The 69,092-nt window shown below is 41.1% G+C and overlaps 10 protein-coding genes across 10 annotated transcripts; 4 read left to right on the plus strand and 6 right to left on the minus strand.

Annotated features, from left to right (window-relative positions):
* Positions 1-221: 221 nt before the first annotated feature.
* LOC114435264 (histone H1-like) lies at positions 222-917 on the minus strand. Its single transcript, XM_028404890.1, has one exon. The coding sequence runs from the start codon at positions 893-895 to the stop codon at positions 275-277; it is 621 nt and encodes a 206-aa protein (XP_028260691.1). The 5' UTR covers positions 896-917; the 3' UTR covers positions 222-274.
* A 3,522-nt stretch (positions 918-4,439) lies between these two features.
* On the minus strand, positions 4,440-4,893 carry LOC114436048 (histone H2B 1/2). Its single transcript, XM_028406117.1, has one exon. The coding sequence runs from the start codon at positions 4,875-4,877 to the stop codon at positions 4,503-4,505; it is 375 nt and encodes a 124-aa protein (XP_028261918.1). The 5' UTR covers positions 4,878-4,893; the 3' UTR covers positions 4,440-4,502.
* Positions 4,894-7,275: 2,382 nt separating this feature from the next.
* On the minus strand, positions 7,276-7,590 carry LOC114440546 (histone H4). The gene has a single exon (XM_028413039.1). The coding sequence runs from the start codon at positions 7,585-7,587 to the stop codon at positions 7,276-7,278; it is 312 nt and encodes a 103-aa protein (XP_028268840.1). The 5' UTR covers positions 7,588-7,590.
* Positions 7,591-12,780: 5,190 nt separating this feature from the next.
* On the plus strand, positions 12,781-17,585 carry LOC114426075 (B-cell receptor CD22-like). The gene is made up of 10 exons (XM_028393265.1): positions 12,781-12,837; positions 14,110-14,466; positions 14,559-14,783; positions 15,021-15,281; positions 15,404-15,655; positions 15,742-16,005; positions 16,115-16,196; positions 16,283-16,343; positions 17,060-17,259; positions 17,462-17,585. The coding sequence occupies exons 1-10, from the start codon at positions 12,786-12,788 to the stop codon at positions 17,499-17,501; spliced, it is 1,794 nt and encodes a 597-aa protein (XP_028249066.1). The 5' UTR covers positions 12,781-12,785; the 3' UTR covers positions 17,502-17,585.
* Positions 17,586-17,717: 132 nt separating this feature from the next.
* Positions 17,718-32,368, minus strand: LOC114438564 (complement C3-like). Its single transcript, XM_028410021.1, has 44 exons — positions 32,227-32,368; positions 32,134-32,148; positions 32,019-32,054; positions 31,843-31,881; positions 31,517-31,706; positions 31,094-31,259; positions 30,809-30,879; positions 30,619-30,710; positions 30,158-30,240; positions 29,995-30,082; positions 29,695-29,797; positions 29,147-29,261; positions 28,947-29,062; positions 28,716-28,859; positions 28,395-28,610; positions 28,085-28,285; positions 27,835-27,987; positions 27,600-27,729; positions 27,178-27,246; positions 26,362-26,670; positions 25,998-26,232; positions 25,652-25,737; positions 25,236-25,375; positions 24,937-25,146; positions 24,447-24,507; positions 24,223-24,306; positions 23,944-24,147; positions 23,636-23,711; positions 23,337-23,493; positions 23,154-23,267; positions 22,891-23,047; positions 22,620-22,783; positions 22,337-22,492; positions 22,048-22,107; positions 21,861-21,951; positions 21,386-21,437; positions 21,202-21,289; positions 20,823-20,912; positions 20,636-20,741; positions 20,437-20,526; positions 20,281-20,364; positions 20,105-20,185; positions 18,438-18,585; positions 17,718-18,351 (listed from the first exon to the last, which is right to left on the minus strand). Exons 1-44 carry the CDS (start codon positions 32,304-32,306, stop codon positions 18,207-18,209), a joined length of 5,295 nt encoding a protein of 1,764 aa, XP_028265822.1. The 5' UTR covers positions 32,307-32,368; the 3' UTR covers positions 17,718-18,206.
* Positions 32,369-32,670: 302 nt separating this feature from the next.
* yju2b (YJU2 splicing factor homolog B) lies at positions 32,671-36,472 on the minus strand. The gene is made up of 10 exons (XM_028411458.1): positions 36,396-36,472; positions 35,916-35,965; positions 35,746-35,799; positions 35,566-35,648; positions 35,244-35,299; positions 35,092-35,152; positions 34,785-34,927; positions 34,452-34,624; positions 34,034-34,172; positions 32,671-33,308 (listed from the first exon to the last, which is right to left on the minus strand). The coding sequence occupies exons 2-10, from the start codon at positions 35,916-35,918 to the stop codon at positions 32,827-32,829; spliced, it is 1,194 nt and encodes a 397-aa protein (XP_028267259.1). The 5' UTR covers positions 35,919-35,965; positions 36,396-36,472; the 3' UTR covers positions 32,671-32,826.
* Positions 36,473-36,481: 9 nt separating this feature from the next.
* Positions 36,482-38,018, plus strand: LOC114439546 (transcription factor IIIA-like). Its single transcript, XM_028411571.1, has one exon. The coding sequence runs from the start codon at positions 36,570-36,572 to the stop codon at positions 37,650-37,652; it is 1,083 nt and encodes a 360-aa protein (XP_028267372.1). The 5' UTR covers positions 36,482-36,569; the 3' UTR covers positions 37,653-38,018.
* Positions 38,019-42,363: 4,345 nt separating this feature from the next.
* LOC114426151 (artemin) lies at positions 42,364-42,792 on the plus strand. Its single transcript, XM_028393392.1, has one exon. It carries the CDS (start codon positions 42,364-42,366, stop codon positions 42,790-42,792), a length of 429 nt encoding a protein of 142 aa, XP_028249193.1.
* Positions 42,793-43,505: 713 nt separating this feature from the next.
* On the minus strand, positions 43,506-47,051 carry wdr83 (WD repeat domain containing 83). Its single transcript, XM_028411794.1, has 10 exons — positions 46,962-47,051; positions 46,535-46,645; positions 46,195-46,315; positions 45,993-46,098; positions 45,848-45,896; positions 45,508-45,634; positions 45,254-45,321; positions 44,984-45,092; positions 44,505-44,619; positions 43,506-44,307 (listed from the first exon to the last, which is right to left on the minus strand). Exons 2-10 carry the CDS (start codon positions 46,635-46,637, stop codon positions 44,152-44,154), a joined length of 954 nt encoding a protein of 317 aa, XP_028267595.1. The 5' UTR covers positions 46,638-46,645; positions 46,962-47,051; the 3' UTR covers positions 43,506-44,151.
* Positions 47,052-47,148: 97 nt separating this feature from the next.
* wdr83os (WD repeat domain 83 opposite strand) lies at positions 47,149-50,224 on the plus strand. Its single transcript, XM_028412859.1, has 4 exons — positions 47,149-47,304; positions 47,871-47,976; positions 48,366-48,463; positions 49,852-50,224. The coding sequence occupies exons 1-4, from the start codon at positions 47,255-47,257 to the stop codon at positions 49,916-49,918; spliced, it is 321 nt and encodes a 106-aa protein (XP_028268660.1). The 5' UTR covers positions 47,149-47,254; the 3' UTR covers positions 49,919-50,224.
* The last annotated feature ends 18,868 nt before the right edge of the window (positions 50,225-69,092 follow it).

The following is a 69,092-nucleotide window of genomic DNA, read 5'->3' on the forward strand; positions in this document are numbered from 1 at the left end:
GTACCATCTATGCTGGTGTTTGTACATATTCCTTTTTTATCTTTTATTTGTACTGTACTATATATATTCTATTATTCTCGCTCTGACTGTCGGTGTTGCTGCTGGTACCTGATTTTCACTGAGGGACCTTCTCAAAGTGATTAACTAATTATCTATTCTATTAATATCACAGCCATGATTGACATTGAGACATTCAAAACCAGTAAGGATGAGCTCTTTGTGGATGTTGTGGTGGCTCTTAAAAGAGCCTTTGTGTGTTAGCAGTGATCTCAGCTCACTTCTTCTTGGGTGCTGCCTTCTTGGCTTTGGGCTTAGCTGCGGGCTTGGCTGCCTTCTTTGCGGGGGCCTTCTTCTTGGCAGCGGGGGCCTTTTTGGGAGCCACCTTCTTGGGGCTCTTTGCGGCCTTCTTGGGGCTCTTAGCCACTTTCTTGGCCGCTGCGGGCTTCTTGGCCTTCTTGGGGGACTTCTTAGCAGCTGCTGGTTTCTTGGCTGCCACCTTCTTGGGCTTCTTGGCCGCTGCGGGTTTCTTGGCGGCTGCGGGCTTCTTGGCTTTAGGAGCGGCTTTCTTTGCGGGCTTCTTGGCCTTGGGCTCAGCCTTCTTGTTCATCTTGAAGGAGCCGGAGGCCCCGGTCCCCTTGGTCTGGACCAGAGTCCCTTTAGCCACCAGGCTCTTGATGGCGATCTTGACGCGGGACTTGTTCTTCTCCACATCGTATCCTCCGGCAGCCAGAGCCTTCTTGAGGGCGGCTGCAGACACGCCGCTCCGCTCCTTGGAAGCGGCCACAGCTTTGACGATGAGCTCGCCGACGCTGGGGCCGGACTTCTTCGGCTTGGAGACCTTCTTCTTGGGAGCTTTGGCCGGAGCGGCGGCTGGAGCTGGAGCTACTTCTGCCATTTTCCGTGTTTGTAGTCGCAACGCAACGAGTCAGAAAACAGTAATGACACGGTCGGAGCAGGAGGCGGTACTTGAACACATCATGAGAACCGTGGAGACTCAATCCAAGCCTGCCTCCTCCGTGCAGGCTGAATGTTTCCACTTGTGTTTTCTGTGCGTGGATAAAAGAGTAAAACTGAGTGTGGGAGCAGCGCTGCAGGCTGACAGTGGAGGAGCTGATAGCGGACAGTGTCTCTTCATGTCCAGCTCATGTTCAGCTCTGATCATCGCTGCACTTTGTTGCTGGAGCCTCCAAAGCTCAGAGAGTCCGCGCGCTGCGCAGCGCCTTTTCCCTCTTCTTCCTCTCATAAATGATCTCAGATGAATCAGAACTCCATCAAAAGCTGTTTTCCAGCTGAAACACATGTTTCTTCAGAGACTCAGAGGAAAAACAGACATCTGCTGACCGTCACTGTGTCACAAAGTCACGTTGTTGTGGCTGCATCAAACACACTGATGATGGCTCTGATGAGGCTCCGTTAAACCCGACGCAGCACTGACACATGCGCTCAACAAAGTACAAGAAAATCGGGTGGTGAGGTCTTTAACATTATGACAGATGAAACAAAGGACAGTCAAAGAAGCAATTGCCTTTGCATTATTTAAAATATGTCCCTGAAGCAGAGTTCTTTATGTTTTTACATCTGGCTCATATGTGCACCCAAAATGTCTGTCTCTACACAGAGGAATGTATGACAGCACCAACATGTGTTCCAACATTTAAGTGACCCACGATAGATAGCACAAGAACGTCATGGTGACAAAACTGTTGTGGCCTGAGGGCTGGCTCAGATTGACCTTGAAAATAATTTAAAAAATGTTAATGCTTAAATATCGCTGCCATTTTTTTAGTGTGCCCCTTTGATCACTGGCCTCAAAATGGCCCTCCCAGTAAAAATCCACCACTGGTGAGAGCTGCTCAGCTTCTTCTGCTGATGACTCTAATACACTCAATCTATGCCTAGAAGTGGTTTACAGTTCACAGTTTACAGTTCATATAGATTAAAATATACAACCAACATCTGTAAACAATAACAAATCATATACAGAATGCAGCCACAGAACACTACCAGATGAGCTGAAGGAGTTCTACTCTCGCTTCGACACCTTCAACACCAAACGGCATAGAGGGATTCTACCAGCAGTGGCAGCACAGAGCTCTTCACTCACTGTGACTTCAACTGAGGTACGCAGGGCTCTGAAGAGGACAAACCCCAGAAAAGCAGCTGGCCCTGACAACATCCCTGGCCGTGCTTTGAGGGCCTGCTCTTCAGAGCTGGCTGAGGTTTTCACAGACATTTTTAATTTGTCCCTCTCTCAGTCATCTGTGCCCACATGCTTCAAGACCACCACCATAGTGCCCCTCCCCAAGAAAAACAAAACAACCCTCACTTCTATTGTAATGAAGTGTTTTGAGAGGATAGTCATGTCCCACATCGAAGACACCATCCCCCCCCCCCCCCAATAATCTCTCCTTAAACACTGAGAAGACTACTTCAAACTCCTCGGTACCCACATCAGTGAGGATCTCACCTGGGCTCACAACACACGGCAAATCATCAAGAAGGCTCAACAGTGACTGAAATTTGGATTACCCTCCAAACTCCTCAGCAATTTCTACAGATGCACAGTGGAGAGCATCCTGACAAACTCCATCACAGTCTGGTATGGGAACTGCACAGTTCATTAAAACGGCTCAGTTCATCTGTGGAGCAGCCTTCCCACCTCTACAGGACATCTACAATACCCGGGTCACAAAGAGGGCCCACAACATTATCAAAGACCGCACTCACCCACAGCACACACTGTTCACACTCCTGCCGTCAGGCAGACGCTACAGGAGCGTGAAAGCAAGGACAACAAGACTAAAAAACTGTTTCTATCCACAGGCCATCAGGCTGCTGAAAACTGACTGAACATTTATCTTGTAACACGTACAATCTGTTAACATATTTGCACATTCTAAATGTCCTACCGCTGACAATAATGGATAAACAATGCACCTTAAACACTGATAACACTTTACCCTCTGTACATAGAACTGCACATTTTGCTTATTTTATTTTTCTTATTGCTTATTCGTATCTTTATTTATTCGTATGCCTAAATTAAGTCTACTGTGTTTTTTATCTTAGTTTAGTTGTGTATAAAGTCATGTGAAGGGAACTCACAAAATAAGAGTTTCATTGCTCAGTGTAACTGTAAAGTGGTGTGCATTTGACAATAAATTTATTGAATCTTGAATGCAATGAAATGTGATATTTTAAAAACATATCACACCTAAACTGTGAATGTGAAAAGTCATTAGTGCCACCTTGTGGACAGTCACTTCACAGCAGTTACACAATCAATGTCTTGCTTGAATCAGTTATAATGTATAATGCAAAACACACTGAAAAAATAAATTATGATGGATTTTTATTTACTAGCAACAACAGAAAAAAAAACAAAGCCAATAAAAACTGCTGTTAAAACGCTATTGTGCAATTAAGGCTTTACCAATGCACCTAAAATCAATGTTCCCCTGTTTTTATTTTAGAATTACTCAATTATGCTTTTAATTGGCTATGCTACACGTTCTAATGTTTCACTGTTAAAATCAGGTTTGTTACTATTCATACATGAAATTATGACATGGAAATTGAATATAAACTGCAACACAAAAACGTTGTAGTGTACACAGTAGGGGTGGGCGAATCCATCTAAATATCGATAGTATCAATACTAAAGTTGGGATCAGTATTGAATCAATACTGGTGTGATGAGATCGATTTCTCTCCTGTACCTTCAGCACATTTGTATTTACTCACAGTTTGTGATAAGAAAGAAAAGAAACAAAGAAGAAACTGTTACTTGTGCTGTGTGCAGAATATGTCACTGTGGCAACACAAACATGGAGGAGGGAGATCCCCAAGCACAAACAAGACAGAGGTCAACTGGCAGAGACTTTTCTGCAAAAAAAAATAAATAACAAAAAAAACTTGTGAATATCCAGGTAGCTGATTTAAAGATGTAGACATTCAGATTGAGTGTTCTGCAGCATGAGACATGCAATTTCAGCAAAATGACTGAACTAATCATATATCATCAGTTGCAATAAATCTGGTTTCACTCAAATTCCAAAATATATCTATTGAATAACATAAATACATATTTGTATTTGAGTTAACTGTTGAAGGTTCTTTATTCTTCATATTTAGGCTACATGAAGATATGTTTTATAAAATTATCTTAACTATTTAATTTCACCAAAATGATTAACAACAGCCATGACTATCAAAAGGAGCATCACTAACATCTTTATAATTTTATAGTTCTGCAAATGTGATGCAGTCAAGTAGTCTATTATAGAATAATTGGACTCCACTCCCTTGGGATTATCTAATATTTTATAAAATCCATTTTATGTACTACTAGTGAATTAAAATTGAATAAGTTTATCTGTAGCTTTACATTAGCAACATCCTTTTAATCTAAGACAACAAAAAATGTCAGTTAGGACTCGCTCTTTGGAAGAAGTGGGTGGCTCTTAGAAGAGCCGTTGGGTTGTTGTTGAAGCAGCAGCTGTTTACTTGGAGCTGGTGTACTTGGTGACGGCCTTGGTGCCCTCAGACACGGCGTGCTTAGCCAGCTCACCGGGCAGCAGCAGCCTGACGGCGGTCTGGATCTCCCTGGAAGTGATGGTGGAGCGCTTGTTGTAGTGAGCCAGACGAGAGGCCTCGGAGGCGATGCGCTCAAAGATGTCGTTCACGAAGGAGTTCATGATGCTCATGGCCTTGGAGGAGATGCCGGTATCAGGGTGCACCTGCTTCAAGACTTTGTACACGTAGATGGCGTAGCTCTCCTTCCTGGTCTTTCTCTTCTTCTTGCCTCCTTTGCCGGCGGTCTTGGTCACGGCTTTCTTGGAGCCCTTCTTGGGCGCAGACTTGGCGGGTTCAGGCATGTTGACTCTTCGGTACTTCTCAGCAACGAATTGTTCTCATGGCTCACAGCGAGTCCTCTTATACAGGCTGCATGCAAACACCACTGTGCAGTTCCCTGGCTGTGATTGGCTGAGCTTCTCAGCAGAAAGGTTACCTCGGCATCGAAGCGGTTAAAATTATTGCGCGCACTGTCCATGGAAAGAAAAGGCAGCCCGCCTTTTCTTTCCATGGACAGTGTGTGCAACACTGTGTCATTGCTGCACTAGTTGTCATATCTTGCAGAATGTGCTGCGTTGTGTTTTCTATAAACATGCTATGCAAATACACGTAGAGAAGGTTGAAGCAAGGCGTCTGGACTTGTAGAGTTTTCTAGAAGACGTTTCGCTGCTCATCCGAGCAGCTTCATCAGTTCTAACTGTTTGGTGGGGAAACATGGTTTATATGTGGTTACAGACCTCAGTGGGTGGGTCTGGGTAAAACTTAAAAAACTTAAAAAAAACAATAGCACTAAATGTTTCCATACTTACCTGTGATGTTCTGGCTGACTGGGCCAGGTGTGTCTAACGACACACTACACCGTCTCTACACAGAGGAAAAAGTGTTCGTGTGCGCTGCAGGAAAACAAAAAGTCAAAGTGGCTGAAGTGACTCACTTGGTCCTCGGCAGCATCACATAATATTGATTGAACATTTAGTGGCATTAAGACTTCATGAAGCACTGAACCATTTTGAGACAGTTCCTTGAATGACACACTGCTTCAAAGCATTTCACAAAATCGGTAGAAGAGTGACATCTGCTGGCCGTGTCCAAACTGCTTTGAAGTGGCAGACTTGAAACCCTCAGGGATAGAATCACTGTCTCACGACACTTGTGTTTCGAGATCGAGAAAATGGGCTCGACCATAACATCACTAATACACCTTGTATGTTCACATGTCTGTTCCGCATGGTAATGCTGTGAGAAAATTGTATTGTGTATTTTTTTGTAATCGGTAACAGAATACGAGAAACTGTCTGTTATATATGTAGTGTCACATCACAGTGGGACAGACAAAACCGTGTTAGAATGCTTTATTCATCCAAATTTCACAGCAATGTACAGGCACTTAGGGGTGGGCGAATCGATCTAAATATCGATAGTATCGATACCAACGTTAGGATCAGTAAGTACTCGATACTAGCGTGCTGAGATCGATATTTCTGTGGAAGTTTCTCTTCTATACCTTCAGCAACTTTACTTGTATTTACTCGCGGTGCAAACAGCACTCCTCTCTCACTCTGCTCAGTGCGCAGGCACCCCCGCCCCTCCCCCTCATTCCCCACTCTGCCGGAGCAGACGGAGCTCCTGATTGGCTGTAAAGTACAGCTAGCATAATGGAGACAGCAGAGAGGAAGAGGAGCGCTGTTTGGAGTTATTTCACAGCGACAGACGAGAAGAAGAAACTGCTACTTGTGAGGTGTGCAGGAAAGCGACCTGCGACCTGTGGAAACACAACTCATTTACACTAACATAAAGCAGCAGAGCCCAAAGACCTCGAGCTGCAGAGTAAACAGTGCGGAGGAAGAGGCAGATCCCCAAACATGAACCAGAGACAGTGGTCACTGACAAAGGCTTTACTGCAAAACACTCCAGGTAGAATATCCAGGTAGATGATTGAGTAATCTGCAGCATGAATTAATGGTGTCTTTCTGAGTGCAGTAATAAGACATGCAATTTTAGCAGAATGACTGAACAGTCATCATATCACCAGCTGAAATAAATCTCGTTTTTCTCAAATTCCAAAATATATCTAATGATGCAATTATATAAGTTTATATAATGGTATGTATTTCAGTATGATTAATATAATTATGCTTTGGTGATAACTGTTGAAGGATCTTTATTCTTCATATTTAGGCTACATGCAGATAGGTGTTAAACTTTTATAAAAGTATCTTAGTCATGCTGTTTCACCTACATGATTCACAAAGAGCCATGGCTGTCACAAGGAGCATTGCTGACATGTGTGTGAAGTTAAAATTTCAAACTTATACAGTTCTGCACTTTTGTTTGCAGCTTGATTTACTTAACAAATGTTTCTTGTGTATTATTATTATTATGCTAATCACGATAATCTATTTAAAGGCAAAAAAATATTTATGATCATGAAATTTCAAAGTAAAGTATCGGTATTGGTATCGGCGATACTGGCCCTGTATTTACTTGGTATCGGATCGATACTGAAATCTTCAGTATCGCCCACCCCTACAGGTACTGACTGATCATATTAACTATATATCTCCAGGCAGGATCCGTTTATGTAGTATTCATGCTCTGAAATAAACCGGAGATCATTAATATATGAACTCAGCTCTTCATTGACAGAGTGTGTGGTCCTTAAAAGGACCTTTTGTTTTGTGTTGTTGGATCTGTCATAGTTTACCCGCCGAAGCCGTACAGAGTGCGTCCCTGCCTCTTCAGAGCATACACCACATCCATGGCGGTCACAGTCTTCCTCTTGGCGTGCTCGGTGTAGGTGACGGCGTCACGGATCACGTTCTCCAGGAAGACCTTCAGCACACCGCGGGTCTCCTCGTAGATCAGACCAGAGATACGCTTCACTCCACCACGGCGAGCCAGGCGGCGGATAGCGGGCTTGGTGATTCCCTGGATGTTATCACGGAGGACTTTACGGTGACGCTTGGCGCCTCCCTTACCGAGTCCTTTTCCTCCTTTGCCACGTCCACTCATGTTTGTTAGAGAAGTAGATACCTAATCAATATGCTGAGTCTAAGCGTCGCAGCTACTTATTTTTTGCCCGAGGACGTGCTAGAAGACAGGGGCGAGCGTAACTGTACTCTAAAGGGTTGACAAGCGCCATCATCTGGACAACAGCAGCACCTTATGAGTCCAGCCTGACGCAGCACAACACAATAACCACAGGCTGTAATGGCACAATACAAAAATAATCCAGGCATACATAACATAATCTGTTAAGAGATTTATCTAAAAATATAAGGAAAGGGTTAATGATATATTTAAAAAGCACGGGATTATTTAATCGTATTTATGGAAAGGATTCCCTCTGTCACTCCAGTCCGGTAGGTGGCGGTAAATGCATCTTAACTTGGATGCCAACCGCCAGCTAAATTGTTAAAAGAAGAAGGCACACATAACATCTAATCACCCAGGATTTGTTTAGAATGTACACCAATTTTATACTACACATGGTGATTGATGAACCGGAGGAAGTAGTCAAGTTCAAACCACCACAACAGTGTAATGGTGTCTGCTTATATTGCGTTTTCATGTAGATCTATCACTGTTTACCTCTGTTCAGCTGACTGTCACATATAAACAAAAAAAGGTTATGTTTGATTACAGGAAACTCACAGGGACCATGTTCGATCATCAAATGAGGATTTATTATTTTTTAATTTTTTTTTACTTATTTTATTTATTTATAACAGTAGTTTCTATGTTAATATGATCCACATGGGTTTGCCAATAACAGGACACATTCACCCTTCAAGATGAAAACTTTTTCTACCTCTTACATCTGATTTTATCAAGTAAAACCTAATGTAATGCCTCACATTAACTGCAGAACTTCAGAAAGGCATGGATCAATCTCACAGAGAGCACTGATCAGAGCTGAACTGGAGCGTGTTCCCTTCTTTCGCACCATGTCAATCACCACACGAGCTTTATCAGACCTGTCCCCTGATCCAGCTTTCTCCAGCTCATTGTCAGTTAACACCCTGCTTTCCAGCAGTTTGTCCAGCAGCTTGCGCAGAACAGGCTCAGACACTCTCTGCACAAACTCTGTACGAATGGACAGCAACTTGTCTGAAGCTGGGTCACTCACTGGACCTGGACCTGGAGGGTCTGCTTGATCAGGACCTGAAGGATAAACAACACTCAACTCAATGTCTTATACAAAGAATGCAGGTTTGTTACATGGTGACATCTTTTTACAGTGTTAACCAGAATTTCTCCCACAGGGCTCTGAAACCCAAAATCTGAAGCTGCAGAGTTTCAGCTGTGAGGTGATCAGTGAGGCAAAACACATCATTGTGTGATAAGATTTCATACATCTAAGCGTATTTGTTACCAATGGATCCTCATTCTGTGACTGACCTCCTAGTGTTTTCATTAATGCTTGTACTTTCTTCATCAGGTCATTCCTGCTGATCTTCTTTAAAACAATCGTGGTCACCTCCAAAGCCCCAGGCTCTTCATACTTCTGCACCATCAGATCCACTGTTTGGAGCCTCTCTGCCTTTGACAGTTGGTTCACTTGAATGGGTGATATGTCATTCCACTTTACTGCCTTCAGGTACCACTTAAAACTCTGAAATTGTTCTTCATCTAAATCACCCAGGATGTCGATGAGGTCCTCTGCCATCGCCTGAAAAAATCAGAATACACTGTAAGCCTGAAAAAAGGCGTGTCATAACAGCACTTCTTCAAATCTGTTCAGTTCAGATTCACTACAAGGTTCACAAATCTGTTTTCATATCTTTTGTAATTTTTTTTATAGATGATGATAATTATATAATTATCAGTTATTCAACTCCATCAGTCTTGTTGCACCGCCAGGTGTAGGTTTATGTCATTAAAGAAATGCATGACATTTTTGTACAATTTATGAATGTGTTAATTAAAATATGACTTGGACTACATGCACTGGTCTCTTATTTGCATAATATGGCAGCATTAAATATGATTAATATTAAAAATGAATATCTGAAACAACACAACTGCAGAGAAAAGTTAAAGCAGTCTAAACCGGTCTGGTAAAACACACCTTACAAAGAAACTATGTTCAGGTGTCATGTTACCAGTCTACACACCTACCTACCCCACACACACCCCACCCCCACCCGCTAGGGACGTGAAGAAACCTGTTTGTGTGAAGGAGCCTGCAGGGCCTGGAGGAGATGGGTTGTTTTTGCAGAGAGAGGGGGGGAGCAACAATTTAATGTCTTGGTGACTGGAGGCTAGAATTGCGTACGTGTCACCACTGCGTACGCTCTGACTGCACTGAGTTAAGGTGGCGCTCGCGCTGCTGGACCAACGCAATGACCGTCACTATGTTACTGTCATAGACAGTAACATATAGTCTATGACAGTAACATATAGTGCAGCGCGAGCGCCACCTTAACTCAGTGCAGTCAGAGCGTACGCAGTGGTGACACGTACGCAATTCTAGCCTCCAGCATGAGCTGTAAGTGCATGAGCCACCCAGATAAAATATGCATAGCCTATGCAAGTTTGCACGTTCAATCAAACAAAATAATCTGCAACATCTGTACAAATGTTTACAGATGTGAAATGTTTACACTTCTGTTAGAAATAACTAAGACAATCAGCTTAAAAAATGAAATATGACATAAAAGGCAGGTTTCCACTCACTCAGTGTGTCAGTGAAGTAGCTCCTTTGTGTTGTTGATGATCTGTGCTCACAAAAATAAAATGTTGGAACATGAGGGGGGTTTTATTACTGGCTCACAGCATGCAGCATGCAGTCTGACTGGTCTGACATTAGTTCCACGTAAAGTGAACATCCACCCACCTCCAGACTGCCTGTAGCAAATTCCTTGTTATCACATTTTGGAAGGCCTGAACATGCCCCAAACCTCAAATACCAAACTTTTGGTATGTGGAAGCTTGATCCTGCTTGTATGTCACCGGAGCTGTACAAAGTTGTGGCACTTTGTGTGTGACAGAGAGAGAGAGACAGAGAAGGGGTGTTAGCTGTTAGCTCGCTTGCGTACATGCTAACGGCTATGTTTACAGCAACAAGTCTGAAATATTTCCACAGAATAAAATAACCGAATGTTACTATGAATGTAATATTTAATCTACAATCATGTATTATATGACATAGTTAAAGTCTTATTCAGTGAATGTGCTTGAGAAACTGAAGAAGAAGGGCATCTTTCTCTGAGTAGCTGTTGAAATTTCCCGGGCATCGGTCAGTCACCAAACTTGGTATGCATATTGGTTTGGCCGAAAACCTACTGGCTACATTATGGTCATTCATGCATACTGTTGCTAACCTAATTCACTTGAAATGTGGTGTGTCTACTCTTGAGACAATACGGAGTACACATGTTTAAGATTCTGTATGAAAGTTTTACAGTATGTACAGTAGTAGGGGGCGTGGCTTCAAAATGTGACAATTCCACACAAACCAGGAAGTCGCTATGATGTCTGTTTTTACTGTCTGATCTGCCCTAAATTGCCTTCACAAAATGTTGTGTTATCATAGCTTTTTTGTTGAAGATTTCATATCTTCATACCAAATTGCACAATCCGATTCAGACTTATATTTATTACAAATTGCTCATTTTTGCTTCTGCACCTGTGTTTATATTTATCTTGCTGTAAATAATGTTTATACTGTTTAATTTTTACCGTTAGAGGTATATTGTTATTTTTTTTTTTTTGGTATGCTTGAGTGACTGTACTTGGCCGCTGCAACAGTGAAATTTCCAAGCTTGGGATGAATAAAGTATTTCTATTCTATTCTATTCTATTTTTCTATCTGCCCTCTCTGGCCTGTTTTGTGTTGGATAATTTGAATCAGGATACAAGTGTATCACCTCCAGATGCACAAAAACTCTCATGTAAACCTCCTGCCCTGTGAAATGCTCCTAATACAACACTGCAACTTGTTTGTTGAGTTACTCTCCTAATGCTTGGTGCGCATTAGGAGAGTAACTCACTAAAAGAGCTACACTATTGTTTGGCCACATCCAACTCCTATTAGTACTTTTGTAAAAACTTGTCTACACCTTATTTGCAGGCATAGACTCCATTTTGTGTGGACTGATAGTTGGTGTGGGTTGGCGTGTTTCTCTTGGACTGACTTTATTTAGTTATCAGTGGATCAGTGTATATATTATATAGGACTCTGATCATGCATCCAGTATACTGCAAGATTGAACACCAAGTCTCACCTCACCAGCTGTGCCACTACTGTTTTCTACAGTCAGATTCTGTGGTTGAAGCTATTTTATTTAAGCCAAATCCAGGTCCTTGCATTCATAAAGCACAGAAATACAGATTAAGTTCAGGATTTACTACCTAACTAGGCACCATGTTCTGCATCAACCGGAAACACCCTTATGACATTCATGATGTAACTGCATCAACTCAATTATATAAGGGAAAACAGTAATATTAGTGCTTGCTGGATTGTCCAGGTGGATGTAGACTCTGTTGAGCAGATATATCTGCTGGTGTCCTCCACTCCTAGGAGGGGCTAGTAGGCAAACTGGAGGGGATCCAGATGTGGCTGTACCATGGAGCTGTTCCAGGATGAGTCTTTCCAGGGTCTTCATTATGTGTGATGTCAGAGCCAAGGGTTTGGCTTGTAACCATGTCCTAATGCCACTTGCCTGGGGAGAAATTCAATGTAGCACCGCCACTGATAAGAAGTGAAACACAAACATGCAAGTCCACCACACGACTGACTGACTGACTGCTTCAGATCTTCGCAGCATTAGTAACAGTGTGACTCTAAATTGTCTCAGGATCCAACTCAAAGCAGCAAACTCCAGATTTTCTTGTTCTCATTTCACTCTCAGCTGCTTTCATTGTAGGTTGAAATCAGTGTTGCTGTACCTACATTAACAGAAATGTCTGCAAGGTGTCTTATCAATCAATACAATCATGTATGTTGATACATTTTTAATAATTTCAAGTTAATCACATTATAATAATTTAGGAAGTGTCATATTTTAAGACTATTGCAGATTTATACTAACTTTGATTTTATAACCAGATATTTCAAATGTATTTGCAGAATTTAGACTTATGACGCAAATGGAAATATATTCTTAACAGCCTGACATCCTTCTTTTAAGACAACTTCCTTTTACAGTGCAGATGAAAGTATCACTTTTACTCATTCTGCAGACATCCTCACATACACAAAGATGAGAGGAGCAGCAACCAGAGGATTTGTCATTCTTCTTCTCTCTGTGCCAGGTACTGTAGACTTTTTTAGACTAGACGTTTTTCTGCATAGTGTCTATCCATACAACTCTACATTCACTTCTGTGTTCTTTAAACTGGATATGTGTAAAAGCTTGTTTCTGAATTGTTTTGTGGAATTTTCATAGCCTACAGTGGGATTGTAGTTTTGGAAACATATGCACAAATACAGTCTGTCACTATTCTAACAAATTTTTTTATTGGACAGCTTGTCACAGAGGGAGCATGATACGTTTTCCCTCTATACTGTTATGGACATAAAGCACAATGTATATAAAAAAAATGACCAAATGAAGTAACACAATGACAAATGAGCTTACGACCGACTGACAAAATGTAGCAAGTCTTTCTGCACCTACAGTTGAAGGAACTGGTGACCAGCTTTATAAACTATAAATGTCTTGTCCTGTGGAGGGGAACTGTTTTACTTGTAAAGCATGTTTAATTTTATGAATTTGTGTGTTTTAAGATGAACTTCACCTAACCCCTTAATCTGTGTTAATGCCTAACCTTAAGCAGTAGTTTTTTTTTTTAATTATTCCTAACTAACAATTAAAATTGAGACTTAACAGCGAGTGCAAAAAAAACAACTCACAGTGTCAGAGGGACTCGAACCTTAAACCCCTGAGTGAAAGTCTGTTTGCATAAATGTAATCATGCATGTGTATCTGATGTATTTTTGATATCAAATGCAGCAGCATTTTTAAGAACAATTTTTTTTGCATCTTTCCTCACTTTAGGTAATTTCACAATATTTAAATATCAATGCTAATATTTGCAGAATGCTGAACAATAATGGCCCATATGTCAACTAACAGCCTTGTTTGTTTTTTGCCTCTGACCTGAAATGTATAAATCCACTATTTAGATGATGCTACTTTGTCTCCACACTTCACCAATGTAAATAAATACACATCAGCTGGTACAATGAGCAATGCTCCCTTGATCTCTCTGCTCCTTACACACTCAGGACTATGCCCTCCGGTGTTACAACCACCCAGAAAAATAACAATATCAGACATCTTTTGTAACTTCCAAACAACAAACCATGTCTGCTCCTCATTCCTTCAAATACTGCAGTAATATTGCAAAAAATAGACACATATTTTCCTTAGCTGACTTTATAACTACAATCTCCAGTTATTTATGAATAATTGGAAATAAGAGATTATATGTGGGTGTGGATTGTTGACACAAGACTTTCCATAGTTTTCAAAATTTGGACCTACAAGATATGTCTGTTTTCTGGTGTTCTCTGTGTTACAGTGGTACAGAGTAAGAACGGTTATGGAGTGACTTACACGTCTGCTGAGATCTGTGCTGTAAAAGGATCAACAGTGGAAATACACTGCACCTACACATATCCATATGAGAAGGATGGTCAGACCACTACAGTTCACCAAACACTGTGGTTTACTAAAACAATTCTTTATGGACCTGTGGATCTGAAAACAGACTCAGACTACGCAGGTCGTGTGTACAGTCGTTGTCATAAAAACAAATGCACTCTGACAATCACAGACCTGAGACAGAGCGACTCAGCTGAGTACAAGTTCAGGTTCATAACAAACCATCAAGGTGGGAAATATAGTGGTTCACCTGGAGTCACCTTGTCTGTCACAGGTAACATTTTCATTGCAAATGATTTCATCAAGTATTGTTTACATGTATGTATGAACGTTAACTACATTTTTGTTGTTGCTTCCTGTAATTAGATCTTCGGGTGCAGGTGATCAGACTCTCCCACTACACTGATTATACCTGGGCATGGCTAACATGTCAACGCAGCTGTCAGCCTGATCATGGTTCCTGTGTCTGGTTTAAGAATAGACAGGAGGTTGTGGGAAAAACATTTTGTACTCTTTCAGGCTATTTTACCTCTACAGACAGCTTTTCCTGTGCTGTAAGAGGATACGAGAGGTTCCCCTCTCCATCAGTGTGTGAGTTCACTCAGCATTCAGTCACCATCTTGCACTGCACTTCAATTATAATCTCTCTCCTTTAGTTTGTATTAACACCACTGCATTAGAAACTTGTGTGGGACAACATGTTACTACATCTGGACATCAAGCTCCACCAACCACCTTTGTTTATATAAACTTTTTCCATTTAAAATATGTTCCACTGTAAAAACTCACTCACAATAATCTGTTATTGAGTTCATGTTTTCTCCTCAGATCCTCCAAAGCTTCCCTCTGTGTCAGTGAGTCCCTCTGGTGACATAGTGGAGGGACAATCTGTAACTCTGACCTGTAGCAGTGATGCTAACCCACCAGCTAACTACATCTGGTACAAGGACAATGGTGGTGAAAATCTCAGTAAAGGTGCACAGTTCATCTTGAGATCCATCCAGTCCTCTGACTCTGGAAAGTATTTCTGTAACGCTGACAACAATCTGGGGACAAAGACATCTGAATACAAACACGTTGATGTGAAATGTGAGTAAAACATTTAATTAAATATACATATAATGTGTATAAAAACACACATTTCTCAATTCTGTGTCTTTAAACATCACAACTCCTAATGTCAAGTCATTATATTCAATGTTGACCGTCAGATCCTCCAAAGCTTCCTTCTGTGTCAGTAAGTCCCTCTGCTGTGGAGGGACATTCAGTGACTCTGACCTGTAGCAGTGATGCTAACCCAGCAGCTAACTACACCTGGTACAAGGAGGACCAAAGAGTGCCTCTAGGATCAACAGGCATTTATCACTTCACCTCAATCAGGTCTGAGGACAGAGGGATCTACTACTGCAAGTCTGAGAATAAACATGGACAGAAGTCATCGTTTCTATCTGTAGAGGTCCAGTGTAAGTGTATTTATCCTTTTTTTGCATAATACACTAGTCCTTCATTGATAATATGAATAAAAACATCTCTATATATTGTGTTTAAGATCCTCCAAAGCTTCCCTCTGTGTCAGTGAGTCCCTCTGTTGACACAGTGGAGGGACATTCACTGACTCTGACCTGTAGCAGTGATGCTAACCCAGCAGCTAACTACACCTGGTACAAGAAGGATGAAGCCGCACCAAAAGCATCAGGACAGAACTTCACCATCACTGAGACTAGAGCTGAACACAGTGGCAGTTATTACTGTGAAGCCCAGAACAGCAGAGGACGTCAGAGCTCCTCCTTACATCTGATCACTGTTGTGAGAGGTGTGTCTAATTTGATTTACATGTACACAAGTGAAGACAAATAATTTAGTTAATTCCTCTATGAGGTAAAAATGTGATGCATTTATTTATTTTTATCAATGTTTCCCAGAGACATGGAAACTAGTATACATTGGAACAGCTTCAGTCATTTTCCTGGTTGTCATACTGCTTCTTGTTTTCCTGCTGATAAGGTAAGTCTGTCTGTTCTACATTATACCTAAACATCCATTGTGTCAGCTGTCAGTTGGGGAACTAAATAATGATTTCTCCCAACCAGAAACAAGAGGCCTTCAAAGGCATCACCTGAGTCTGGAGAAAACCCAGAGAACAGACAACAGGTGACAGACAACATAATGTAAAATCTGAGCAAACTGAAAATCTAAAGACAGAGAACCAGTCCTGCTCTACTGCCTTGTCTGACCTTTTCACTCTCATTTTGAGACGTTTGTTTTCCTACTTGCTGTTTTTTGTTCTGTTTTCTGTTTACTTTCATTTTCTAAAAATGCTAATAATCTACACCTTCTCTAAATATAATCAACAAAGAAACAGAACTGTGTCCTTTGGTTATGAGGTACATGGACTTTAATGCACTATGAGAGAAAAGCAGAATGACCTGTTGAACAGCTGAACTCAAATTAATACAGTGTTCAAACCTGGAAAAGCACTTTTCTCTCCTACACTTGGTAATCTGCTAAAATCTTGCTCATGTGATTCATCATAGAAACAGATAAACATCCTTTTCGGTTACCATCCTCTGGAGCCTGCAAAGTGTTGCGTCAGTAGCATGCACAGCAATATCTAAGAAAATGTGGATTTCCATAGCTATCCTTGGATTTGGATTTCGGTGCAGCACCAGGAGAAAATATGTGAAAAAATATACTACAACCGGTAATACTGGCAATTACTGAAACTGAGTCTGGTGCAGGAGCAGATTTAGTATAGTTTGGTTTGGGCCTAAGCTGGATAGCTGCCATTTTCAAATCATCAGCCAATGTTACTAATGTAAAATGTCCAGGAGTTCCTCTTTCTTCAAAGATAATGTTTGTCTTTCCAGCATCTACCCCATGACTTAGAGGAGCAGGAAGACCTTCAATATGCCAGCGTCCACTTCTTGAAGAACCAGAAAGATCCCATCTACTCCAGCATCAGAGCGGGCGGACCCCACAGATACCGGGAGGAAGAGGAGGAGGAGGAGGATGTGGTTGTACAGCAGAACACAGTGGTCAAATTCAAGAGTGCCAGCTCTGCACCAAGGTAAACAGATGTTCATTTAATATATATATATATATATATATATATATATATATATATATATATATATATATATATATATATATATATATATATATATATATATATATGCATTTACTTTATATTTTGTATGACTGCATCTCAATAAATTTTTTCTTTATTTATTGTGTGTTGTTTATTGTTTGTTTGTCTCCCTCCCTCTCAGAACTAGAAGAGAGGAAACAGAGGACCCAACAGCACTGTAAAGTACAGTCAACAGGAGGATACTCTGATTTTCTACTGATTTTAAATTCAGCTTTTTAAAATCTCAGCAGCAGCAGTGATGCCATCAATCAGATGAAACTTTTATTTGTAACTAATATATACTCAAATGTGCTAAGCTCTATGCTTTCAAATACATATGTTTTATATTATGACTGCTGTTTTCCTTTCTTTCATAAAGTCTATCTGTAGCCCAAAAATTTACAGTGGCCCTGATAGGTCCATTTTAATCTTTTAATTAAATTAATGATTTAATTGAATTGATTGATTAAAGATCATTTGCAGACCCATTTTCACCTTTCAAAACCTACCTCAATTTACTACCTTGTCATTTTGTATTTGCTTTTCACAGGCAGGGGTAAACTGCTAAAAAATGGAATCTCCTGGCATTTACATTGAATGCATTATAATGAACAAAATGTGTTTTATTTAGTATTCTGATGTTAGACAGTTTACATCATGGTAAACTGTTGAGCTTTGAATTATTGGCTGTTCTGCACTACACATGACATACTGCCAATGTGAGGACTGTTTTTAATACACTGCTGTTTTCAGTTCTTCCTCCTTATTAATTCTTATAAAATCCTCACAGTGGGAAAAAAGGGAAATCTAAATATAGTCCGTATTGCACAGATGGAGTGCAACAGAACAGAACAGGAACATAATGTGTGCTTGCAGCTCATGGGCTTCTACAGCCTGCAGCCATTGACAGACAGTTCAAGCGCGGTGTCCTTCAGGGTCCTGCATTTATCTTGCAGGTTGTGATTGCTGGAGCACTCTGTAGGTGAAGGCCAGCGCTCCACCCAGGTGTTCTTCCCAAGCATGTAGATGAATCTGACACACAGCAAGGAAAGACAGAAGATTGATTTTCTTGTCTACATGAATCCTCAGTTCTATCGAAACAAGCAAGTTCTCTTTACTTGTTAGTGTTACTGTCAGTGGTCCAGAGGTCCTCTCTGGGGCCAATGATGAGGTACTGTGAGCCCTGCTTCAAGTTAAGTCCATCTCTGCAGCCTCCATGAGACATGAACAGTCTCTTCTGACCCACTCCAACTCCAGCCTCCAAACCTGCACATAAATAACAATAATAATTACGGTAATTGCAGATTCTTTTTCCCCACATATCCATGATAAATGGAAACATTTGAATTTGGGTCAAGCTCATTCGATTTTGTGTTTACATGCACAGTAATAACTATTTTCTCAATATCACACACATTGGACCCTGGAAAGACTTTAACACTTCTGGATCCCCTCCAGTTCACCTATTAACCCTTCTAGGAGTGGAGGACACCAGTATCTATCTGCTCAACAGAGTCTACACCCACCTAAAAAAGCTGGAAAGCAGTGTAAAAAAAATGTTTTTTGATATTTCAAGTGCGTTTGACGCCATCAGGCCGGCTCTGTTGGCTGAGAAGCTGACAGTGATGCAATTTGATGCCCCCTGGTTTCCTGGATGCTATCTGACAGACTGCAGACCACAGTATGTATGCCTACAATGCTGTATGTCAGACAGACTGATCAGCAACACTGAAACCAGTTACCAATCTGGGTCTGAGAGGCAGACGCGCCTCCACCTTTAGGACTAGACTTAAAACCTTTCTGTTTAGTAAAGCATATAGTTAGCCTCAAACATAGTGTGTAGGGCTGGTAGGTATAGTTACAGGCACTTGTCGACATGGCCTCAGCCTCAGGCATAACAGGCATCATAGGGCCGATAAAATCCTAACTTTTAGCACAGCTATGCTGCTGTAGGCTGTCGGGGGGCACAAACATGATCCACTGAGCAGTTTCCCTCAAATCCCCCTCTCACCCTCTGACCTCGCCTATTCGCCTATTCTCATTAGTCTGGTTCATACTAGTGATTCATGTCATAAACTGTGTTTGCTGTCTTCCTCGTAGTTTTGTGCCTCTCTCTCTCTCCAGGTCTCTCTGCCTCCAGACCTCCATGCTGCAGACCTGCAGTCTGGTCCCTGATCATTCCAATGCTTACTGCTTATGCCAGTCTCTGTTGTTCATCATTGTTTTAATTATAAATTACTATTATTATTTATTAACTGACAATACATATCCACTATAATATAATCACAACTGTTTCATCTTGCTCGATAACATCAACAACCTGTCATTTGTTTGTTCTCTGTAATGTTTGACGTTTGCTGCATGTTTGTCTCTCTCTCTCCTTCATCCTCTCTGTCCTGTCTACCTGTTCTTTCTCCTCCTCCACCCAGTCAACTGTCAGCAGGAAGGTTCTCCCTTATGAGTCGGGTCCTGCTCAAGGTTTCTTCCTGTTAAAAGAGAGTTTTTCCTGTTGCTCCTAAGGGGGTTCAGGCTCTGGGTCTTTGTAAAGTGCTATGAGACAAATCTGATTGTAAATGCGCTAAATATTGTCTTTAGCCCAGAATATATAGTGAATAAACTCATTAGTCTGAGTATAAGTAAACTTCTGTCAGGTTATAAGTACAACACCTGCAAAACTGCCACAAAAACTAAAACTCAGAACATATTAGAACATATTACAAGGTACAATTTGATCCCTGTAGTGTTTCCCTGTGGATCAGCACAACCTGGCAAAAGGTATACTCACCCAGTTTGATAATTTCTGTAATCTCCATCTCATATTTGTCATAGTAAGTCTGGCTGACACTCAGCACCTTCACCTGAAAAACTGAAAAACACGGACAAGCACAAGCATTACAAGTGCAATCCATTGTATGATTGACTAACAACTGATACTGCAGATTCTTTTTGAATGTGTAATACCGTGGTGTAAACTCGTGCAGGCAAATACTTCTCTTTCTTTGTTGAGATAATTTTCATTATCGGTTTTGGAGATACAGCAGTCACCTGGAGAATGAGAGCGCAAATGTAAATATAGTGAAAATAACAGATACACATCGCTGCTGCTGCAGGCTTTACCCTGCGTGCAGCGGCAGACCTCGTCCCTGCAGATCTGAGTGAGCTCCTCCAGGTCTTCTTTGGGAGAGTAAGCACGACTGCAGCGGTGGTCTGTGACAAACAGAAAGTTAGAAAAAAGATAACACACTCATATCTGCACCTGCAGAGTCCGTGGATTCATGTTTCTGTCCTGTGTGGCAGCCATGTTGTGTTTTCCTACCAGGATTGTAGTACTCATAGACAGTAACAGAGGACGGTTGGAGGATGCCGACTTTGAAGCTCTGCTGCAGCCTGAAGATCAGGATCTCTGGCTCTCTGTGAGAAACCTAAAAAGATGATTTAGTGTAACAAGGTGCAATATAAAACCTCCAATCCAATAATCCAGACTGTGGGAGCAGTGTTGTCACCTTTGACAGGTGGAGGAGGAGAGAGCCTCTGTCACTCAGGTTATCCATGATCTGGTAGTTACTGATGTAACGATCCACTGAGTTGGACAGCTGGACACACACATAAACAGAATTGGTTAGCATCTATTAGTAGGTCATTATAACAATGGAGTAACCTACTATAATTTTAGTGCTGAATTGTAGAAAAAAACATTTTCTGGGCTCTATTGTTTAGTCTAAATGAATAATAAAAACACTGAACAAAAATGTCTATTGACAACAACAAAATGTTGATGCTACCACACTGGGGAGTTCTCTGCAGACAGTCCATTTGATAATAATGTTTACAGGAAGGAAATAAAAAATATATAATTTTTTTTATGTAGTGAAAAAAAATGACCATCTCCAGGTCTGAGTTTTCTGGAGTGAAGCCAGTGGGCAGAGTCATATCAAGAGCCACCATTCGGACATCTTTCGGTCCCAAGGCCCTGTGTACAAGAACAAGATAGTACTGACTTCAATTACTCACTATATGTGGCTAAAGCCTAAACACACCGTTATGACAATACATAACAACAACCAACCTGACTGTGATGGTGATCTGGTAGGATTTTTCCACATCTGCTGGAGGCTTTTCTGGCGTAAGAAAGAAACAAACAGAATTTAAATAACAGTGGGTTGGAAACTTATCTAGCTGACTTCAGAGTGAGTCATCGTTATGCTAAGGACACTATTTAATAATTTGTGTAATGACAGCAACCATGTTTTTTTTTGTTATTGGTGCACTGTTATGTATGTGTTCATATACAGGTTTACTAATATTCACCTGTGCAGTATTGTATTTTGTATTGTGGTGGTTTTTATTTGTGGTGATGCTTTAAAGAGGCAAAGATATTTATGATATGAATAAATTATTATTATTGTGTTGTGCTATATTATATTCATATCATGGCATGTGTTCTATGTTCATACAAATGAAAATCTGATCAGTTGAAAGTTATGCTGTCATATAATCCCATTCACAGACCAATAACAGGAGAGACATATTTTTTTTGTCACCTCTGGATTCTTCAATAGTGACATTTAGGTCAAAGTTCTCACAGGACTTCTTATCATCCGCATCATGCATCTGGTTGTAGTAGGTCACAACCTTGGGTAAAGGTTTGAGTAACAGAGAAGGAGTAGTAGTAAGTAGTTACATAAATAAAAAAACATTTATGAAGAAAATCTTGCTGCATTTCTGTACCTCCAGTATTCCTTGTCCATTTCCTTTTGCCACCACATCCAAACCAAGATTAGCAGGCAACTGCAGAACAAAAGCAGCAGAGGAGGAGGGAAAAAATGCATGTAGTCTCAATATGAATCATTTGCAGCCAAATGTACCGCATGTGCCTCCAAGTCATTTAAAACTGCTTTAAATCTTAGAGACTGCAAAAGACTCCAAGCAGAAGAAGCACCAACTTTTCCTAAAAATACTTTAAACCCCAAACTGTGCTGTAATTCTTTAATCTGACTGGATTAACATTCTTTCTCACCCTTGATGAGCGAGCAGCGTATGCTGTGGAGGGGTTAAAATGGTAGCGGACATCTTTGCGTCCCGGCAACTTGACATCCACATCCAGACTGAGGTCAGGAGGAGGAGGTTTGTTGGCTAGATACTCTGACAGGGCCTGGAGAACCACCATGGTGGACTGGGGAGGGGGGAGACAGTAAAAGGGGCAGGCTGCAGTGTGTCACATGAGTTGATAATTACCACCAATGTTTTTATCTCTTTTTTGAGTATAATATATATATATAAATAAAATATGATAGTGGTACCTGAGTGGAGCCAAAGCCTCCTCCTCTTCTCCGCTGGCTGCTCAGCCATTTGAAAGGTGCTGCAGCCTCTTCCATGCGTCCTAACTTGGTCAGAGCCAGCAGGGCGTAACCAGTGGCCTCAAGTGTGAACATGGCATTTTGTGTGTCGGGCCAGTAGCTGCCGTCTGGAGGAGAGAGGACAATGCATTATACGGTAACATCTGCTCTAAGGGTGCCACACATATGAAAATATCAGAGCATTAGCCTTAGTGCGCGAATAAAGCAGGGATACCTGAAGCTGCAGCACCGAGTAAAGATTGTGTTGTGTTAAACTGTGGAGGTGTGTCCACCAGAGCCAGTGCGTATGAGGCGATGGCCACCGTGTATGGTCTCCTACCGGGGCTCTGCAGAGCTTTGTTCAGGTACTCTTTGGTCCTATGAATTGCTGACTACAGCAACATGTAGAGCAGGCGTTACTAATATGTCATCAACCACAGGCATGTAATAAAGCATTACAGATAAAAGACAGCTTCGAAAACACTGTGTGTAAATTACCTCTGTGTCCACACCTGGACTACTGCAATTGATCCCCGTCTGCTTGGCCTCTGCGAGTGCTATGAGGACGAAGGCCGTCAGTGTTATCTGTGGGTCATCACCACGGAGACCACCCTGGAGACACAGACATTATTTTTGTAACACTGTACAGTAACATGAGGTGTGTGTGTGTGTGTGTCTCACAGTCAGTGCTGTGCTGTAGACTGGGTTGTCTTCCACAAACCGTCCATTCTGTTGTTTGTTCTTCACCAGGTAGAGCAGAGGGTCACACACTTGCTGCTTACTGACACCAATGAGTGAGTAAGCCATGGAAAACACTTTCACCACGAATGCTGTGATCCTGACAGTGGATTAGACTCAGATTAGACTACATTCTGGCACTCCTTTATTAAAGTCTGGTTTGTGGTGTGACACATGCAGTGCCACAATTTGAAATGAAACACATGATTATAATATATAATAATGTAAGGTTTAGACAGTACCATGTACTTGCTCCTTCACCCCTGTAGGGTGGATAAGAGCCATCAGGCTTCCTGTATGCCAGCTGGTGCTCATAGCCTAAAAACATGTTACAATAATTTCACCCATCATCAACTAACCAGCATCTAGACTTCATTTAATCCACCAACCATCCACAAAATCATCCACACACCCATTTATTCATGCGTCCAACATCCTTTACCATCTGTTTTTTCATAGTCCATCATCACCCATCCTTCCATACATCCATAAATCCAAACAGATATTTAGCCATCTACTCATCCAACTACATTCTTTCTTTTTGCCTCACCTCTCTTGATGAATCTGATAGCATCAGCCTTGCGCTGCACCCCCACACTCTCCCAGCCTTCATTGCGCTCCAGGTAGAGGGTGGCAATGAGCGGCATCGTAATGGAAGCCAAGTTCTGCTCCACCCCACCATGGGGCATCCGGATCAGAGACGCCAGAGAGTCCTCACTGATGGAGTTGTCAATGCTGTCTGCCATTGCACTGCCTGGAGAGGCAAGAGAAAGAATCAGCACTCAGCCTGTTTTCTAATGATTGTTGTTAATCTTTATCAGTGACTAACCTCTGACATTGATGAACGTCTCAGGTACAGAGTTTGGGACGACTGACTCCAGTTCAACCTTGTCAAGATGAACTGTCTGTGTTCCTGTAGTGCATGGAAAAAAATCTTTTATAGTTTGCATTCTATAACTTTACCACACACCTTTGATGTTAGAGTAAGAAATCTAATAAGCAGCACTGATCTTTTAATAGTTAGTATAATTGATAACAAGCTTCACAATTTACCTCCCTCAGCAGATGGGTTTAACACAACACTCCAAACTTTAGTCTTCGGTACCCCATCCATCTGTTTGTGTCATGAAAAACGTTGATTAAATACATGCTAAACAAGAATTCTGACAAATTAACTCATGAAATTTTGCTTTTAAATGAAAAATGACCTGAGAATCTTGATTGACATCTCAGGCACTTTAATCTCTAAATTATAGGTTTAATCTCAGATTCTGAGTTTAATGTTAAAGGGTTAACCTTAACTTTTGACTTTCAAAGTTCTGAGTTTAATCTCACACCAACTGTGTCTATTTTATCTGACCAAAGTCAGCATTTTCATTTCAAAGTCAGGTTTCTGAAATACATTTTTTACAGCGGTCGAATCCTCACACACTTTTTTGATTTTAGAGAACACTCACTTAGCTATTTTTACCATGTTCTGCAAAGACAAACTAATAGAATAATGAAGGTGATTTCATTTAAAAAAAGCGTAACCACAACTTACCACCACACGCAGAAATTTCTGCACGCGGTCTCCTCCCATCATGTCTCTGGCAGCCACCATTACCTCCAGAGGTAGTTTCCCCACCACCAATGGTACAATGGTGTAAGGCACCACTATGGAGGAGCTGTTTGGCAGCCTCACTTCCTGTGTGTGTCTGTCCTTAAAAGCGATGCTGCACATGCCATCTGTTTTCAGAAGTGTCACTCTTACCTGAGAAGAAACCAGCCATACAATGACAATATAGAAAAATATCAAAGGAACACAACATTGGCGGGAAAAAAAACAGAAGATGCTCTTACATGCAGGTCCTCATCGCCATAGTTGTAGACCACGGCTTTAATCTGGACCCGTTCATGCCTCGCTACTGAATGTGGCAGCTTCAGGTCCACAAAGAAATCCTTCCGTGCTTTGACATTATAAGGCTCAGCAACACAGAAACCTGCACATGACATTCAGAGATTTTCTTTACGTTCAGGAATGTCTGTATATCTTATAAATGAAATATGAGTGAAATTCACCTTTTCTTTAGTGTAATATAACAAAGGACATCCCCCTCACCCCTTTTCATTTCCAAAATAAAAGGTGGCCACTAAGCTTTGCAACCCCTCATGATGTCATGATTTTACTCTACACACTTTACGTGTTCAACACGTTTCTGCAACATTTCCCTGTTGTCTTTGGACCAGTGTGATCACTGCCACCTTCCTCCTCTTACCTGTATGTGGTGATGCACTGACGGCCATAAATCCCCACTCAGTGACGACATCAGGTAATACATCATCCACTCTCTTAGTTGCCAGCCTGATGACCAAATTAATCAGCAGTAATAACAGCGGCAAAGTCCAAATCTTAAAAAGTGCATTTAGACAATCTAAAGGAAGGCATAGCTGTCTAACTTTGGGTTAATTATTATTGTCACAACTGCAATGTTTCCAACATGTACTGAGTTTATTTGAACAACTTATTATTGTATCTGTTTTATTTGTTATCTCAATACTAATATTTCACATGTTGTGTATTCTGGCCACATGCGAGGAAATGTCTTATTTTTTCTCACTCACCCGTCTCTTTCTGCCTGAGTGGGAAGGGTAACATCCCTCCACAGCCAAGACTCATAGAACTTGGAACGTAGATACACATCTGACTCATCCATGTACTCCCAATCTTCATCTTCTTCTACTTCTGCCACTCTCCTCCCTTGTGGTATCGCTTTTGCTACTTCCTCCATTAGGGTGATTCTTGTATGGGATAGCTGCAGGTCAGGTGAACCAGCTGACCCACGTAGTCTTCCCCAGTCTATTTAAATACATTTATGTATGATGAGCATGGTGTTGATATGTACACTCACACTTTGAAAAAAAGTGACCAAAACTTGAAATAATGAATAATGATATAGATCTGATAAAGATGAGGTACAAAAATTACCAAAGTTATTGCTGGAGAGTGGTATTTTCTCTCGTGTATGCACTGAGTCAGAATGAACTGGAGAGCTGGGCCTGGATTGAGAAGTGGGGGTGGTGGTGGGGGGAGCTGTTGTCATGGATGGCAGAATGGTGGGAATCTCGGTGTTAAACACTTGGTCCCTTAAAGTGGCGCAGCAGAAGCGAAAAGCCTTAATGCACTCCCAGCCTTCAGCGATATAAAGCGAGCGGCGAGTGCAGGAGTATGGCATCGGGATCTCCCTCAGACCGTCTTTACAGCAACGACGCAGCAACTTCTCCTTGTAGTGACTCTCTGGAGGTAGCGGGGTGGAAGAGAAGACAATATTGTATATAAAAACTGCTTTCACGTCAGGTCTCCATTTGGTAGTTGTGTTCACCCACACACCCACAGATGGGACAGGGTTGGTCTCAGGTGTCTAACTGTTTGCTTATGGTGGTATGGATGGGGACAGCCGCCACCTCTCACACTGCTTATCAGACACTCTGTGGGTTCTTAGCACCAAGAGCCAGATCAACTAGTGTCTTGCTAGTGTAACATAAGGGTTGATAAATTTATACCATTCCTACATTCAGGTGTGACTAGAAAAATAATACGTATCGCTGAATACATAGTACACACAATGCAGTGCCAAACGTACCAGAACACATCAAATGGCAAATCAGTTAAGACAACATTACAAAGTAACAACAATGCAGAGAAAGAACTGTAGCTCAAACTGTTTTGTCACCTATATTAAAAGACCATTATTGCTACCATGCAGTTTATACCAGCTGTGTACATAATTAATGAGTTTCTTACCCAGTAGTGCTCTGCGCTCCAACAGTTCAGCCGAGCGCCTTCTTCTGGCACTGCCTGGACACTGCAGGGCTGAGAGGAGAGGAGAGGAGAGGAGAGGAGAGGAGAGGAGAGGAGAGGAGAGGAGAGGAGAGGAGAAGTAAAATTAAGACATAATGTTTTTATTCTGTGGGTCTGTATCATGTACAATCCTTATTCTGAATGTGCAATCTTTTATGTGGATCCATTTGAAAGGCTGAGTATCAGAACCTTTAGCAATGCCTACAACATGCTTAACAGGCAACACCACAAGACAGGCACCCAGCGCAGCTCCAGGATTGCCTCACTTCAGCAAACACACAATACAAACATGGACTTCAGTTGCTGCAAGAGAGCTAAAACACTCCTAACAAGGGAGCAGGTAACAGCTCCCTGCTCATACGTACCATGTCTGGGTAGTGTTCTGTGCCCAGCACTGGAGGCGTAAAGCAGTCCTGCATCTGTAAACACTGCTGAGGCATCTTGGCCTCCCCCTCGAGTGCAGCCAATGTCTCCCTGCTCCACCACATCCCAAATCTGAGAAAAAAAGGATCCATTGAAAACAGAATTAATATAGCACTTATTCTCTAATTTGTCTTCCTGTGATAGATATCTTGCACCCAAATACATGCACATACACACCTTATTCTGTGTGAGTCTGTCCTTGTTGAGAAGATACACAGCATTGTCCACAGCCACCAGGGTGACCTTTGCACCTGGGTCACCTCTGACCTGAAAACTGAAGCTCTTTCCTGGTCTGTAGTATCCGGGAGTGCCTAATGGTTCAGCTGAAAGCTACCAGATAGAATGAAAAGAAATGAATTCACATAGCTGACAACTAAAACCTGAAGAAACACTCTGCTGTTCAGCTGTGGCTGAGCTGAGCACTCACCCTTCCCACACAAGAATGCGCCGCATGCACCCAGATAGAGTCTGACACCACCTCCTCACGACCTGCCCAGGGAATACTGTAGAATGCCACAACGCGAAACGATGGCATCATTGCTGGCGTTACCAACACTCCAGTGCTGGTGATGAGCTGATCACTTACACCCACACGCTCAGCACTTATGATTTTACCTTTATTGAGCACCTGAGTTTTAGAACGAGAAGAATTGATAGATACATAATGTTATAGGTGTATTTTGGTTTAGGATTCCCCTTTTTTTGCATTTACACTTGAAAAGTTGTCCTTGTCTCACCAGGTAGGTGATGTGCTTGATGAAATCTCTGTGCGTTGTATCTGCAGTTTGTATCATGAGCTCCATTCGCAGCATTTGCCCTACAGAGACTTTGTTGGTTGCAGTGGAGATGTAAAGGTAGTTTCGATGCTGCTGGTGAAAGGTGTTGTAGGGAAGGACAGTGACCTGTTGTTTGGCCTGTTGCTCTGGACTCAGGCCATCCAGTGCAGTCTCAAACTGAGAAAGAGACAAAATGTTTCTTCTGGCTTTCTTTATAAACTAATAAAAGATCTCTTATCGTGAGTAATGCTTTGAGGAAAAGTAGTGTGCATTCATACTAACAGTAATGGTTTGTGCATTATTGTCACTGGGCATGTTGACGGAGGCTCTGCTGGTGCCAGAGGAAATCATCAAAGGTGATTCTAACAAATTCACCTTGACCGGGACGCCGCTGGCTGGAGAACCATCATGGTGGCTCACCTGGATCTGGACAGAGACATTTTCTCTGTAGTTTTATACCATTGGACTTAACATTAGACGCAATTACAGTCACACATAGAAGCTAGTCCTTACTGTAAAGTCAAAAGGCATGCCTGGCTTAAAGTACTTTGGAATGTCTTTTAAATATATGAGAAAGGGAGACTCCACAATTCTAATCCCCGTCCTTTCTGCCTCGACCAGATCACTTCCTGCGAGGGAAAAACTCAGGTCAAAGAGCAGCAAGTGAATACTTTTATTTATTCAGCATACAGCATCTGACTGTGGGTGCTTACCTGACTTGGTGAGTACAGAGGCTCTGACATAAAGAGAGTAGCCCGCCAAAGATCTAATTTTGGGGAATGCTTTCTTGATTTCCTCCATACTCAGCCTGACAACTCCTCCACTCAGCTGCAGGAAGGAAGAAATAAATAAGAATTCTGACTAAAAACTACACTGCGCAAAATAAAGGGAACACTTAAAGAACACAATGTAACTCCAAGTCAGTCACACTTCTGTGAAATCAGCCTGTCCAGTTAGGATCAACACGGATTGTGAATCAGTTTCAGCTGCTGTTGTGCAAATGGAACAGACAACAGGTGGAAATGAGAGGCAGTTATCAAGACAGCCCTATAAAGGAGAGGTTCTGCAGGTGCTGACCACAGACCATTTCTCTGTTCTCATCCTTTCTACCTGATGTTTGCTCACTATTGCATTTCGTCAGTGCTCTCACCCCTAGAGGCAGCATGAGGCGGTGTCTACAACCCACACAAGTTGCAAACCAATAACGATAGGTCACTGAAACCCAAACAACAAGTTATGTCAACAACATTTCTGAACTTACATCTGACACTTGCTTCACTGACGGTATCCTTTTCCTTTCTTGGTTGATCTGCACACCAAACACAACAAATGCCGTCCCCTGAACTGGCTCACCATACAGGTATCTGTAAATGGTAAATTAGCCATCAGTGTTGTTGAATACATCTTCGCCATTATGCAACTGTAGGCAATATATGCAAGTTACATGTGGTTGTGGTGTCTTGTAAGGATCCAGTTCTCAGAGTATTTAAAGGTACAGTTCAACCATTTTGATTACTGTGGATGTACTTTTGGTGTGTTTTTATGGGTGTATGTTGCCGACCTAGCTGAGATCTCAATTTCCAGATCAGCATCGTCCAGCCTGAGGAAAGACTGCCTGGGTGTCAATGTAACATTGAAGGCAGGGAGTACTGAAACAACACGCAATACCCATAAGTTAATTAAGAATAAAGAGTGTTTCTACAGTTACATTAAGGTACACCTACCATATTTCTTCACATCAAACTGGGAGGTGAACGTGTTCTGCTGCCAGTGGTCAAACTTTGCAGTTAAAGTCCATGTTCCGTCACTGCAACACAATCAGTCGTATTACAGATAGAACATAATACAAAGACATCACAATGCCTCAAGTTAGAGTTGCAAAGTTTAAAGGGGAAAAAAGGCTTGTTCAATGCATTGTTGCTAGATTTTTTCTGTGTTTAACAGAGATGACAAATCAATACTGCAAATTTTTGGCAGACCTCACATTACACAACTTTAACTGGGTCAGGCAAGGACCACAAAATAAACATGTCTTTGGTCTGTGACATTTCAGTTTCTGGGGATAAGTTTAGGTTGGCTTCAAAAGATTCAGATGGCCAACAGTCAAAAATCAATCATGAGCTTTGAGGATCATTGTTTCTCTTTTGCAGACAGTTGGATGATAAACCCAACAATTTGACCTTACTTGACAACTTCAGACAAAGTATATGTCCCTGAAAAGACACCATGAGAAGCTTTGGTCCTGAAGTTCTGTTGAACCACCACACCCTCTGCATTCTACAATACACAAAATACCATTGAAATAAATCCACACCACTTACAAAACACAAAGGATTCATCACTGACTCATTGAAATGTTGTCAGAAGTTGTTCACCTGGATGTCTACGGAGACAGGGCTGTCAAAGGCCTTGAAGGACGGAGAAGACACAAAGGCTCTGAACCGAACTGGAAAGGTGAGAAATCACACATTCAGACTTGAATCTTAATTGCATCATGGGTATTAGTAGTGATAGCACTAGTTCTTTAATGGCGTCTGCATTACAATTGTTGTGACCAAAAACAGTTGCACCGGTGATAAAGTTGCCTGTAGTTACTGATACTTATGATGCTTATCGTTGATTTATGCGTTATTATCATCATCAGTGTTCTCCTTCCTTACCGGTTTCTCCAGGGTTGTAGATGGGTTTGTCTGTCTGGATGAAGATGTACCCAGAGTGAAAGGTGACCATCAGCACTCGCTCCTCAATGTGTAAACCTTCGAAGGTCACTTTCAGATTCACAAACTTGTTCTTTTTCTCTTCACGATTCAGAAGATCTGAGGAAACCTGAGGTAAAATGAGATTGAGATACATGAGAATATCTTCTTGTTTTTGAATGAGAGATTAGCTGCTAGCTCTAAACCGTAAACCACAAAGTGGAAGAACAAAATCTATGGCTTCACTGATTTGCTTTTGCTTTGCATGCTCTTAGTATTGCTTTGGCTTAATATGTACTAGCAAAGTTAGGGTTAATACTTGCATAAATACAGGGTGAGAATCACCCTTCAAATATGTTCACACTTAGTAAGACCCTGCTGAGCCACCTCTATAGTCTTGAGAGTATGAAATCCATTTTCCAGATTGAGTGTGACAGAGTCCTGGTAGAGCATGGTGGTCCTCCTGAAGTCCTGGATGATGATGGAGACAGTTACAGGGGCAAACACACCGTCGGCCTGTAGGTAGATGTTCTCAGGGCTGTCGGTCCTCAGCAGGTCTGGAGCCAGCACAGTGAACCTAAGATAAGGTAGTGGAAGACAGATATTACTTTCACTGTCACCATTCTGTGACCACTGTCGAGGTTTAGTTTACTGAAATTGGCAGAATTAAAATTTAGTTTGATATTGCCATTTTGTCTTTTAAAAAACTGTACCTTGGTGTAGAAACAACTGTAATCCTTCTTTCAGATAAGCTGCAAAAACAGGACAAGGATTTGTTTCATTCATGACACAGTGCTGCAAACTAAAATGAGGTAGCTAGTAATAGTCCTGTGATGTTATATTTGTGGCTTATACCCACTTTTCATGTGACCTACAAACAGTTACTTACTCATGGTGGTCAAAGTATTTGCCAATAGGAACAAATCTGGGAATAAGATACAGAAATAACTAACAGTCAGTCACAATCTCTACTATGCAATCTCAATGCATGCACACACACATACCTGTCTCGCCAGGAGCTGTAATGAACACAGTTTGATTAGTAAAGAAATTGAAAAGATGTATAAAGTAGAAACTAGAGAATAAAAACAGCTTACCTCATTCTATCATCAAACTGTCCATTTGAGCTGTATATCAGCATGAGGAGTAAAATGTTGTGTAGCTTCCATCTAATCATTTTGACTGGCTGATAACCCAGTGGACTGAGGCCACCAGAGAGCAATCAACTAATATAACAGAGCCCAAACCCCCATGAGACACAGATTACGGGAAGAGGAGGAGTATATTTTTTAGTCAATAATGGGGAACAGACACAAAAAACAAGCCACACAAACCTGTTGGTTAACAAGCATGAGGGCCCAAAGGTCAATACTAGAGAGAAGAATCCCACATGAACTTCAGCTCTTTTTGGGCTTGTCTCATGCATTATAAGTATGTGTATATTAAAAGAACTAATAATGAATATAAAAGGTTTCTGGGAGTGTATTTGCTGTAGTGCAGAACATACAGTTGCAACAATGTGTTACCAAAAAAACAACTTGTTCAGTTCTTTTCAGTTCTTCATTTAATTACACCAGACATCAGAAGAAATATGAAACAAATCACTCTGTTAACGTAAACTTAAACTCAGTAGCATTCTGTAGGCTAGCAAACATAAAATCTAGATGAAAACAGAAGCTGTCCCATTTATCCGAGACTCACTGTCCAGGGTCTGAATCTGAGTCACTGTAGTCTGCGACCAGAGATCTGACTCCTGCCAAACTGTTGCCCCGTTCCTTTTCATTCCTAAAGTCCTCTGCATTTGTCAGTCCTTTGTCTGTGGCTTTGACATGTACTTCTGTCTCTGCCAATTTCTGCCTCCCTTGTGTTGATATTGTACATGGGGCTTCCTCTGTCACGACTTGTGAAAGCTCCCCATTACACGTGCTGACTTCAGGGTGTGACTTCCCACGGGTGATGGTGGTGCCGTGTTCAGACTTAATTCCATGTCCCCCTGTGCGTTTGCGGATCAGCGGGCTGTGTGAGGAGCCCAGAGCTTTGTTAACCGCTAGTTCTTTCCCCTGCAGGCTGAGCTTATGGAGAAGACTGCTTGCAGCACCTCCTAGTGGTGTCGAAGTGGAGCTAAACCAAGAACGAGAGGAGATCTCTTTCCGCTTGCTGTGTTGCTTGTCCTCATAGGCTGAAAAATGAAGGAGGGGAGAATAATGAGAAAGCTATAAATTAGTCTTACAACTTTAATTTTATAGTGTGGGAAATAGTATTGAACACATCAAAATTCTAAAAAACCCACTAGACTTTGGTATTAACTCAAGAAATCCACAAAAAAATAAAGTTATCTGTAATAAAGTAAAATGAAACAGGAGAAAATATTAAACACAATAAAAGAAAGCAGAATCTGTTTTTCATGTCATTGTACTTGCAGACTTCACATATTTAATGCCGAGGAACAATCAATGGGGTCTGTACTTAAACATTTATTGTACTTAACAATAATCTGCTGAATTGAAGAAAATCCATCTATCAAACATCCAAAGTTTTTTTTATTTCCCCCATTCTAAAATGGCTAAAAAGTCAATCTGACTTGAAATTAGACCGTGGAAGAAACGGTGACCCGACGGCCCCCACAGAACCTTCAAATCAAAGGTTTAAAGACCCGTTAAGAAGAATGGGCCAAAACCAGACCTTAGTACTGCAGATGAGGGGTTTATTCATACACTAAGTGTCTAGATGCTGCCATTACAAACAAAGGGCTTCGTTTAATATTACATAAATGTCAGTAGTTCAATTTGATTTCATTTTATCACACACACATAGCTTCCTTTATGGACTCTGATGTCGTTTTGATACGTTCAATATTTATTTCCACCACTGTATTAAAACACTTGTAGACTGAGTAATGCTCACAGTCTGGTGTCTGGTAGGTGAGTAGTGCTGCCAGTTTCTTGTCCTCCTCCTTTTCTGGCAGCAGTGGGATCGACAGGTTGGTCCTCATCCTCACTGCATTATCCTTTTCCTCCTGCTCAGCAAACACTTTTTTCTCTGTCTGCACCACAAAATTAAGCAAAGATGTCAGTTTATTAACACAGTGCAATTCTATCTTGAATAAAATCTAAAGTTGCATCGCACGCTGCTACATTTAGTCTTCTTTGAATAGACTGGGCATGTAGTTACATGTGCAGTAACATGACCAATGTTTCAGACTGTAGAGGATAAGTTCATGTTACTTTCACATGATCACCCATAATAAGTGGCAATATAACTATGACAATGAGTCTATTGAATAGCATCATTTCAGCAGTTAACATAGAGGTAGGTGTCTTACTCTAAATTTCCTGCGGAGGGCACTATTAAGCTGGAAGTCATCTTTCCAGCTGGATTGGTAGTCCTGGATCTCTGACAGAGTGGGCAGAGCTTTTGAAAGTTTCTCCTTGTCTTTCCCACCATGGTCCAGCTTGTACATGGCATCTGTCTCCAGTTTCTCCTTCTCATTGTGCTCTGTTCCAAGGAGCAGAAGAAAGGTCAGACTAGTTAGTAAAACAGAGCAAGCATCTCAAAGAAAAGAAGGATGCCAGAAATGCACACAACTAAAATACAAGGCACAAAGAAGTAAACTGAGGAACATATTTTCATATACTAATAAACATGAGTCGTTTACCAGTTGTGAGAATCTGTTCATTTTCTGCCATGTCCCAGCGTTCTTCCTTCCTGCTCGCCCCGCTTACTATCACATAGTCGCATGTCGCTGGGTCGGTCTGCATCTCAATGTAGTTGATACACAGGTGGCACTTCATCCTAAACCTTGTTGAGGAAAGAATATTTCAACTTATGAACAGGTTCATTATGCATTGTTATTATTGAATAGATATTGAGGTGGCACCATACAGAATAAAGGTCTGATTTCTTGATACAATAAAAGGAAATGATCATTGTTTACATAGTAAACCTGATCCTTCTTTACTTACCTGTAGATTGGTGTAGTGTAGTAGTTCCCCACTTTCTTCTTCTCAGCATTGTACCGAACCCCTGTACAAACAAAGGATCAGTGTTATTAATATTAAAAAGATGAAACTCAGCCTTGATAAACACAAACAATGTGTTTTTCTTTCAAACATACCCATGCCAATGTGATTTTTGCAGCCATCACACCAGATGTTGTAGGGCATTTCAAACCTTAATGGAAAAAATATCAATTATAACATACAGTTTGGTTTGGTGTCAATAAAAAGAACCAATACTTCTTGCCACATCTTCATACGGCAATTTGGAGTGTATACCTTATCATACCTATAGCCATTAACTGCCTAGATATTAATAACAAATAACAAATACTAATAAATACACTAAATTGTTGCCATGAACAAATAAAAAAGTTTACACAACTGTAGATAAAACAATCACAACCTTGAGCGAGATTCGTTATTTCTGTGTGTACTAACCTGATAATGAGGATGCCCTGGGACAGTTTCCTGGCCCTCTCTCGCAGAGCGTGCGTTTTATGGTAGCCATTGAGGGATCCATGCTACAAACAAGAAATGGTAGCGATGACAGTGAGAAGCTAAGCACTAAAGCTGAACAAATATAAGAACCACGTGAAGGCTCTGTGTGATCATGCACACCTTGGCTGGATCAAAATCTGGAGGATAGTATTTGTTTGTTCCTTTCCTTTCACCCTGTCAAGAAAGAAAGATCATGACACAGTTAATAAAGGGTATACAGTGTGTATTTAAACATTTACCCATGTGGTTATTTTGAATGATGGTATTAACTAATAGAAACCTCGACTTACCATAGTGACGACTCGACTTTCTCAGTAGAGAATTCACCCCTGTGATCAAACTAAATAAAGGCAGATGCTATATCAGCGACACTGTAATATTTGATCAAACTTGATTCCATAACAGTTGTTAAAGGCCCTTTAGTATTCACAGCTAGCTCACTACTGCTATGTGTCTAACATAACAACTACGTGGGCGATCTAGCCTTACGTTTGGTGCGGTAATGGAATTGACTGTTATAAGATTTACAAAGTTTATTTTAGTATTAAACCGACGCATTTTAGTATATAGCTTAGCATAACGTTCTCCCATAATTACTAAAAGCGAGTTAGCGTTAGCTAAGAGCTAGCTTGCTACATCACGCTAGCGTCTTCAAGGCGCAATTACAAAGGGCATGTTGTAACTAATGCTGCTACAGACAAAAACACTAGTGACATTAAACATATTTTCACTGTCAAGTAAAATTGTGTAAATAGTTAAAATATACGTACAAATATTCTTGCAGCTGTTCAACAAACAGCAAAACAGCTGAGGGCTTATGGGTAATGTTGACGTAAGGCTTCGGAAGTGACGTCGCGCAAAAGGGGATTGTGGGAACTACCGGTGTCCGTAGTGGCAACGTGCTTACAGAAATGTGAAAGTATTTAGTTGCCAATGCCGCTAAAATGGAAACTAAAAAGGAGGCGTACAAGCGCTACATCTGCTCGTTTCCTGGCTGCGCCGCTGCTTATAACAAGCAGTGGAAACTGGACGCTCACCTGTGTAAACATACGGGAGTGAAGCCGTTCTCATGTGAACACGATGGCTGCCACAAGTCCTTCTGCAGTCCCTATCACCTGGCGCGGCATGAGCTCACTCACAGCGGAGCGAAGCCTTTTCAGTGCACCGTGGATGGCTGCACGGAGGCCTTCACCACCAACGCGAACAGGACCAGACACGTCAGTCGCGTCCACACTCAGGACACTCAGGTGCAGAAAAAATATGTGTGTAAGTTTGAAGAATGCGGGCTGGAGTTTAAGAAGAACAAGCAACTCAAGGCTCACATGTGTGAGCAGCACACCCAGCTGCCCCCTTACCAGTGCACTTATGAAGGCTGCCAGATGCGATTCACCTTTCCCAGTAAACTCAAGCGCCACGAGAAGGTGCACAGAGGCTACCCCTGCACGGAGGAGGCCTGCAACTTCACTGGGAAGACCTGGACCGAGTACCTGAAGCACAGGAGGGAGCAGCACAGGCTCACCTTCAGGTGTGAGCACTGCAGCAAGGTGTTCAAGGACTCTTGGTTCCTGCAGCAGCATCAGCGTGTTCATTCTGACACAAGAGTGGTCCTCAAGTGCCCCAGAAATGGATGTGACAGGTCATTCACCACGGTCTTCAACCTTCAGAGCCATATCGGATCCTTCCATGAGGAGTTGAGGCCCTTCGTCTGTACCCACGCTGGCTGTGGGAAGACCTTCGCCATGAAGCAGAGCCTCCAGCGGCACAGTGTTATCCACGACCCAGAGAAGAAGAAGCTCAAGAAGCCCAGACCCAAACGATCTCTTGCGTCCCGGTTAAGCGGTTATAATGAAACAAAAAGAGTGATCTACAAAAAGCCTGGATCACAGAGACAGTCCACAAAGAAGAAGACGGGCCAGCCTGGTCCTGTTGAGTTGGTGTCTCTCCTGCAGGATACGTCCTTGCTGTGCAGCCCTCCTGTTGATACAGAGGGACTCACTAATGCCCTGACTACACCTATGACGATGTAGAATCAGATAACAAACATGAGGACAGCATCAATAAGCACCTTAAAAGTCTGCACTTTGGACAAAGGGACATTTGGTGTTATTTGGTGAACTCGAGACTAAAGTAGTAATTACTTTAATTTATCTTTGTGTCATTTTTGTTTCCGTAAATGAACACAGAGTAAAGACGTCATTATACTGACAGGAATGAAACCAGCTCCCTGTGTGGCCCCCTACTGGGTGGTGTCAGTGTTAGAATTGTGTGTTTCGGCAACATTATTGCAGTTTCTGTAATGACATTATATTTGTTTATTTAAGAAAATATATTTTTGTTGTTTATATTTTACAAATCCAACACCAACACTGCCCAAATAAAACCTGTGAAATGTGTTTGTTCTCTGTAGTGTTCTTAAATGTTCTTAAATCATTTGTATTGTGGTAGTCTGGTTTAAATTACCCTTAATCAGGTTGCTTTGGTTTTTAGAGAGAGGTGGTTATTTAAGGCTAAGGGCAGTAATAATTAACTGAAGGTTAATAAAATGATCATACTGGCCAGAAGTGACATTATTTTAAAACTTCAAAGACACAAATTGTATATATGTAAAAAGATGCATGTCTGAAGCCATTACCTTGGGTTGGCTCATTCATAATTATTATTGTTGATGATGTCATACCCCGTTGTCTGTGCACCTGAACAGCAGTTCAGTCACAGCAGAAGTCCTGCAGGTATCAAAATGTGCTGAATAAATTAAAAGGAGTTAGGGATTATATGCTAAATGTTTACCACCGGATAAAATGTTGCACGTTGAATACTTTCTGTCATTCAGCCCTCATGGTCCAGGAACCTACAGCCGTTGTTGCTGTCTTGCACATCCATTCCATATCAGCGTAGGGATGTGTATTTGTGAATTCACCTGCTGCACCAAGAAGAAAACCAGCACATTCTTGCGTCTTGATGACTTACGGCTCAAGCGTGTCAGCTCTGACCAACAGATTTACAGCATAAACAGGAGCAGCTCTGTACAAGTTTGAGATTCCAAGACTAAATCCTCTGACTATTTCCACTTACAGGAAGCCGGCTCCCCACATTCCTGCCCTACTCGGCTCAGACGAGCCCTATATGGACTGACTGACCAGCTTACTCAGGAATGCACAGCAGGCCTCATCCAATTCATATTTATAGAATCTGAATGTAATCATTATGTATCTTGTGAACTTCCTACATGGCTGTCAGAGTGATAAAACCTGGAGTCATCATGTAAAAAGCCTGCCCTGATGCAACAGTAGCATTGCATTTAAAAGCATCATTTTAAACATATGAATCGACTTTTCAGTTCTTTTTTTATGTATTAGGATTGTTCATCATGTTTGCTGTCCAATAGCAGCCCATTTTTAACTTCTTCTTCACAACAACCTTTATTTCTGAACTATTTTATATCTCACTATATCACTTTTGACTATCTGAACATATTTATCTATCTGTCACATCAAAACACTCTGCCCGTGTCTCAACACAAAATCAAAGAGAGGAGTATCATGTCTCCTAGGCTGTAACCTAGTAGAACTGTTACTCACCTCACGAATCGTGGTTTATTTCATGCAACACTGCCTTACTCACTTTGCATCTGGAAACCAAACCTAGTCAGTCAGTCATTGTTTAGGTGGTGTTTTCATATTTATCATTGTTTAAAAAATGTAAACAATATACTGCATTATGAACAGTTCTGGCATTTATGAGAGAATCTATCAGCAAACTACGACCTTCCCTAGGTACGTTACACAGGATCTAGCTGGTGTATTAAGATACACTCTTAGTTTTACCATAAAATAAACTGCAGCTTCAATATAAACATTTTACAATGGATTGTAAAATAATACAACAGTATTATAGTACATAAGAATATTCACAAGCGCTGATTCTATTTTCATTTGGAAGAGAATCCGGCAGTGTGTTTGGATCTGGCCATGCTGATCACTGTATCAAATGTTGTCAACATTCTTTGTCTGTTCATTTTTTCTGCTTTTACAAAAATGGATGCCACATTCTTTCCATTCCTGACTTCTGACAATGCTGAATTCCAGACTGGTTTGTCAGGCCGTAATCCAGCAGGATTGCTCTATCTTCACTGTATTTCTCCCACCACCTGCTCTGCTTTTCTTCTGTCTTTTTATCTCTCACTTGGCCTTCATCCTCACGTCTTTTTGAGAGCTGAAAGGAATGCTTCAGGTCCTTTGCCCTTTCATGCGCTTGCTTTCCACACAAAATATGGGAAATTATGGGAAACTTTCTGTGAGTCAAAATCAGGTTTTGATTGCCTGGGTTGACTTGGGTGGAGTCAACCTATACTTATGTATAAGTTGACTATGTGTCCCGAAAATACAGGGGTTATGGGTATGAATGCACTGGTATGTAGAAAAATGCCCAGTATGTGTCATTCACTAGGCTTCTCAGACATCAGGGTGTGCCCCCCTGGATTGGTCTTCAGTAAGCGAAGAGGACGTGTAAAGGAGAAATCCTGTAGTCCATACAGATTTGATCATTTTGCAAAGGCAACTTTTTACATTTCACAACTTTTTATCAGTAAATAATCATCACTGAAACATGGATTCATCACAGGTGATTCATTTGTCTTACACAGGTGTGTAAGGTGCAGTTTTTAACTGAACTGATGTAATGTCTGCATTAAGTGAGGAGAGTGTTTACCCGGGTTTGTTTACTGTACATTATATTGCAACTATTGCACAGTTACAGACTTCTTCTAAGGAAATGCAATGAAAGGAAATGGACCATTGTTGGACATTCAGCAATCCAATATTTTTTTGTAAGGATGATATAGGATTTGCTGAAGGTCTGCCCAGACACCAGTATTTACTATAAATAAAACAGCTCCTTTTAAAATACACAGTTATTTTTCATAATCTCCAAAACCTTATCCTCAAGAGAATTATTGAAATTCCTGGCAGTAAATTCTGTGGGCCATTATTAGTTCAAGACTTAGGGATGATTCCTTAGTATTTCATCTCAACAAAAGTTTTACAGATGAGAAATATGGTTGTTTAACAGTAATAAAATCCCATTGGACACACTCCTCTTGTCTAAATATAACTAAGTGAAGCCAGGCCACAAGTATTAAAATGTCCTACTGTATTTATTATCTGCATTGTGCTGCCGGAATGTAAGAGCATTGTCATGTTTGAAGTGTCTTCTTAAACAACCAATGAATGATCCACGAGACAAGTTAGGAATCTTTTTAAAAGGCCTCTTGCTTGCTTTCTTGTAGGTATTTCCCTGCCGTGTGTGTGTATATGTTCATCATGAATGACCACCATAACGTGATTTCCCCATTGTGGGACAAATAAAGCTTTTCTTAATCCTAATCTTAAAACAGAAACATGAAGATGAGTTCTCACATGACACATTTGAGCTATTTATTGTGAGAAAAGCAGACTACTAATAGCACTAACAATGGCTTTGGCGCTCAGAATAAATTCCAAATGTTTGGCACTCTAATGAAATGAACTTTTTTTTTCATATATTTATCAGCTGCTAAATAATGTGTGCTGGGGTGTTTGCCTTACACCCTGATTGGGTCCAAATATGCGCTGTGGCTTGCAAACCCTAAATTCCGCTGGCTGTCTCTTTGGGCCTTATAACTGTTACATAATGCATATTCTACATGTTCTACATGTCAGCCACACATTGCTGATGAAATCCTTCAATTTATGGAGCAGCTCAAGACGAGTCACCCATTGTGGAATGTCTGCTGAAAGGGGCTTTTGTGTTCTAATTATAACCTCCTTTTCTTCTTAGTTGTTTAACCTGTGTGAGTCTATTGCATTGATCCATAAATAATATATATATATATCTAATAAGAAAAGTGGAAGCCTGTAGTAAAGGATTTCACAATGACTCAGATGCCTTTCCGACCCTTTCACCACACTCCTTCCTCTACATTTCCTGCATAGATAATTTTTCTGTTTACCTATTGATAAACCTCTGTCTCTGTATGTATCTCTTGGCTGTCTGCCTTTCCGCTACGTCTGTATTGCTACATATCTACTGATTAATTTATTAGGCTGCACATACCACTCAAAGCATCATCAAAGTGACATCACTGTCCACTCCTTAGCATCTTTTAAGAAGCTCCAAACCTTGGGAGAATCTATATATTGCTAGAGGGCCAGCATCCCCTGGAAAAACATCTGGGGGGAAACGCAACAATAAAGCAGTGATTTACATCAATTAGATAATCCCAACAGGACAAATTCTGGGTCAAGCGCCCGCTGCCCTCCTACGCTCCCTGTCAGGCTCAGGTGAGTGGGATAGTCTGCTGGCAAGTAACGGGTTAGTGTCTCTCTCCCCCTACACCTCCTCATCGTCTCATCCCATCAACCCCCCCTTCATCTCCAAGGGATATATATTGGAGGTCGTGACTCGTCTGCATCTTAAGCATCACTCGCACCCGCAGACGCTCGCAGGCGTGTTCATTTTGAGTGAAGACGAAGAGCAGACTGTAGCGATGAGGTCCCTGTTGAAGCTGGTGGTGATTCTTTTCTGCGTCCAGAGGGGAGAGGGTCACTGGCTGAGATCACTGATTGGTAAGTGATTGCTGAAGGAAAGATCGTGACCTATGACCTTTTGTTTTGAGAACAATGTAAATTATACAATTATGTGTACCAGATATATAAGTATGTATCTTTTCCAGATCAGAAACGAGAGACAGTATCTGCGCACATGACTCCGAATGAGGACAAAAGCAACAGATATCCAGCTGTGGAAGAAACAGAAGCTGCTCGCGTTGGGCCATCGCCCAATTCCATCATCACCCCAGTTCGCTCTCGTCGCTCCACACTAGATTCCCAGTGTGGCCTGCGCTCCATCCTGCTGCAGGTTCGAAACCTGGGGCTGGGATACGACTCGGATGAGACTGTCTTATTCAAGTACTGCAGCGGGATGTGTCCACATGTTCGCTCCAACCATGACCTCACCCTCACTAACCTGCTGGTGAGTGGCCTGCTCCCGCAGCCTGAGCCTGGGGAGCAGTGGCACAACACACCCTGCTGCAGGCCTACACACCATGAGGACATAGCCTTCCTGGATAACACACACCGCTGGCACAAGGTGGAGAAGCTGTCAGCCGCGGGATGCAGCTGTGTGGGCTAGACTGGTAACAGGGAGGATGAGACAATGCTGACAGGACTCCTCTTGTAATGGCTATAAAATTAGTGTTTAATATGAAAGTGGCAGTTGCTTAAACCAGTTCATTAAGATACTTTTAATGTCAAAATCATCAAGGTTTTGTATCCTATTACTTTTCGGTGAAAACATTACAGATCCAGTTTTGCTGATTTAAATGTTTGACTTTATCTGGTGATCTCAGAGGTTTGATAAAAGGGTTCTAATCTGGACTCTAAGTATCAGATGCAATAATTATCAAATGTAGATACATTTTCTACCCATGTTGCCTTTTTCTGAATTCTGTCTGAGAATGCAATCTTAAAAGGGTAAAAACGAACATCTTCTATAACAACCACTTGACAATTTGCTTCTTTAAATAAGCTAATGTGTATTTATTTAAAATCGTCAATGTAACTTTGGGATTAATAAGGCCAGATGAGTATACAAAGCTGTATAGACGAACCTTCGACAAACACCGCTGATCCAATACTTGCGTCAGCAGTGCAGATGTATTTATGTAAGATAAATTATTTATTTATTTGATGCTGAACTTTTTTTGTCATGCTGATTAACTTATTGTATCATGTGCTCATTTCTATGTTGATTCCTTGATAAGAATAAACTTGTACAGAACAGATGTGTATTTGTTTCAATTGTAAGACAAACTACACAATGCAGTGTTTTTACCCTAAAAAAAGTTTTTATTTTTACAAATGTTTGCCCAAATATATATAAAGCCAAGTCATTAAACGTCAGTATTTTTTATGATTAATCATTAATCAATTAGATTTATATCGATATCTTGAACTCTTTTCATGTGTGAGATAAAAGTTCAAATTGCTTTTTGTCTGTATAGAATTTATATCAACAGGTATGATCTGTATTTGGTTTCTTCTCAAGAGCTAAATCTCTGTAAAGCTGATGGTCATGAAGGCAGACTGATAAGACACACATAGAGCTATGAATTTAGCTGTTTATCGAGGCAGCTTGCTTCTAACCAAATAAAATATCACTTCTCCCCACACAGCCATTTGTAAGCTTTACATAGACTACAACTGTCTGATAATCTGTTTCATGTTAACACATTGGATTGACCCAGCATAAAGGACTTATGTGAACAATTGCTCAGACACCAGCACTTTTCACTGGGCCAACACCTAATCATATCTGTCAGGCATCCCAAGGTACCAGTTTGGCTGCAAATGCTCACAGGGCCAAATCTTTCATGCCGCCTCTACTGCCAACCCTTCAGACACAGTGTTTACACGGCTCGATGGAGTCTTATACCACAATGTCCTCTGAGCATGCATACTGTATGGGCAGCTTTTGGCTACTTGCACTTGTCTATGTGGCCATCCCTTCCTCTTCTATCACCTCTGGCTCTGCCTCCCACACCTGTACACGGCCCTCCATGGCTGTGAGGAGGCGGGTCTCTGTTGGATGGAAGGATAATGACTGGACGACTGCTTTTCCCACTGGCAGCTTCAAGGTTAAAGAACCCTGGAAGTAAGCAAGACAAAAAAACCTTCAGCTCTATTCATTGATTTTACTGATAAGCATTTGGGCTTATTTATTGTATGCATAATTATGCACGTTATCCTGTTATAGAATCTGTAATAGTGATTCTCACTCTCTCCCTTCTTTGTGTGTGGATCTGTTTTTACTGTATTTGAACTGTTTATGAAACTGTATGTTACCTCTACCAGGTCCCAGCAGTAAACGTGTCCGTCCTCTGAGCAGCTCAGGACATGGGTATCTTTGTTGGACAGGCAGCAGTCCAGCTTGTAGCCCTTCATTTTGTGTCCTGTGTACCTGAAAAAAACATTCATAATAATATTATTAAAACAATAATATTGCTTTTGGTTTTGCAACAGATGGAAACTTTTAAGATAAAGTTCCAGCAACTTGTTTTTTTTTTTTTTACTTCTGTCCTTCTTTGTCTTGCTGTAAGAGGACACTTTGTACACAACAGTGTCCAGGACTGAAAATATGCATTTATTAAAACAGCGAAATATTGAGAGAAAATACAAGTGAGCTGTTTATTCACTAAAGACTAAAGAAACAGCATGTATTGGTGTCTGAGTAGAGGCTTATATAATTTTTTGTGTGTGTGTGTTGATTAATAAGTCAAGTCACAATGAAAGCACATCGCACTGTGACTTAAGTGAGCACTCACTCTCCCAGCATTTCCCCAGTGCTCTTGTCTAGAAGTCTGACAGTTGAATCTAAACTGGAGCTCAGGGTGCACTGACCGTCCTGACTGAAACACACACAGGTGATAGGACCTGGAACATATAGACACATACACAAGTTACTGAGTTCTACATTTAAAGTGTTGGTCTCACTACTACTTCTTCTTGTCAATTTATGAATCTTGAAAGACATGATGATGATGACGATGATGATGATGATGATGATGATGATGATGATGATAAAGAGCACTTACTGCTGATGAAGTCAACATGCAGCTGTCCCATTCTCAGGTCGTACCGCCTCACTCTGCCGTCAACACACCTAAAGACAATATCATTGTTTTCGAAAGATGTCAAAATAAAAAAGATAAAATAATCTCTCCAAGATAAATAAAGGAATGATAAAATAAACACCTGGAGAATTTTAACTTCTACAATCTGAATGAGAATGAGATAAAAGTAAGAAAATAAATCAATACAACACAAAAATGCAGATGACTGTACTGACCCAGTAAGCAGCTCATGTTGTGCCACTTTGATGCTGCTGATGCTGTCACGAGCCTCGTCTAGAACCTGGATGGGTTCATATCTTCTGGACCTGGTGTCCCAGCACCGCACTGTCCCATCTATGGACCCTTAATACACACAGCAAGTAATATGTGTATTACAATTATAATGAATATAATATTAACAGAAAAGTGTATCAGAATTAGAAATTGTGAGTTGAATAGCAAAAGCGAATGCCACATATTTTCACTTAACACTGAAAAATTGTTGAATAGACATTAAAAAAAACAACGCAATATTTTGTTGTGTGATGTAGGAATTGTATTTAACTCATGACTTACCAGACAACATGACAGTTGCCTCCTCATTGAACTGCACACAGTTCACTTTCTGTAAAAAGTAAGTGAAGATATACCGTAATTGAAGTGTAAAGGGTCTTTTTTAATGAAATGCCATGACAAAGTAGACAGAGGCAGCAGAACTAACCCCAGCATGACCCCTGAGCTTGCGTGTGACCTGCCCTGTGGCGACGTCCCACAGGATCACTGTCTTGTCTGAGCTACAGGAGCAAATCAGGCTGTTGTCATAGGAACTGTGGAAACAACCAGAGAACAAAGCAGTGAGGAAAAGTGTTACTGTATATAATTCAGAATCTTTAATATCTGCAACACTGCAACAATACTCTCACCTGTCAGCATCCAAAACTTCATATCCATGGCCACTGTACGTCTTCAGCAGTGTCCCCCTGCTCACACTCCACAGCTTTAAAGACTTGTCGCTGCCACAAGACAGCAAGTAGTTTCCATCAGCTAAGCAAACAGGGAGACATAGGAGGCGGTTATTACCAGCATTTCTTAATGAAGACTAAATGCTTTTATGATAAAACAACAATACACCAGAGAATTCATCTGATCACATTCTATAACATTTATGTCACAGCACACGTTTTCATATTGTTCGACCATTAGCCACCATGTGTTGTAGCTGAACGCTCTCGATATTAGAATGGTAAGTTCTTGGTTTTTCACCGTTAAAGCGAACAGCTCTGACGGCTCCTTGCTGACAGTCTATGGTCCTGATGAGATGCTGAGGCAGCTGTGGAGCCTGAGGTCTGGGGAGAGGAAACGCCATCACTAAACCTTTATGGGAAGAAAAAAAAAATCACACAAATCTATTTAGCCAACTAAACAGCCTCACGTGTGCTATTTATTCAAACAGTAGATAGGGGAATATTACGTCTACCGATGTGTATATTGATGTTTATTATCGATTTCACAAGTAAGCTACAAACTGCTACGTTTAAACGGAAGCATAGATTGTTTAGATAAACAGTTTAGCAAGCTACATAATTATATTAAATATGACGTTTTTAGCTAGCTTACTTAGACTATTTCAGAGATGTGTCGTGTGTATAATTATGATACACCAAGAATTACAGCAATAAAACAACTTTACCCTCAGTTTGTAACCCTCAACACCTCAATTCATTCTCTTTATGCGCCATGTTTGTTAAAAGTCCGCGCATTGCACACTGGGAAATCATACTCCTGTCAAAGTAAAAGTTCAACAGCTTTTAACTCGTTTCACAGTCGCCTGTATATTACAGTGAACCTTTATTTTGAAGTACACCGGAAGTAAATCACCCCCACCCTTTCCACCCATTTCAGGAGAGGCTGGTCAGCTGTCTGTCGGTCGCCGTATCCTAAATTTGTTCAGTTTAATTTTTAAGAGGAGGGCACTGACATATCATGTCATCTAACAATATGGCAGATCCACGGAGGCAAAACAAGATTTTAAGGTAAGTATTACACACTACAATACAAATCTTTACTTCAAAAAACTAGCCGACTGCTAACAGCTAGCTAATCACAGCCCGAATGCGTAACCCGAAGGGATTAGCATTAGCCAGGTGATTTAGCTTTAAGAATTTATGACTTAAACATATGTGGAAGATCAGTTAATATGCCTTGTGTTATTCATTTAACTGATTTCAGAATTGGTCATGTGCAAAAACGTCATCTCCCCCATCTGTGTTTCACCATTATTTACCGTTAATGTTAATTATCATAGGGTGTCTTCTCAGGCAATTGAGATTACCTACTGTAAGTCTTCGTGAATTAATATGTGCAATAATTAAAAACTGAAAGTTATATATGATAATAATGAAGTAAACAGAATCTTATGTCGTTAACGACTAATCAAATTATAATTACATCCCAATATTTTTCTTCATCAGGGCTGTCTGTTGTACAAATCATTGTAGTGACATAATAAAATATAGTAGGAGGCCTCCTTAGACTACCCATATATTTGATTGAAATGTTCTACTGTATGTTTGGTTGATAAATGTCTACAATATGGCAGGTACAAGCCCCCCAGCACAGAGACCAACCCCACGCTGGAGGACCCTACTCCTGACTACATGAACCTGCTCGGAATGATCTTTAGCATGTGTGGACTGATGCTCAAGGTGACCCTACACACACACACACACACACACACACACACACACACACACACACACACCAACCTTTGACTACCATTTGCCTTGTCCTCTACCACTGTGTATGTTTAGTGTGTCCACATTACAAACAAGGTCCATCCCAATCATTCCATTTAGAAGATTAAAGGTAAACTCACCTTTCAGATGAAAGGATGAAGGGCAGCTGCTGACTGGAGCTCTAAGGACACACTAAACAAAGTGGGGCGAGTGGACTGTGGCTCTTACTCCAGAGACTGATAATTTCTCTCATTGTCTATCAACAAAGACTACTTTGTAGTTGTTAAAAATTTGTACTTAATGTACTTGGTACTATCCATAAACTGTTCATCTTTGCTTTTCATTATTTGTTTTTCTAGCTCAAGTGGTGCGCTTGGATTGCAGTCTACTGCTCTTTTATCAGCTTTGCAAACTCTAGAAGCTCAGAGGACACTAAACAGATGATGAGTAGCTTCATGTGAGTATATAACCCCAAGTCCTTGTGTACTATAAACATGATGCACAGAATGTGTAGTGTCTCATTGTTTATGAACTTATCCTTTCTTTCTCTCACCCTCATAGCTACAACGACAGTAATATGTGCACATTAAAATTGCAGCTTAGACCTGCTGCTGGACCTCCAGTCAAGCCATCTCTATTGTGCAAAAGCTTTTTGTGTGACCTCTCTGAGTGATGCATTTTATATATAGCAAAAACACTACATTATCATACATGTCCAGGCTACACAGACAGATTTGCAATGAGGAAAAACAATCGTGTCCATCGTCTAGATGAGGGTGTATTAAAGACGAGCTTGATGCACTCATAGCTAACACAAGATGTTTGGCTCAGCAAATAGTCAAGCTGCAGACTTAATGCACCAACCATGTGTATGTAAAAGCTAGTCCAAGGCCACCTTTAGAACATTGGTCAATAGCCAAGAAGTGATTTAAGTATCCCTGTGTTATCTCTTGTTAAACAAAGGTGAGTGCCTACACAGGATAAATGAGCTGTGGAGGGCACTTGTGTCATTGAGGTTATCAGGTGAGTCTGTCATCACACATTAGTGATGGCAATTCTCACTCTATTTTATTAGCCAGATTATTAGGCTCAGACTAACAATAACTTTATTTTACTACTTCTTATAAAGAATATTAGTTGATAGTCTGATAAATTTAACACTTAGAGAATTCTGTAACTAATAATCTAACTTCCCAGATATCATTTCTTTTATTATGTTTGATATAAAACACTATTGTAAATCATCATTTCTTAATCATTACGCTTTTACAATGACAAGAAAGCAACCAGTGCAAGATCCACTTCATGTAGCAAGTTGCATTATGTTAGCCAGCCAGCTTTTTAATAACTGATAGTCCAAGTGCAATTTAGCTAATTTTCGCCCACCAACTGTATCTATCCTGGTATCTGTTACTGTGTATGATTAATGTTGATTAATGATGTAATTAGCAAGGGGCACCTAGATCCACCTAGGGATTTTGGTTAGTTTAAATGCCATTAACCACCCACATGGAAAGCTGCTTCAGTGAAAATTAAATAAACACAAACAAATATAATAAAGCTGAAATAACAAAGTATGGTAAAACAAGTGTATCACTTAACATGTATGTATTGGCACTTTTATTTCCTGATGCCACATTTATTTACGTAATGCTGGTTTTACATGGCTCTATTTATTTCCGTTGATGTATGAAAGAGGGAGAGGGAGCAGTCAATATAATTATTAAAACTCTTACACGTGGTTTATAAAAATTTGTTTATATTTTCCCTTATCTTCAAATCTTTGGATACTTTTATTGTGCTTTTTATAACTTGTGTAACATTTAGTTGTTTTTGTTTTTTTAGGCTGTCAATCTCTGCTGTTGTGATGTCCTACCTTCAGAACCCACAGCCAATGTCACCGCCGTGGTAACAGAGAAACTAACACAGAAGAGAACAGAAGTATGTTGCAGATGCTGGATTAGGTGATGAGACAGCTGATTGCCCTCCCCTGGCCATCAGTGAGGCAAAACGGAGACAGAACAGAAGATAGTGTAATAGAAAAAAAAGAAATGAGACAAACAGATGACCAGGAGTGGAAGACACTTTATCAAGACAAAAAGATCATGTCTGACTTTGTTCTCGCAGGTTTTGTATCTTTTTCTACATCAATTGTTGCAGAAACAAATGTACTGTTTGACTGATCTGTTGAATAAAGTTGTACAGTTTTAAAAAGTAACTGCTGCATTATATTCATGTCCCACTTTACATCCAGAGCTAGAAGATCACACACAAACACATACACCTTGGTTTTTGCTTCTTTAGCCCCTGATCTAGCAAGACACCTGTACCATTAACTGCTGATGACAGACAAGAAGCTGGGGAGTCAGCTGGATAAAAACTGAATTAGTGGCGTAAAACTCACATCCCAGCAGGCCTGAGTACACAGCAGCCGCTCTGTGGGGGCACTCCAGCTGCTTGGCTTGCTGCCTCATTTTACAGCAGACTCCAGGGATTTTCCTCCTGATTTAGTCATGGTTAAACTGCTAACAGACTTTGTTTCCCCTCAACAACTTGAACATAGCAGTTTGTCGTATTATTGTGTTTCTGGCTATACCCCAAGTCATAATAGTGCATTTGTTGTTGATTGCTATCAGTTGAGAGGATATTGAATTTGTCAGAATCAGCAGTTATCAACACTGATCAGTGGGCTGCATAATTTGGATATTAAAAACTGTCACCGCTTGCTGTATGGAGATCTGAAGTTCAGGAGGTGATGGTCTGGAGGCGATTTTCATTAAATTTAATCACAATATTTTGCTCAGCTTGATCTGCTCATTGAGAGCAGGGGGGCTGCTCGGAAACATATCTCTCTCTCTCTAGACACTAGAGGGCGCTACTGCATCATAAATGAACAATCTTCAATGAAAAGTCAGCAAATTAACATATTAACGAGAGAAATGAGAACAACACTCACCTGTGAGTTCTTTAATGGTGGGGGAGAAAAACATGGTGAGACATTGTTTAGACTAAATAAAACCACACAGTTTGCTTTGCATCATACAGAGTAAGCCCTCACCTAATGGCTGTACAGATCTATATACAATGTCATTTTAGAAAGCCATTCTAATGTCACATCCTTAAAACACTCAACCTGTTTTGGTTTAAAGAATAACAAATACCAAATACATTCTAAAGAAACAATAGAAAGATCATAAGGCAGCCTGGTATACATTTCCTTATTTGTCTTGACCAAAGGTGTAAATAAAACACTATAGGACTTATTGGTTTATGTTGGTTGCCACATCTCCTGTGTGAATGTAATCTCCAACACTGCACAGAGCAGGGCGGCTATTGTACATTTTGCAAAGTAATTTGTTTTTTAGCTGCTTTATAAACTGGCTGCTGCCATTTTTTGTGAATAATGCAGAGTTGTCGACTTTCAGACTTAACAATGTTACTGACTGTATTCTGACTCTCACATATTTCAGCTGTACCGAACACTGCATATTTACAGCATATTTCTTAAATAACACCAACCAAAAGTGAAACAATGTGTGCACACACAATTCATTTCAATTCAATTCCATAACAACACATATGTTCATTTTCTTTTGATAAGTTGACTGATGTGTTGACCCACACCAAACTGTGTGTCTGTGTGCCTGTGGGTATTGTTTGTGTGGATGTGTGTGAGTGTGTCCTGAACCCCACAGTCACTGACACTGAGGCTGCTTTCTGCATCCTCAAATGAGGTTAAACTGCATTCCACCTCTGCAATATATGATTCTGTGTGTGTGTGTGTGTGTGTGTGTGTGTGCTCATAGGCTACAGGCTTTCATTTTCAGCACTGAGGTGTTATTGTTGGAAGCACCAGTACTGTTGAAGGGCAGAGATGCTGAGTTGGGCATGCTGCGTTGTCAGGTTGTAGCCACACAGGACAGACACACACACACATACACACACACACAAAGAGACTATTATACTACATAAAGACTTAGGGCCTACACAGAAATGTGCGCACATGCACCACACGTTCAGATGTTAATGTGCACACAGTGTCACCTGTATTAAAAGGTGAGTTTACCATCTGCATCACAGCTTGATGGCTAATAAAAAAAAACTCCCTCTGACCCTGGCCCCACAGCTTTAGCCTAGTTGCCTAAAATGATCTCAACATTACTCCATCGCCCTCCTAATCTCCTTTCACTCTCTTAAAGACACACACCTGAGGAGAGAATTAGACCATCTAGTGGGACAAAACAACAAAACAACTGCTGGGTGAAAATGAGGAGAATCTCAGGAGCCTATATCATGTAGTAAAGATCGAATACTGCACTTTCAGTACAAGTAAAGATCAAATGCACTGCATGCAGACATCAAATAGGACCTTAGCTGATTTGAAGAGAGGAAGGAGGAGGGGTGCAAAAGTGAAGACAGAGCAGAGCCGAGCAAAGAGAGAGAGAGAGAGAGAGAGTCCAGTGGATGGGGAGCAGCCAGCACACACTGACCGAAACGTCCTCTTAAGAACAGACCACGGCTGGATGTAAAGATCTCCTCATTGTTCTCCACTTTTCCAACTAGCCTAATAATATGATCGGATTCCGTCTCGAGTTTGCAGCGCGCTGACTCTCACTGACCGGCGGACATCACTTTTGTCGGGATGTTCTGGATGTGAACATGGAGTTTTCCTTCCCTCCTGCGGTGAACACGTTGCTGTTTCTCCTCCGCCGGTCCAGTCCTACCAGAACCACTAACTGGTTTTCTGCCGCGTCCGCCCGACAGGTGAGAAGGTCGGGACCACCGGTACCAGAGACCCGGTGGGCGGGTGTGGAGTCCCAAAAGCCTGCAGGTTTAGTAGTCCCCGGACAGAAGAGCACCTGACAGGCAGGTACGGGCAAAACAGCTGCTGTAGGCTACAATACATCTTACTGCAGGGACATCAGGTCAGAAACAGCTGCATGTATCATTGCTACAGTAAATATATTGTTTTGAATAACCACACTATGCAAGATATCATAACTCATCAAAATTCATTTTGAGATTTTAGTCAGACTAGGAGCAATTCCACAATATTTAGATTAAGGAGCCCCATAAATAAGAATACACAAATACATATAGCAGTATCTTGCCATGATGACAAAATACATAGTTTTCACACACCCACAACTGCCTAAAGGATATAACTGAGATGAACTACTGCAATCAGAGAAACAGAAAACTGTCCCTTATGCTTCTGCCTATTCAGCACAGACTGGCTTAATTATGAGCCTATAGTTGGCCATTAATTAACGATAATTCCCACAACATTAGGTGGTTAGATTGTATTTTTTTTAATCATCACCAGAAACTGCTTCAAAGTTCAGACCAGCTGCTGTCTGAGATTTCTCATGATGTGACAGACAAGGAACAGTGAGCCGCACAGGCCCTGGAGCATCTTCATCTCAATGTAATAAGAACTGTTTGCCTTTTGCTCAGTCACTGTTGATAAAATGAACCACAGAGGAGGGAAAGCAGTTTATTTACTCCGGTGTACAGAGCAGAGACCTTTGCACTTTTTATTGGTTTCCTGTGTCATGGATCAGTGAGAACAAAGACGGTTTTACAAGTCACTGATGATGGGATGGAGATGATAGATTTTTTTTTGTTCTGAGCATTTTAATGAAAAACACTGTCATTTAGAAAGTAGCACCAAAACAATGACTATAGTGCAACCAAAATAATCTGACAGCAGAATATTTTAAGACATGACATTGCATTGAGTTGCCAAAATGAAGAGTGGGGAACTTGTGTTTTGGTTAAAAGAACCACATGTTTGTGTCTAGTTGAACTGGTTCTTGAGGACTATCCTGTACACAAAACAATGGGCTCAGCTGCAGCTTAAGACAGCAGCCCTCGCTCCTCTTCTAAAGGGTCGTGATAGACATTAAAGTTTTCCTCCCAGGGTATTATTGAACAAATTCGGTGAGTGTAAAATCTGCTACTGGCTGAGTGAGTTATGTAAAATCTCTATCTACAGATCACTCGAAAGTACTACTGTAGCCAAAAATATTCCCTCATCTCTCGGTTTCTTTTGCCATGTGTTGGCCTGAGCCTGACATCAGTGTAACATCATGAGATCTAAATGTTATGGAGCCTTTACACCGAGCTTTTCTTTGTGGGATTTTGTGAAGGAGTCATCCTGACAGATGTGTGAAAGTGTGAGTTTGTAATCTTGTTTACCAAGTGAAAATCTCGCACCTGCACTTTGCTTCTTCCTTCTGGGTCATCTCTTTCCTGACCCTCCTGTCTGCCATCCAGCCCTCCATCTCCTTATGTATCAGCCTCTATCTGAGTGTTTTCAATCTGTCGCCTTTACTCCACTGAATACACACTTACTCATTGCCATGAGACAAAGCAGCGGTACTGTCAGAGTGTGTCGATGTCAAATTAAAGCAACAATGAGCAGAAGTTGTCAAAGATGAAAGGTCAAGCAATGTCCAGCAAAGGGACAAACCACAGACCTAAAATACAAGAAGCAAGGTATGACTTCAGCATATAACTTGGTCAAAATGTCTGTGACATCACCTCTAGGTTTCTGAAGAGCCGGTTTGAAGTCTATGTGGAAGGCTCTGACTGTCGTCTGTGTTGGCGTAATTATAACTACAATTATGCAAATTCTAAGTCTTAATATAATTGAAATGATTGAGTCATTCTTATCAATATAGACCAATACAATTAGTAGGCTGTAAACATGATTTCTGCTGTAAAGTTAGACATTTTAACCTGGAAGTGTAGGGGATTTTGTTAGCATTTGTGAGCAGAGCTGCGGTTTTTAACACGTGAGCTTTATTTCTCAGCCCCAGAGGTTGCCACTTAAATCCATACAGTGTGGATACACATCTTTGTTTTAAGGTGTTGAAGTGTCATATTACTTCCTCAGGATAAAGTACAACTAGACTGTGTAGACCTTTTTGTGTTTTTAGGCAGATAAGATCATCTTTCAAACAGTGCCTACTGATTTAAAATATATACATCTCTCCACCTCTGAATCTAGTGAATCATAATCACACATCTGCAGGCATGTGGTAACTTTTTCACGTGCAAGCCAACTGACTGCATATAGATTAAAAAAAGACTTCTGATTGACAGTTTTGGACAGAAGGACTTTTCCATAATTTACGTTGCTTCAAGAGGTTTAAGTTCCTAAGTCAAAGTAGGTGCTTTTCTAGGACTAGAGGACTAGAGGAACAGCCAGATCTCAGGGCTGGGGTCATCTTTTACAGGAACAACCCCTAATTAGCCTATTCAGCCTTTGTAGGATCCACCACACTCACGAAGTGAAGTAATAAATCAGCGAATCAATATTTCTCTACTCATTCAGCGGTGTAATAACCTTACGAAGCCTTACCCCATCGTTGGTGTATTTTCACTACTTTCTACTGCAATTCTCTGCCTTGCTTCTGCTGAGTCTCTGTTTTTTTGCAATGTTTAATTTCACCAATCGAGCCCTGACTCTTTTCTTTTTTTTTAACAAGTCCAGATATGTACTTTGTTATGCCCTCAAAAACAGCCCCAAAATAAGAAAGTTCTGCTGGTGGAACATGAGACTGGGAGGTGACCTGTCAAATGGAAGCTTTAGTAATGTACATAAGGTTATGTTGATTTGTTGACCAGATAAATGCACCAACTGAGAAATGGACAATGAGGTTTTATCCTGGTTCTATATGTACCTGGTATCATGGAGCAGCAGAGTAGATGTGAAGGTCCTACAAGTAAGGCTCATTTTTTCACTATATGTTTACTAAACTCTGTGACAATCCTAATGTGTTTAATGTAAAATATTCTTATTCTGGTTATTTGGACAAAAGTGGATAGGAATAAATGAAATGTTGATCCATTAACAGTGTGTGGCAATGGCCATGTCTTCTCTCACCAGCAGCCACTCCTATATATACTCCAGTAGTATCCAATTGAAAAGGACTGAACCATCAGTAGGGGTGCTTACTTTATGCCTCATGCAAGAAATTGAATCTGCAAAAAGGGACATTTAAGTTTTTTAATACAAGAGGTCAAACAATAAAATAACTAGAAACCTAAAAATGTATCTGACCAGCATCTTCTGAAAAACAGCTTTTATCACAGTTAAACCAACCATGCTCCCCCTCTCTCTCACACGGTGAAATCAGGAAGTAGCTATAAACATGAATTCCTTCTTTTTGTGCTTATTTGCTTGCAAGGAAGCCAAGAAGCAATTTAAAAGATATTTTAGAAAGTGAATTTGTAGTGTTTAGCTCAGCTTTTCACTGAGTTATGCAATTTAAGTCATTCCAATATACTTTTTTTTTTAAACGGTGAATCTCTACAAAAAACAAAACAAAAAAGTGTTACAAAACTGTTAATGCCATTTCTCCAGGACCTCCTCAACCAACTTCAACATGAACTAGTAAGTACATTTTGCTGAGTATACTTTTATAAGATATTTGTGTGGTGTTGTCCTGTTGTTGTTACTAAAATACTTTCAAGGCGGCATCTGACTTAAATGTAGTCTTAAAATTTACTGTCCTGTGACTGCTTTAGTATTCCTTACATGCCCTCTGTGTGATCCAGCCTTCCACTTACAGTATGACGTAAATCAAGCGTGGTTGTCATGGATGTACCTTGCTGAGCCAAGCAAACAACATCCTGTGTGCTGGGTTTTATGCTGTAGTTGGGATGAAAGCAGGAGTGAGTCAGTGTGTGTCACTGCACCTTTGGCTGAAACCTAAAGTAAATACTTCCACTGCAGGCTTCAGAAGAGCGCTGATGCGTACAGCAAGTATATTCCTCTGTTTGGTTTTTTGTTTTTTTTGAAGAGGCACCTTTCCTCTGTATCTATTTTGTGTGTCCATCAGTAATTCAGATTGATGAGCTGCAGTACTACCTCTGCAACATCATACTTTTGGCCACCTGCACTTCCAGAATAATGCATCACAGCATGTTGCCAGCAGATTTTATTCATGTCAGAAGCTGCCTGTGGCGACTGACTGAGACAGTTTACAATTTAATTACATTTCTGTCAGCCAAAACAGTTGATTCCCATTTGTATACTGGAAACAGTTTTGTTTTCAGATGATCAGAAACAGCCCAATATGATGTATTCAGTATAAAAAAATACAACACACTGCTTATTTCATTTTTTCTGGCCCAGTGGGAAGCTCTAATGGGTTGTCTTAACATTTTGAACTCCCTAGCTACCTGATGCAACAAGCAGGTGTCTGAATACCACACACACATTATATGTGTACTGATTCTATCACAGTCCAGTGGTCCAAGAGAAAAACAGTCACACTTCATTTGGCTCAGTACATTTACTCCTCAATGTTTACACCTGAGACAGTTCTGCAGGTGTTTATTGAACACTAAGGAATATAACCAATATCCCTGCTGAGGCTCACATACAGAAGTAATGTCTCATAAAAAAACATTACTTGTTGGATACATTTGCCAGTCTGTTGTGTAACATCACCATAAGCTAATATCCTATACCAGATTTGAAACCAGATTTATATTTTAAATGTCAATTTTAACACGGCTCTTTAATGTTTTTTTGTCTTTTGTCTCACTCAGGCTAATAATGGCTAAACATAATTGTTAAATAAATTGTATATGTTAAATATCTGGTGTGTTCAATGGTTCAATACATCAATGTCATTAGAAACAAACTCGTTCTGTGGTTGTTTAGATGCAGCCGATGTGAGTGCAGAAACAGTGCAGCTTGTTAGTATTCACCTGCTCCTTGATGGATGCTACACTCAGAGAGCTGTGACCTGAGAGGTCAGAGTTTTTTGGGGGGGTTGACAGGCAGAAAGAGGTCAGTGGCAGTCAGAACTCCATGAGACCAGAAGCTGTGTTTGGCTGCTAAATGGAAGGCTGGTTCACTGTGATCCCCGCTGACTGAGTGATAGACTGACCAAGCGGCTGTCTGTTCTGTTTATACCTCTTTTGATCAAGGCTGTTGACTGAATAAGGATGCTTTGTGTGGGGACATGATAAATGATCATATTAAGTTATTGTCCTGCCTAAGTCTTTTTTTTTCAGACTGAGTGGCCATATAGTTCAGTTCAATGTGACTTTACCTTCTTGTTGTTAATTTCCTGCAGCAGGAGGACTCAATTTTACCCTAATTTATCACTTGTGCTTTAGATATACAATTGCTCTGACGTCAGCACTTGGCTATACAGTGCATCACTAAAGGGACAATATGTATCTACACTCATGGAAAAAATTATTAGACCGTTCAATTTCTTGTTCATTTTAATGCCTGGTACCACTAAAGGTATATTACCTGCATAATACAATGAAAACCACAGAATGCAGCTGATTACATAATATTTATGTCCTATTTGACATGCTTAAGTGTAATTGAATTGCCAGGGTATAGAGGCCATTTAATGTCATAGGCAGCACTGCACATGCATTCCCTGCTTACATTCAAGCTGTATCACAACTCAAAATGAGTGGGCGCTGTTGAGAAACGTGTCTTGTTCGGCAAAGACAGTTTGAAGTCACACAGGGCACGCAAAGCCCTTCATCAATGAAAGGCAGAGAAAGGCCCGGTTACTCTTTGCTGGGGATCATAAGGATTGAACTGTTGATGATTGGGCTAAAGTTCTCTTCAATGATGGATCCAATTTTGAGTTGATGTCCACTCCAGCCAACTTACTGGTTAGGAGGAAGCCTGGCGAAGCCTACAAACCGGACTGTCCTGCCCTACAGTAAAGCATGGGGGTGGAGAAGTGATGATCTGGGGTTGTTTTAGTTGTTGTTTGGGTGGAACAGGCAAATGCGATTGTGTGCGAATGAACCAGGTCACGTACAGGGCTACTCTTAAAAAATCCTTCCATCAGCTTTCCTGCCTAAAATGACTGGATTTTCCAACAAGACAATGCCCCTTGCCACACGGTAAAGTCAATTAAGGCCTGGATCGTGAACCAGAACATTTGAACCAAACAGACAGAAAAAGAAAAGAAGTAATGCTTTTTTGTTTTTGCTATGTTTTTGGCAGAACAATGACATAGCTACTGATGTAAGAACAAAGTGAATTTAGTTATTATCAAGAAAACCATGGACATTAGCTAGATATCATATCATATTAAAATAAACTCTTAAATTAAACTCTTATGAGCTATTTTGTTGTTATCGTTATGTTTGTCTAAACAAATGCACCTTTAGTTGTACCAGGCTTTAAAATGAACACGTAATTGAAGAAAACAAGGGTGGTGTAATTAGTTTTTTCATGACTGTATTAACTATCTCTCAGTCAGTATTAATGGACAGTGACAGACTCAATGCAGTACGTTATTTATATTTTTTTTTGTTTTGTTTGTTTTCTAAAATGTCTTTAGAAACTGATATCAATGTGGTCCTTAAAATAAGAGAGTTGTTCAGATTTTTGTACATGACACCAGAGAAGCAGCCTTATCAATTATTCCTGATGTTGAAACAGGATCAATGAGGGTCTAAAAGAGAACATCGTGTAATGTTTCGTTTTAGACAGAGTTGTCACACAGAATCATACAATCTGCAGTTAGCTCAGTTGTTAATTAAATATATATAAACTTAAAATCTTCATAATATAAAACAATATAATTTCAGTTCAGAATATGGGTTTACATGTTTTATAATCACTTTTTATAGGTGAGATACCATGCTAGTGTTTTTCATTTTTTTAATACTTTCCACTGCAGACCTGTCATTTAATTGACATAACACACATTCATTGATTCAGAATTCTCACATTTCAGACAAACAAGATCTTGTGTACATTTTACAGTGGCTCTAAACCACCTCTATCAAAAATGAAATAAATATACTGTAGATCCAAGTAACCTATAGCAGGCAGTGCTGTTACTTTTTTGAAAGCAGGGTTAATACTTAATTAACAATGTGGTATGCAACTCTTACTTGTAAATATACTTCGGTCCGTACACAAAATACCAGTCAGCTGCTAAATGTCCACTGCTCACTATACTGAGCATGTTTGTAATACATTTTGAGAATTTATGGTCCACGAAGCTGCTTTGATGGTAAAAAAAAAAATGCTGTTACTTATCTACTTTTCCTGACGAGACTGTTCTGCAGATACAGTTCAGTGACCTTTCAATCCTGCCTTTGTGCCATTGTGGCTTTTCTCCTTCCTCCTTCTCCTGTTTTTACTGTACTAAGTTTCCTCAGCATGCCGGAAAATGACCTCGCCTTCAAGGCAATCACAAATGAGTCACATTTAACTGATCGAGCTGAGTCGAGCTGACTAAAGGTTCTGACGTCAGTGCATCAGGAGTCAGCAGGATTAATGAATTTGCCTCTCCTAATTATCAAATATCAGTGATATATCTGTTTATGGCCATAAATGTGGTGCTATACTTTTTTGGGATTTATTTTCAGGAAAGTATTGAAAAATATAAATAGTAGCCACAGCACACTAGGGAAGGAGACTTAAATGACTGCCACTTTATCCAGGACTAGTCGACCGCAGCCTATTCACTCCAGCCTATGTAACACAAAAACAAATCCCAAAAATGTGCACAGAAGGCAGTGTGCATCCATCCATGACGCATATTGTGGCCAAAGCAAGGAGGACACACTGTCACAAGTAGAAGTCTGCCTTCTGTAAAGCTACTGGGTGTAATTTGGTAGAAAGTAGTTCCTTCATGAAATTATTCAGCAGAAAGTCTGTGGAATATCTGGAGTATCCAGGCTGTGATTTCTGAAAGAGAGGGCTTGCTATTGACTTAAAACTATGTTTCAGTTGCAAAAGCCAAACGTGAGCGCTTTCTTCCATTACATTAGATGTGAGGTTTTAGGGTGACCTCTACCTTTAACAAGTTCTTCATTGGTAGTCCTCAGTCTAATGTGGTCTCAGAGAGGTTACCATTAATGCAGTGTGTGACCACGCAGATTGATTAGGTTATGCTCCTTGATTGGCATTCTGTACTGTATATCCACAGTATGGAGAGCTGTAGTAGTTGCCTCTAAACTGCAGAAACCACCCTGTCTCTTCTGCTGACGGTCCCCCCGGGAGAACGAGAGAGGGACACAATGAGTGAAAGCAAGAAAGGATTTTGCTTCATCTGCATGTGCACTGTCTTTCTCTCTCAGCAATTAGTCATTCCTCCACTCATCTGTCATGTCCACTAATCTCTCCTACTCTTTTGCTCTCATTCTGCTGCCTCTGTATCTTTTTATAAAGTGCTCTCGCCACCATTGTGCCTTTGGGGTAGATTCTGGTTTCCTGTTTTTCCTCACTTTTCTCACTCTTTTGTATCCTTCAACCTCCTCGTTTCCCATCTGTGCGTTCACTAACCCTCTTCTGTTTTATTTATCTGTCCATCACCCTCTGTCTCCCCTCATAATCTCCCTTTCTACCTCACTTCTTTGTGAATCCTCTGTGTCCTTGTTAGTTCTGTAGTTTGCCCTTCCTCCGTGTTATGTGCATGGTCCTGAGTTTGTGTGTTCTCTGCTGCTGCCACTAACACAGCCAGACCTGTGTTATCCAAGCCCTGCGGCGCACACACACACACACACACACACCCTCAATCACCCAACAAAGTCCTTACCATAGCAGTATGTCTCATCATTGTACCTGCAGCGTGTGAACGTAAATCTGTGTGTGTGCGGCTGTCTCTGTGAATTAGTTTTCGCTTTACACCATGTCAGGGAGAAATAATGTGTAATGCACGCTCAGCAGATAACTACTGAGGAAAAGTGCTGTTTCCAATACGTTTGCACACACCCCTTTAGACACACATGGACACACACCACACACAAATGGGAGAATTTCTTTGTAATTATGTGGTAAAAATTAAAATGCCAGGTTAGTGTCATTACTCTTTGCAGGCATTTCATTATGAGGATTCCTCCTCTATCTTCCCGTCCACTCTTTTCTTTCTTCTGATTCTCTCTCTTTGTTGTTTGTCCTCTGCACTTTTATTGAATGTCTGGGGTTTATTAATGTACCCCCCTCACTGTGTGGATTCATATTCTCACAATTTTCTTGTTTCTTCTTCACTAAGGGCAAAAAGACGTTTTACTTTTTTAAGATTGTGTCATCAGTGAGGGTGTAGGATTTGTAAAAGGACGAGTTATATAACTGTTTTTATTGTGTGAGGTTCAACTCATGCAGAAAGTTTGAAGTCAATAACTTTTGTGGTGTTTCTGTATTGGGTAATTGAATATTGAAAGTCAGCCCTGTCTGAGAAAATGGCCAGCGCCAGCCTTCGTAAAGACATTCTCTACCTCTATTTCAAGGTCTTTCCACCCAAGCATGTCCATGAAGACATGATGGCAACACTTGTGTAGGGTGCTTTCTGAAATCATAGTGAGGAAGTGTGCTACTTAATTCCAATGAAACGGAGAGAGATGGAAGATGACCCCTGTCCTGGAAGGCCAGTCACTGTTACCACAGTGGAGACCATAGACATGACCCATGATTGACAGTATCTCCTGGGAACGTCTGCTACAGCAAACACCAAATGACCCAGGTGTCCTGATTGAGCCTTCTTGAAGTGGACTCTGAGGGACAATCTTGCCATGTTTTGATCAGATTCTGAGCTTTTTCAAGCAATCTGTAACCATGGGTGAGACTTGGATGTGCTGCTTTCAACTGAGATTAAAGAACAATTGTGAAAACCTGGCATTTCCAGCTATGTAAAAAGCAGAAATAATTGAGATCAACAGGAAGTGATGGCTCTGTTTTACGAGATACAAAAAAGTGCTTCTGGTAAACCACGTGGAATTCTACATGAAAAGCTGATCCATAAGCATGAATGTATTGGGGAATCATATGTAAGGATACGTCTCATCTTGCTTTTTCCTCCTATTTCTCCTCTCCACATCTTTGACTTTACTCAATTCAGTTGTACCCTCACTCTCCACTGCCCCACCACCTCCCCTCCCCAGTGAAGCCCTCTGAAGCCAGAATCAGAATCCTCCCACTTACCTGTCAGTTGTGCTCTGTGAACTATTTCCTTCCTGACTGTCCACCTTTCTGTGTTCAGAGGTTACTGCCAACATTGTAGCTGTTGCAGGCTGCAGCTGAGCCATAATATTTCATCATTGCATAAAATCAGCTAATAATGAAGGCTGTTAATTATACTGGATTTGAAGGACAGCAGCTGACAAAATGAAATATAATGCTTCTGTTTTACTACACCGGGAAATGTGTGTACCCAGTTTACCAAAATCCATTTCATTGTTGTACAAGAAATTCACTTTGTGACAGTGAGGAGATGAAGACAGGTTTGACTGTGTGCCCTTCAGTCCACTTTAGTGCTAAGGGCTGTCTTACTGTCCACCTGTCACACAGGGATGTTGATCAGACAGCTTCTCATTCACAGTGTAACTTTCAGGGTAGCCCTTCAGTGTCACTTTTCAACTTGCATGGCAGGCTGAGGAACCTCAGCATGACCTTCCAAATGGCTCAGTAGGATGCAGTCTGTCATACCTGATCACCTCACAGTGGATTGAATAACAAGTATAACAGTGTGCAGCTTTAGATGATCTTTAACTATACTGCAGTTGTCCACATAACAGTTACAGAATACTAAAATATTTTTAAAAAATTGTCATGTGCCAATGGTTTTGTGTGTCCATATATGAACAATTGAATGATAGTTGTGTAGTTTTTTTCCTTTGAGTCTATTCTTGATCTTGTAGTGTGACTGTTGTCAGTGTTGAACTGGTTAATTTTCAGTAAATTGTTTAATCACTGCAGCTTTATAATGAATGTTCCTTCATCTCTCCCTCTTCTCCAGCTCCATGCTGTCCCCTGTTTATCAGGACCATGGTGGCTCGGTGGTGTGGCCTCAAACTTCTTCCTGCTCCTCTTCCTCTCAAGGCCTCCACCGGCCGCGGCGCTGCCACCCTCCGCCAATCAGCGGGAGCAGTGTGGGCCCCAACCCTACATACTATCATGCTGTGTATGATGTCCGGGTGGATCATTACAATGATATGCCCTTCAACGGTGGGGGTGGCGGCTATGGAGTTCGCTCCGGACGGGGCTCCTTGTCCCTTGTTACCAGCAACAATGACCCCACAGTCCCACTGATACGCCGCAGGGGAGGACTGGTAGATCACCGGGATGTCATCCTGGCCCACCAGGCGCACAAGCTACACAACACACCGCAGGCCAGGAGGAAACAATGGGAGTGAGTACACTTCACTTTGTAAATACAGAAGGTTTGAGAAGACGGAGGATTTGCTAGCTTCAAATATAGCTTTCTTTTTTTTAAACCAGCTCTTTAAGCTGTTTTTCCTCATGTGCCTGTTCGTTTGTTTTGAGTTTTGTGGCAAAGATTTATAAATGCAACTTTCCCCATCAGCCTTGGCAGAGTGTGTGGCCAAATCATACCACATCCCACCATTGTTGCAAAATTTTCTGATGTTGACTACATTTGTGCCTTGAGCTAATAGTTTTTTGCACTTCGGTTTTTGTGTACAGACCTTAAACTTTTTAATAAATGGACATCATAAAAGCTCCTCAGAAGTGAGACCAAAACATCTGGTTTGCCCGTCTGGTGTCTGGCTGCAGAAGAAGTCATAAACCCCGCCTCCCCCATGTTAGTAGATAGGATGCTTATCCATCTCCTCAAATACATTTGTATGGCTTGCTAGCTAGTTATTATACTTATAATACTACAATACATCTATATTTAACTAGTTATCGTAGGCTAAAAAAGGAGAAGTAATGCAATCAGTAGCTACTGGCTACTAACAGTGGGCAAAACAGGATTACGTGGCTTCACACTTAGACCTCTACTGTTCAGACTCTGGTTACAAGATGGCGTCTTTTTCAACATGGCAGTACCCATAATCGAGATACTTTGGCTTGTCTTTTGTACAGTGGGTGGAGGTGGAACTGTATCATCCATCTGTTATGCAGTCATTAACTCATATCTTTGACCTTAGATATACAAACATATTTTATGACTCAGCCAACCATTTGAGATGTGTAGGAGTGTAAGGTGGGGATTATATTCCTTTGTGGATGCACACCCTCAGACGGGGTTAATGAGATTTAGCTGGAGTCTGTCTGCACAGGCGTCTGTACCACTGAGTTTTCAAAGGTAAATTATACAGTACTGTAACAAAACAGGACTATGACAGAAGTCACCGTCTTGTGGCATAGTATGTGTTTATCTTCTTCAGCCCAATCATCAAACAGTGCTTTCCTGCTTCCTCTGTGTGTATTTATCCATCTATCTGCCTCTCACACTCCCTCCACTACCTCCTGTTACCCATAGACATTATTTATTATCCTGCACCCCTCATATCTCATACCTGCAAACACTCTCAGCTTATCTGTTGCCTGTCTCACACAGGACTCTGCACAGGTCGCGAGAGACATAGAAGGTCTATAGTACAAACTTGTTATTGTTCTATACTAATTGAAAGAAATCATATCTAAAATCTAGCAGTCTTAACAAAGTCCCAGGTCGTTGAAGTTGCAATTCATAACTGCAGGGTGTTGACAAAACAGTTTGATCATGCCAACTCATAGTTGCAGCTGCATCAAACCTTTTAATATTGTAGCTGAAACATGATGTTTACAGTTCGTCCATCTAGTGCTAAAAGAAGGGCACAATGGACAGTACAACACTAGGATGACTGTTCAGATCAAAGACGGGATGAAGAACAGATTTGATGTACTTTACAGGGGTACATCAAAACATCAAATGACAGTTTAACCTACAAGAACAAACTGAAGGATATGTTACCAGAATGATGTCAGTGCTTTTAGTCCAAAAGTGAGTCAAACAACCAAGGAAATCAATAGCTGTATGTTTTCTCTGGCAGCACACCATAAACAGAAAGAATGGACTTTGTGAACCATTTCACTCATTTTCTTTACTATCATCTTTACTAGATAAGTTCCCTAGATATTATATAATTATAATAACAATGGTTGAGAGTCAGCCCAGGTCATTTTCTATTCATATTCTATGTCCTTACAGTGTAGGGTACAGGGTAGTGTGTGGAGATATTTGGGGACTGTGCCTAGCAATATGAATGGCAATAACATAAATTAATTAAAGCTGCAAGCAGCATTGCGGGCCCTCGCGCACCTTGCGATCCGCGGGGCTATCGCTGTCTTCTCTCCTATGCTCTTGTCTCCCATACTCTCCTGTGCTATGCTGTCCTCTCCTCTCATTTGCAGAGATGTACAACAAACACATGTTTACAACCAATCTTTCCTGTTAGCAGTAGGTGGCGCTATGACCGTATCATCCTATTAGCATATATAACTGTTCAGACTCGGGTCCATAGCAGTAGTGTAAGATTTTGGCCACATTGCATAAAGTATATGGGTGGTACTGCATAAAACACAGCGAGTTCCTTTGTAATGGCGAATGGTCAACTTTGAGGCCACTCCCCCGCCACACGGTAATACTTTTGAAAGAGTTTTGGAATACGTCTATTCCCTATGTTGTCCTGAGTGGACACAGTGAATTTCAGCTCAATTGCATGAAGTATGTGAGGCGTGAAAAGTTTTGAAGCAGGGTCAAAAATAGGCAAAAAATGGCCACAAAAGTCAAAATGGCGGACTTCCTGTTGGGTTTGGAGGGGGGGTCCAAGAGACTTTTTTGTGCGTCTTGGGCTGATACACATGTGTGCCAATTTTCATGATCCTGTGTCAAACTGGCCAGAGGGGCTACGCGTTAGGGCAAAAAATACAGGGAGTTCTTTTGTAATGGCGAATGGTCAACTTTGAGGCCACGCCCCCACCACACCGTAAGACTTTTGTAAGAGTTTTGGAATGCGTCTATTCCCTATGGTGTCCTGAGTGGACACAGTGATTTTCAGCTTGATTGGATGAAGTATGCGAGGCGTGAAAAGTTTTGTAGCAGGGTCACAAATCGCCAAAAATTAACAGAAATTTCAAAATCGCGGACTTCCTGTTGGGTTTGGAGGGGGGGTCCAAGAGACTTTTTTGTGCATCTTGGGGTGATACACATGTGTGCCAATTTTCATGACCCTACTCAAAACAGGCCAGGGGGGCAGGCAGAAAAACCTATGAAAACACAACATTTTGTGTAGCCAGTAGGTGGCGCTCTGTCAAAGCCTCAATATTGTTGTATAGATGTGTTTAGGGTCAGACTCTGATCATACATGTGACATTTCGTACAGATCGGACAGAAAACGAAGAAGTTATAGAGACTTTCTGTGTCCTCAGAAATGGTCAAACTTTGAGGCCACGCCCCGGCCACACCGTCAGACTTTTGTAAGAGTTTTGGAATGCGTCTATTCCCTATGGTGTCCTGAGTGGACACGGCGAATTTCAGCTCAATCCGATGAAGTATGCGAGGCGTGAAAAGTTTGGCAGCAGGGTCACACATCGCCAAAAATGGCCACAAACCTTCAAATGGCGGACTTCCTGTTGGGTTTGGAGGGGGGGTCCAAGAGACTTTTTTGTGCGTCTTGAGGTGATACATATGTGTGCCAATTTTCATAATCCTGTGTCAAACCGGCCAGAGGGGCTACGCGTTGGGGGCGCTATAGAGCCATTTTTATATGTGCATTTCAAAAGTCAGCAAATTTCAAAATTTTTCGGGCGAATGAATTTTTCTACCAAGTTTGGTGAGTTTTTGGGCATGTTAAGGCCTCCAAAAATGCGATCTCGGAGGGGGAAAAAAAAAAAAAAAAAAAATTAAAGCTGCAAGCAGCATTGCGGGCCCTCGCGCACCTTGCGATCCGCGGGGTCATCGCAGTCTTCTCTCCTATGCTCTTGTCTCCTATACTCTCCTGTCCTATGCTCTCCTCCTCTCATTTCCACAGAGATACAACGAACACATGTTTACAACCAAACTTTCCTGCTACCAGTAGGTGGCGCTATGACCGTATCATCCTATTAGCATATATATCTGTTCAGACTCGGGTCCATAGCAGTACTGTAAGATTTTGTCCACATTGCATAAAGCATATGGGTAGTACTGCATAAAACACAGCGAGTTCCTTTGTAATGGCGAACGGTCAACTTTGAGGCCACTCCCCCACCACACGGTAATACTTTTGAAAGAGTTTTGGAATGCATCTATTCCCTATGGTGTCCTGAGTAGACACAGTGAATTTCAGCTCAATTGCATGAAGTATGTGAGGCGTGAAAAGTTTTGAAGCAGGGTCAAAAATAGGCAAACAATTGCCACAAAAGTCAAAATGGCGGACTTCCTGTTGGGTTTGGAGGCGGGGTCCAAGAGACTTTTTTGTGCGTCTTGGGGTGATACACACGTGTGCTAATTTTCATGAACCTGTGTCAAACTGGCCAGCGGGGCTACACATTAGGGCAAAAAATACAGGGAGTTCCTTTGTAATGGCGAATGGTCAACTTTGAGGCCACTACCCCACCACACGGTAATACTTTTGAAAGAGTTTTGGAATGCGTCTATTCCCTATGGTGTCCTGAGTGGACACAGTGAATTTCAGCTGAATTGCATGAAGTATGCGAGGCACGAAAAGTTTTATAGCAGGGTCAGAAAACGGTAAAAATTACAAAAAAAAGTCAAAATGGTGGACTTCCTGTTGGGTTTGGAGGGGGGGTCCAAGAGACTTTTTTGTGCGACTTGGGGTGATACACATGTGTGCTAATTCTTGTGATCCTGTGTCAAACTGGCCAGCGGGGCTACGCATTAGGGCAATAAATACAGTGACTTCCTTTGTAATGGCGAATGGTCAACTTTGAGGCCACGCCCCCGCCACACCGTCAGACTTTTGTAAGAGTTTTGGAATGCGTCTATTCCCTATGGTGTCCTGAGTGGACACAGTGAGTTTTAGCTCATTTGGATGAAGTATGCGAGGCGTGAAAAGTTTTGCAGCAGGGTCACAAATCGCCAAAAATTAACAGAAATTTCAAAATGGCGGACTTCCTGTTGGGTTTGGAGGGGGGGTCCAAGAGACTTTTTTGTGCATCTTGGGGTGATACACATGTGTGCCAATTTTCGTGACCCTACTCAAAACAGGCCACAGGGGCAGGCAGAAAAACCTATGAAAACACAACATTTTGTGTAGCCAGTAGGTGGCGCTCTGTCAAAGCCTCAATATTGTTGTATAGATGTGTTTAGGGTCAGACTCTGATCATACATGTGACATTTCTT

Source organism: Parambassis ranga, chromosome 1 (assembly GCF_900634625.1).
Source record: "Parambassis ranga chromosome 1, fParRan2.1, whole genome shotgun sequence".
NCBI classification, from domain to species: domain Eukaryota; kingdom Metazoa; phylum Chordata; class Actinopteri; family Ambassidae; genus Parambassis; species Parambassis ranga.

Coding starts and splice junctions, on each gene's coding strand:
- LOC114438564 (XM_028410021.1), bottom strand. CDS start 32,306: ATGATTAGATGGAAGCTACACAACATTTTACTCCTCATGCTGATATAC. Junction 24,148..24,222: donor GACGTTCATCAATGTCAGAG/GTTAGTCACTGA, acceptor TTGCCTCTCCAG/GCAGTGCAATGGCAGACAGC. Junction 18,352..18,437: donor ACTGACAGTAACACTAACAA/GTAAAGAGAACT, acceptor GCTGTGTGTCAG/ATTCATCTACATGCTTGGGA.
- LOC114436048 (XM_028406117.1), bottom strand. CDS start 4,877: ATGCCTGAACCCGCCAAGTCTGCGCCCAAGAAGGGCTCCAAGAAAGCC.
- LOC114440546 (XM_028413039.1), bottom strand. CDS start 7,587: ATGAGTGGACGTGGCAAAGGAGGAAAAGGACTCGGTAAGGGAGGCGCC.
- wdr83os (XM_028412859.1), top strand. CDS start 47,255: ATGTCATCTAACAATATGGCAGATCCACGGAGGCAAAACAAGATTTTA. Junction 47,977..48,365: donor TGTGTGGACTGATGCTCAAG/GTGACCCTACAC, acceptor TTGTTTTTCTAG/CTCAAGTGGTGCGCTTGGAT. Junction 48,464..49,851: donor CAGATGATGAGTAGCTTCAT/GTGAGTATATAA, acceptor TTGTTTTTTTAG/GCTGTCAATCTCTGCTGTTG.
- yju2b (XM_028411458.1), bottom strand. Junction 35,300..35,565: donor CAGGGCATCCTCATTATCAG/GTTAGTACACAC, acceptor TTTTCCATTAAG/GTTTGAAATGCCCTACAACA. Junction 34,173..34,451: donor CCCTCCGCAGGAAATTTAGA/GTAAGACACCTA, acceptor TTTGTGGTGCAG/ACAGAGAAAAAAGTGTTTGC.
- LOC114426075 (XM_028393265.1), top strand. CDS start 12,786: ATGAGAGGAGCAGCAACCAGAGGATTTGTCATTCTTCTTCTCTCTGTG. Junction 12,838..14,109: donor TCTTCTTCTCTCTGTGCCAG/GTACTGTAGACT, acceptor TCTGTGTTACAG/TGGTACAGAGTAAGAACGGT. Junction 15,282..15,403: donor CAAACACGTTGATGTGAAAT/GTGAGTAAAACA, acceptor GTTGACCGTCAG/ATCCTCCAAAGCTTCCTTCT.
- LOC114439546 (XM_028411571.1), top strand. CDS start 36,570: ATGGAAACTAAAAAGGAGGCGTACAAGCGCTACATCTGCTCGTTTCCT.
- LOC114435264 (XM_028404890.1), bottom strand. CDS start 895: ATGGCAGAAGTAGCTCCAGCTCCAGCCGCCGCTCCGGCCAAAGCTCCC.
- LOC114426151 (XM_028393392.1), top strand. CDS start 42,364: ATGACTCCGAATGAGGACAAAAGCAACAGATATCCAGCTGTGGAAGAA.
- wdr83 (XM_028411794.1), bottom strand. CDS start 46,637: ATGGCGTTTCCTCTCCCCAGACCTCAGGCTCCACAGCTGCCTCAGCAT. Junction 46,099..46,194: donor GAAGTTTTGGATGCTGACAG/GTGAGAGTATTG, acceptor TTGTTTCCACAG/TTCCTATGACAACAGCCTGA. Junction 45,897..45,992: donor AGCTCAGGGGTCATGCTGGG/GTTAGTTCTGCT, acceptor TACTTTTTACAG/AAAGTGAACTGTGTGCAGTT.